The sequence below is a fragment of the Zonotrichia leucophrys genome, chromosome 5 (assembly GCF_028769735.1).
Source record: "Zonotrichia leucophrys gambelii isolate GWCS_2022_RI chromosome 5, RI_Zleu_2.0, whole genome shotgun sequence".
Classification (NCBI taxonomy): domain Eukaryota; kingdom Metazoa; phylum Chordata; class Aves; order Passeriformes; family Passerellidae; genus Zonotrichia; species Zonotrichia leucophrys.
The window spans coordinates 38662662-38734750 of record NC_088175.1 but is presented as its reverse complement, the minus strand read 5'-3'; the positions used below and the strand labels follow the sequence as shown (position 1 = coordinate 38734750).

The 72089-nt window shown below is 38.7% G+C and overlaps 2 protein-coding genes across 3 annotated transcripts; one reads left to right on the top strand and one right to left on the bottom strand.

Moving 5' to 3' along the window:
• Positions 1–22521: 22521 nt before the first annotated feature.
• On the bottom strand, positions 22522–35445 carry APIP (APAF1 interacting protein). The gene is made up of 8 exons (XM_064714543.1): positions 35190–35445; positions 32891–32991; positions 29980–30028; positions 28550–28667; positions 27360–27495; positions 24639–24806; positions 23982–24104; positions 22522–22975 (listed from the first exon to the last, which is right to left on the bottom strand). The coding sequence occupies exons 1-7, from the start codon at positions 35292–35294 to the stop codon at positions 24005–24007; spliced, it is 777 nt and encodes a 258-aa protein (XP_064570613.1). The 5' UTR covers positions 35295–35445; the 3' UTR covers positions 22522–22975; positions 23982–24004.
• PDHX (pyruvate dehydrogenase complex component X) lies at positions 35315–69076 on the top strand. Of its 2 annotated transcripts, none has more exons than XM_064714542.1 (11): positions 35315–35394; positions 42030–42113; positions 46863–46963; positions 51693–51892; positions 53152–53250; positions 57932–58103; positions 59552–59699; positions 61563–61621; positions 64275–64433; positions 66562–66626; positions 67885–69076. In XM_064714542.1, the coding sequence occupies exons 2-11, from the start codon at positions 42053–42055 to the stop codon at positions 68147–68149; spliced, it is 1329 nt and encodes a 442-aa protein (XP_064570612.1). In that variant the 5' UTR covers positions 35315–35394; positions 42030–42052; the 3' UTR covers positions 68150–69076. The 2 variants fall into 2 exon arrangements, with proteins under 2 accessions (XP_064570612.1, XP_064570609.1); XM_064714539.1 differs by lacking the exon at positions 35315–35394 and adding an exon at positions 35610–35753 and having other exon boundaries at positions 67885–68281.
• Positions 69077–72089: the final 3013 nt, after the last annotated feature.

The following is a 72089-nucleotide window of genomic DNA, read 5'->3' as shown; positions in this document are numbered from 1 at the left end:
TACCCAACACAGGGCTATGTTTGGATTTGTGCTGGAAACTCTGTTGATAGCACAGGGACTGGAGCAGCTGTGTGGGGTTTAGTGCCTGGCTGGGCTTGAGCCACAACACAGTGGGTTGAACTCTCTCTGTGAAATGCTCTTACACTGTTAAAGTGCAAGTCACAAGAAGCAAAATGACAGTCTCTCCTTTCCATACAAATGTGAAAACAACTAGATACCCTGTGTTGATAGATGGAGGAAAAAATTACATAATTTTTGGATTTTCTGTTTCCCAGCAGCGCAGTTAGCAGTATGCCCAATAGCTCACTATCCATTATGACCCCAAAAGTGTAAAATCAGTGTCACAGAGAAGTAGTTTTTGGTCTGATTGGTGAGGTCTGGTGAGAGCTCAGGACCCTGGAGATATGGGTATTTTGTATTTCCTTCTCCCCTCATTATGATTCTGAAGGATGTGTGCTGAAATGCCCAGCCCATTGCCCAGGATCTCTCAGCCATCTGGTGACCCCTACTAGCCTTGACCAGACTGGAATGATTGCTCAGCCATTTAACTGTGGGAGATAACATTAGCCCAAGTTCTTGGCCATAACCCCTCAGTTTCCAGGCTAGTGCATGTAGGCAAGATGAACCTATCACAGCTGTGGTTTAATGGGTAGAAACAATTAAGTAATTATAAATCAATGAGCTCTGTAACTCTGGCATTATAATAATTACATTTTAAAAGGCACTACTTAGTTACAATTCAGGAATTATTTACAGGCAATAATTAAGGTCAAACTGACTTCCTCCTGTTACACAGAGCATTTGTATGAGCAGCATGTCAAACTATAAATAATTAAAGGCAAACCTAATTGCCTAGTGTACTGAAGTGTGTCATTATCCTAGAGATTATGCTCTTGTGTCTATCACTGGTTATATTTTAAAGATAAAATATGTCTTTTTTTAATAAAAATGCAAATTGTCTTAATATGTTACTTTTTGGTTAGAATGGTATGATTTCCTTCAGGGTTTTCTTACTCAACCCACAGGAAAGGGAATAAACTTACAGGAAAAAGAGTATGGCATATTCCATGCATGAAGCAATCCTATGAAGAAAGAATAGATGAGAAAAATTAGTGCAATCATTTTACAGGATTATTCCCCACAGTATATTTCCCAGTGCTTTGTCTGGTCTAGTTTGCAAAGATGCAAATGATGTTGGTTTTATTGCTTCCCTTAGGGGAGATTATTCCAGTCTAATAACACTCACAGTTAGGAAATTTTACTGATGTTCAAACTGTTTTTCTTTACCTGACTTTACCCCCATTGCTCCTAGTCATAAATTCCCACAGGCAATTCAGGATAGCTCCTCTCCTTCCTGGGTGTTCTGAGCCAAGCAACACACAAGTATTTCTTTTAATCTTCCACTGGAGTCTCTCTGCACGGTGGACACTGCAGCCTTGGAGAGCCTCCAGGCTTGGAAGCAGCCTCTGGTCCCCGCCCTGTGTCCCCATGTGGGTCAGGGCCTGGACACAGCTGTGTGCAGAGATGGCCATTCCTGCAATGCTCACCCCACAGAGGCCTGTGTCCCCACTGGAGTCAGGGCCTGGACACAGCTGTGTGCAGAGATGGCCATTCCTGCAATGCTCACCCCACACAGGCCTGTGTCCCCACCAGGGTCAGGGCCTGGACACAGCTGCGTGCAGAGGTGGCCATTCCTGAAATACTCACTCCACATAGGGCCCTCATGGTACCCACTGACCCATCAAGCATTCCCTTGCAAAAGGATTTCTTTTCCAGTTGGAAGAAAATCACCTCCATGTTTGGTAACCTCAAGGAAAGGGAATCCATAGGATTAGCATACAGTCATAAAGGTAGGGTGGGATCCCAGGAGGTCTCTGCTCGGACCTCCATCACAGAGAATGGCAAACCATGAAAGCAGACCATGTTGTAGAAGGTTTGCCCAGATGGGTCTCAAAAACCCTCAAAACCACACATTCCCCAGCCTTTCTCAGTGATCTGTTTGGACACTCCATTTTGTCACTAAGATATTTTTTACCTTGCACACAGCCAGAAACTAATCTTTTGCTTGGTAGTCTCCTAGGATTCATTTTATGTTTTAGCAGAAACAGCAGTCAAAAATTGTCTCGTGAGCTTTGAAAGGTGGAACAGATTTCTCCAGGTTTGGGTCAGCAGGATGTTTTCAAGTTACCTTCCCTCCTTCTTTCCATTCTACTGATAATTTTTTTAAATGTTAAACCTGGAGGAAAAAAAAAAAAAAAGTCTTTACATTAATATCTTAACAAAGCATACTTAATGCTTGTGTTAAAACACTTTGAATTTAGTCTTATAATTATGAGTAATTTCATAAAATGTTGCTAAGTTTCTAACAAAGTACTTCACATTACATGACCACGGTTGTCACACTGTGCAGTGTTTCTGCACTATTTGTATGGAGAGTGGAATTTTCCGCAGGGAATATTCTTCTCTCCTGTCATGATATTGACACCAGATGCCCTTGGTGACGTCTCCTAAAGGGATTTGCTTTCAGAGTCTGGTGTACAACAGAGACTCTGTCGCCAAACTGCCATCCCTGTCAATGCTCCTTTGCTTTCTCTGCATTCCTGCTGCTGAACAGGAACTGAGCCTTTTCCTGCTCCATCTCACCTCCTCTTTTTAATCTCCATTGCCACTGGATAATTAAGTCACTTATGGTTCCCTTCCCTGAAATATATTGCTGTATCTCAGAATTCTGGCAGACTTGATTATCACCTGGGAATTGTGCTCCTCCCAGATGGATGTGCCACTGATAAAGGGATAATATCTGTCCTTTTTGCAACTGCAAGTGTAGTGCACATTTATTTAATTTTTTTTTTTTTTTTGTAGCTAACAACCTCTATTTCTTGCAGTCTTTGGGAGACCTCTGCCTCTTCTTGCTCTCCTCTGTCACTTCCAGATGCCATATTTATTGAAGTGGGATTGTCAGTCTCGCATTTTTCGGTTGTAGCTGCATAATCTTTACTCAAGTGCAGCCTGGGCTTTGGTAGATTCCCTGCCTCCATGTACTCAAAATTATTTTTGAACAGTCAGTTTTGAATTGCCCATTCTCTTTTTGTTGAGTTGAACATATCTGTGTAAGTGTAGCATCCTCCACCTGACCCTTTTTCAAGTTCTAATCTGTTTTTCTTCCAGTTTCTTGAATTTTCTTATTGATAACTACAACAGTCACCATTGTTTTCTGAGGCTCTTCTCCATCTTTTATTCTGAGTTAAGGGTTTTGTAAAATATAGTTGCAGTGCCCCATACACCAACAGAATAATTTGACTAAAATATAAAAGCCACAGTATTTGTAACGGGGAAAATAAGCATTAGGTTAGGAACAGGTATATCTGTAAAGGGAGCAAAATAGAATGCCTGCTTTATAAATTATTGCAAGGGAAAATTATATGTCTTTATGATAAAAGGTTTCCAAAACTCAAGGATGATGTATTTCATACAAAGGCTGCCTAGGAAACCATTTCAAAAATAACAAAATGAAAGAGTTATGTTCTAAAGCAAATGTGTTTATTCTTCATCTAACAAAATATCGGGTTGACAATGAGATTCTTTTGTGGAGATGTACAGATACGCATAGAATCCAAAATAATAACTTTGGGATACTGGAATAGCCTTTAGCAAAAGTATTTCAAAGGGGACAGGATTTTCAAAAACTTGGCTTTGTCTTAAGAACCAAATCAACTCAGCCTGTTCTGAAAGACTTGTGGCACACATGGCTTTGAGCACTTCTGAAAATTTGCCTATGGAGGTGGATCCTGAGCACTTGAAAAAATTATCCTTGAGCTCTTTGGAAAATCTGGCTACATTTTAGACAAATGCCTGTTCTATGATCTCTTGCCTTTTGATATACCAAAGCTTCTCGTTGCTATTTGATGAACTGCTTGCTGACAGATATTTATTAGTTTTTAGCTGACTTTAAAAAAATAAGGGAGGAGGGGAATCTTGGATTTTGTAGAGATGTGACTAAACTATAGAGGGAAAATAAAACAGCCAGCCAAGCAATCAATGGAATCTCTCAGTCTCTTGAGATGACCCAGAGGGTGCAGTCCAACTGCAGGCCTGGAGAGACTTTCTTGCACTCCAATCTTTAGTTGCACAGAGCTTTCCAGGTTTTATTGATGCCACTGAGAAATGTTTGCATAGCCTTTTCCACCAGCAAGGGGTAGCAAAATTTTTGTGCTTATGCAGAGAGTGGTTAGACAATTTGGGAAGTATTTCACAGGTAAGTACCATAACTAATCCCACCACAGAATAAGTTTTTTCTCATAAAAGAAATAAGAGCATGTGTAGTGAGATGTATCCAGTATTTCACAAAAAGCTGATTTTAAGTATAATTTACAATGTCTGTATTAATCTAATTTAGTGTAGCAGGCATTTATCAAGTTTTCTGGATAACATTCATTACATTGCATTCATGTTTTTCTGGTACACATTTTGACACAACACATCATGCCTATTTTCCATCCTGACTGCATAAATGTTCACCTGGCCATTCTTTTCCAGCCTCCCACCCACTGAAGAGCATCTCAAGTGAATGTACAGAATACACATTCCTGTGTATTTAACTGACAATAAAAATTTTGGGGCTTCCCTGCATTTCTGAACATATATTGGACAAAATGTAATCTGGTGCAAATTCAGATTGGATCGGCAGGGATATCTTGGCTGGCCTGGAAGTGTCCTAGATGAAACTGTAAGGTACCTGCTGTAATATACTCCCATGACAGAGGCTGATTCCTGCCAGACTGTCTGGAAGAACTCTGCTGAATTCTTTTTCATCCATGTATATTGAAATGGGCCATTTTTTTTTTTTTAATATGCCTCTCTTGCTGTACTCACAGATGTTAAATTTACAAGAGTAGTAATTATTTGCTGGACTAGGTGGTTAACTTGCTCTTGTTTCAACTACCAGTGTTATCCTGACTAATCAGTATTTAATTTTGCATTCCACCTCTCTATTGACCTTTGAAAATACTTTTTGCTATCAATCAGATAATAGTACATAGTAGGAATTATTTCAGATCTTATGTGGATGATTAATTCTCTGCTTTTTAGCCTGGTGAGAAGAGTATGCTTCTTCAATGCATTTCTCAAAATTACATTAAAGTAGTTTCTGACCAATAGAAGTGGCAGAATTGTGCTATGGGTGCAGTGATCCAAGCTACATGATAGAAGACAACATCAATGCTTTGTTTTTAGAAGTTGTTTGCTTATTCCCCATAGCCTCTTTTCAAAGATTATCCAAGAGATGCTTAACTATAGGAGCAAGGTAAAGATGTGATTGCATAATAGATATGGTTTAGGATGAGTTTTAATCTGTACTGAATCTTCTCACTAAATAATGAATGATATGTAGCTGATGGAAGAGATACAGGAGAGAAAGAGCAGCTGGTGTTTTGACTTATTCTATGGTATTGTAATTATGTTTCTAAATCTGTGCCAGGTGCTTTAACAATTCTAGCAAGGATTTATTTTATGTGGATGTAAATAAATACAGATTGTGGTTAATTTTCCTGTTTCCTGAAATAAAACTTTACAGGTGTCAGTGAAAACAATGAGACTGAGGCCTAGAAAAAATAGGAGAATTTATTATTGGAACTGTGCAGGAAAAGTAATGGGGTGCTTGAGAGATTGACTGGGTAGAGAGGGGTGATTTAGAAAAGATTTAGCAGGTTATTTCAGTCCACCAAAAGGTCTGATTTGTCTCAGTAAGCACATGAAAGCTAAAAAGTGACCAAGCTTAGGGCATGAGCCCACAGAGCAAAAAATGACTGGATGGGTACATCTTGTATGGGTAAGTCATTTATCAATTGAAAAATACCTTGCAGATTGATGACAGAAGCTAAGCAGCAGGGAATACAGGGGGGAAAATCAAAACAAACAGATGAGATGTAATAAAAGAGCAAGGCAGAAGAGATTTGCATACAATTTTTTTGACTCACCTGCTTGAAAGCTTGACCAGCATCATGCTTGGTTATTTACTGAATTGCACCAGTACAGGGAACCAAAGCACCAGATCTGGTCTGGGTTTAAGTAGGTGGTGAAGGGCCACTGGCTGAGTGAAAGTTGCTGACTGGCAGCAGAGAGAGGCTCCTGCCAGGGCTGAGGGGCTGATGGAAGCACAGCCAGGCCTGGAGAGGCACCCAGGGAGCCCAGAACAGTGTCAGAGGGGCACAGAGGGCAAGGAAGGGTTTGCAGCTGCCAATAGCACACCCGTCAGTTTGAGGACATCCTAAACTATTATATTCTTAAGGGTTTGACTTGATTCGAATTTAGATACATATTTTAATGCAACATAAATCAGATAACATTGGTTGTCTCCACTGAAAGCATAGAAATAAATGGAAAAGAAACGATCTTGTTCAACCCATTGTGGAAAAAGCTTGAGATTTTTGTGAAATGTGGTCATATTTTCTATTTCACAAAATGGTTTTTTTGGTGGTTGTTTTTCTTTTTTCTTCTTTTTTTAAAATTTTCTCTAAAACCATATGAGATTATAACAAATCTCATAATTTTCCATTTAAGTCTCTATGACAGTGGTTATTGTGCAATTTGCATTTCAACATACAGTTATGCTCTCTGGACTTGAGCCCTACTGGAGCATGATCAACCTCAGGATAAAAAACAAAGAGAGGATATAATTATATATACTCACAGGAGATGAAAATTAAAACTGTTTTCAGTTTATAGATGTCAAATGGGCTTGAGTCAATTAGAAAAATCATCTTTCACCATATGTTGTAGCAGTTAATTAATTTTAAAGTGAGGGGTGATCACCTAGTGCAACTTCTTAAGCAGTTGTGCTTTTTTCAGTGATAAACAAAGTATTAAATCTTTTCCCTGCTGCAGTCCCTAGCAGCAGAAACCAGTCCTCACCAAAATCATAAAACCTTATTCCTTATCCTCCTCTAAATCCCTCCTCAAAACGTTTTTCTGCTATAATGCTCATGAACCACTCCCATCAGTTAGACAAGTAGTGAGCTGCAGTGAAGTCTGTTTGCTTTACAACTGTAAAGCAGACTTTCCAATCCACTCCCACCTTGTTCATCTCTTTCATCTGTTGCTTTTATCCTGTCTGATAAGAACCCTGTTAGAACTGTGATGCAGGAACTCTTTCTTATTATTGTTTGCAAAATACCTAATTAAATGGAATCCTTTCATTTGGGGTTTCTAGGTGCAACTATAATATAAACAGTAAATAGTAACTTTGGGAGATTACCATTAACCCAAAAGTCTCAAAATAAGACCTCATTAGTAGGTGATGTGCAGTGCACTGCGGTGCCACAACAGAACCTCAGCACCAGACAAATCCTGCCCACTGACAAGGAGGAATGTTAATAGATTTGTGGAACTGTGCCTGTGTGAGTCTGTACAGCTTGCTCTCAAAACACCATCCAGACTAGGATGTTGGAACAAAAAGTATTTCCATTGTAAGATATTTTGTAGTACGCAGCAAAGTATTCTGTACACACTTAGGTCTGTTTTATTGGTTTTCTGGTTGACCACCTGTGCCCAAAGAGCCTCCCACAGTAACAGAGCTTAGAAATAAAGTGTAACATGGGATTGCTCACACTGGGACCATAATAGCATATCTTGTCCTGCTGTGAAAAGTGTTTCATCCCAGAAGGTAAACCTTACAGGAGAGGTAGCAGGTGAAAGAGCTGGGTCACTTCTGTGTGACTGGGCTTTTAGCATGCCAACATGGCTGTGATATTGATAATTAAGTCAAAACTGGCAATGAAAATGAATACCCAGGGCATCACTAAGCCAAGAGGAGAACACTTTGTCTTTTGAGAAGTCTGTATAACTGGTCATACCTGTTCTAAAATGAGTACATTCTTTGAAAAGCATTAAAGGAAACTGACCTTACCTTAGTGCCTAATCATAATAAATGACAGACTGAGTTAATTATTACTTGGCAATTCTTTATTTAAACTTTGTACTAAGATTCATTTGCAGTATATTCTTTCATGCAGAACATAAAAGATGTAATTGTGTGCAGAGTGGGGGTGGTGTTTCCCTAGGTCAAGTAAGGAATAATTCCTTTATATATTTGCCCTGTATGAAAAATACATGCAGGCTGTACATGAGTATCCCAGTTTATGGGACTGCTTCTAGTAATTGTTTGCACAAATTGAGGACAGTCACTTTCCTAATGCTTGGGTGTCACTTTTCTTCTTAGACTGGTAGAAGGGAGCAACATATTGATGTGTTTGCACAGTGCAGCAGAAACTGGGTGAACCCTTCAACACCCAGTCTTTATCCTTGCCCAGCACATGTATCAGTATTTCTGAATTAGCTGGTCTGATCACTCCATGCCACAGTCTTGTAGGACCTGGTAAAAAGTCAGGGCCCAGACTTTGCTCCCAGGCCATTGATTAGCCATCCCCTGGGATAAAACAAAGGAATTTTTGCTGAACCTTTATACTTCAGTGGACTGAAGTTGGCTTCTGCCTTAAGAAACCTGCTACAGACACTGTCTCACTGGATCATTTTTTTGGCCCAAAACGTGTGTGTAGCTTTTGTATGTGTCCCACAGGTGTAGTTGTTGCACCAAGAAATTTTTGTGAATTAACAGAAGTATGGGACATGTGAAATGAAATGTAAGCAAACAGAAGCAGAAGTCAGGTTGGAAAACATTAATGTAATTTCTGAAAATAATGCAGCATCATGAGAAAAGGGAAATACTAGCAAATACTCTGGGGTTTTATTCTGCAAAGAAGGATTCTTCTTTTTATTTAGGCATCCTCTTTCCCCCTCCCTAGCTCTCCCACCCTCCAAATAACAAGTTTCACCTCCCTCCCCCCCCCAAATCCACCCAAAATAAAAACTAAAAGCCAAACCCTCTGGAAACTCCTGAACCTGACTTCCCTGGATAACCGTCAGGTTTCTATCAAAATCAATAGGATCCTCTTGAGATTGAGATAATTCAATGCCAAACTTGTAAATAATTCTCAGCCAGGCATGAAAGATTTCTTCCAGCACATTGCTCCTCAAAATCCCTGCCTTTTCTCCCATCTTTGAGGGCTCTTCCTACAGCTCACAGCTGTATTTTGAGCTCAAAGCCCTTGGCCATTCCCTGCCTTGGGAATGGTGGCAGGCTGGTGGCATCTCCCTGGGCTTGTTTTCAGCAGGGCATGAAGCTTGCCGTGCGCGAGAAGGGAGAACAAGCTGAGTCAACATCAACACAAAGGTTAAGAGGGAAAGTCAAACCCAACCACTTCAGTCATGGCTGGCTGATGTTTGTTAGCAGTGTCTGGGCTGGTACAGGTGAGCTAGAGAGCACCAACAAAAGCCTAGACTCCATTCAACTTTAGAAGTTTCCACGGAGAGGGAAAAGGAAGAAAAGTAATTGCCTTTGCTGCAGGGGATCAGGAGTGGTGTCTTAGCTGCACGCCACACACAGAAATAAGCTGTGAAAGTCATCTCTGGACATCCTGTGGGGGACTGGAACCACAAAGCTGCTAACAGACACTTTAATTAGAGCTGAAGTTACTGGCCCTCAGGGCAGCTTCTTGTAGTAGCCTTTCTCTGCAAGTACTTTGGGTTCCCCTACTCAGCTCTCTGGGAGTCTGCCCTGTGGAGCTCTCATCTCAGAAGGGTCCAGGATGTGTGGCTATATCACAGAGGAATGCAACCAATTACAGGGGAAGGAAACTTGTTTTTCCAGCGTAGGGAAAATGAATGGTGTGCCACAGAGTGCTCATTGTTTCATCACTGTTTTTTCTGTTATCGAATACTTTTATAAAGTAAATGTTTTTCTAAGCTCTACTATTTTTCTGCCCTTTAGATACTCTTGTTCTAGGTTCTTCACCCTATATTTTTCCTAGTGCTTTCTTCATGTGTGTGTTTCTTAATGTCCTCTTGGCATCTAAAGTCTTTGTCCTATTTGACTTTTTCAATAGGCTTCCTTTTCCCTTCTTTTTTTTTTTTTTTTCCTTTATTCTCTCTTTTATATTCCTCTCCCTTTCCCCCAGTATTGTATTTATTTATTAACTGTACTTAAACAGCCTCAGTTGACCACAACTGACCTTCTACCATGAGGGCATATTATACTGGTCACAATCTACAGAGCATAGCAGAAAGGAATTTTATCCTCTTTTCACAGATAAGGAAAACATGGCTCCAGCCATTCAGTGTCTTGACCTAACCCATGAAAGGAAACCAGATGCTTTTTGTGGTTGAGAGGAGGACAGGATAGAATAAGATAGCATAGAATAAAATATTATATTTCAGTTGGAAGGGACCTACAGTGATCATCCCTAGTCCAGCTGCTTGGCTACTTTCAGGGCTGACCAGAAGTTAAAACCTGTTATTAGGGAGAGTGCCTATTTTATCAGGGAAAGTCCCAAATGCCTCTGAAATACTGACGGTTTTGGGGCACTGACCAACTCTTTAGAAAGCCCATTCCAGTATTTGACCACCCTCTCAGCAAAGAAATGCTTTGCAATGTCAAGTAAGGGTTTATCTCCCCTGACACAGCTTTGAACCTGCCCCATCTGTCCTGTCACTCAGTACCTAAGAGAACAGATCAGCACCTGCCTCCCTCTTCCCCTTCTTAGGAAGCTGTGAAGACCAAGGAGGGCACAGCTCAGCTTCCTTTTCTCCTCACTGGACAAAGCCAAAGACTTAACTTCCTTGCTATAGGACATTCCTTCCAGCCTCTTCATCAGCTGTTTTGCCCTTCTCTGGATACATTCACATCCCTTCACATCCTTCTTAAATTGTGGGGCCCAGAACTGCCCACGGTGAGCCAAGTGAGGCTGCACCAAAGCTGAATACAGTGGATTATCACCTCTTTTGACCATCTGGAGATGCTTTTTGATGCACCCCAGGATGGAATTTGACCTCTGGGCTGTCAGGGCACATTGCTGACTTCTGCTGAGCTTCTGTAAACCAGCACCCCCAGATCCCTGCTGCCACTCCTCTCCCAGTTTGTACTTGTGCTCAGTGTTCCTCCATCCCAGGTGCAGAATCCAGAATTTGTACTTGATAAATCTCATCCCATTAACAGCAGCTTAATGCTCCAATCTATCCAGATGTCTCTGCAAGGCCTCTTGTCCTTTGAGCCAGTCCACAGCATCTCCCAGTCTGGTGGTGTCAGCAAACCTGCTGATGATGCATTCAGCTCCTGCATCGAGCCATTGATACAAACATGGAGCGAGACTGAGCCCAGAGCTGAGCCCTGAGCAATGCTGCTGCTGAACTGCTGCCAGGCAGGTGAAGCCCCCTTCACTACAACCCTGTGGCTTTCAGACACATCTTGTCCCAGCACACTGTGTACCTACTCACCCCACAGCTGGACAACTTGTCCAGAAGGACACTGTGAGGGACAGTATCAAAAGCCTTAGGAAAATCCAGAAAACCCAGGTTGTTCATGAGTCCCACTGATACAAGGCTATCAGTCTTTTTTTTTTTTAAACCACACCCTCTATGTACACTTTGTTTCCTCTGTTGTAATTTTCCAGAGCGAACAGTACTCACCCCGGCCACTTTGCTGAGTGGATACATTTCCACCCATTCAGTAGCAAGGATCTCAGGTTACAGGATGTTTCACCAAATACAGAACACCTGTATTGCATAACTCAAGCAAGTTGAACAGTACACCCATCTTGAAAAAACACTAGACACACAAGTTAATTGCATAGTTGCTGTGGAAAAAAAAAAACTCCACTAAAATTAATTATTTGGTGGTAACTATTCTGTGACTCTATCAGCAATGGTAATAACTTGCATGTTTAACTTAAGGTAGCACGTTCAGTGTTTGCTATTTTCCAATAATCATGTAACTGACTGATATTTAAACATTTTAAAATTACATTTTGGAAGAATGCTTGCACAAAAAATCCCAAGCTAACACAGCAAGAAAATGTTACTCCCATGACCTCTCTAAACATTACTGACAACTCTTATCATAACTTATTAAAAAATAAATGGAAAAAATAGAGCGAGTACCCTTGTTTAATTTTATCCTTGTACTGCTGTAGGGCAATGGGGAAGGGTGCACAACTGGGGGAAAAGGAGGAAGAGAAGAGGTACTTGATTGACATGTATAAATGAAGATCAAACAGTCTTTTTGGTTTTGTTGTCCTCTTGTGTGGCAAATGATTTGGTTGAAGACAGGTTTTTTGAGTTACATGGTGAAATTAATGCTCTATCTCATTTACAAAGCAAAAGGACTGTCGTCCTTTTACTCTGGGTGACATTAACTCTCCAAACCCCAACTTCTCATTCTGAGAGCTAGATAGAATCAGCTTCATTTAATTTGAGTGGAAATGAAATATCCAATAAATCTAATAATTAGATTTGAAGTTTCTAAAGTGGACATAAATATTTGGCTGATAAGAGAGAAAATTTGATCTTTAGGCTCTCTAAAAACATCCTGGTTCAGGACAAAAACAATTAAGAAAGAACCTCTTTTTTTCAATTCTCTCAAAAGAAGTTTTGAAAGAATAGGTTTTCTCAGTGGATTTTAGCATTTATGGTTGCACGTTAACAGAAAGAGCCATATTCCGCCTACCATTACAAAAAAGTAGGATATGAATAAGAGGTTGTTTATTCAAAGCCTCTATGTATGCTTGTATTCCATGAAAAAGACTTATATTAAACCACTTCTTTTAGAATAGAAGACTTCACTGGTTACAATGATGCTGCTACACAGGTATTAAAAACTCCCTTCCTTTCATGCCACACAAAGAGGCTTCTGCTTTTATTTCAGGTGAACTTAACCCCTTTCTAGTCAGAACACTGCAGGATTTAACACTGTAACATTACTGCATTCACAAAGGCACTATGTATCTGTGTTACTGCATTATCTTGAAAGTGCATTTACTCATTTTTACACGTCAGCAGTTGATTTGGGCCTGGTATCTTTTTTTTCTGGGTGTCTGGAAGATTGGGATTCAGTGTCTTGAGTGCTAATGTAATACAGAGATCTTGCAAGAATAATTTCCAGTAGAAGCACACAGCAGCTGTTTTTCTGTCTGTATTTTGTTAAGATGCTTCATTATTAATGAAAATTCTAAGGGAGTTGTTATCCCGTATTAACACATAACAAGAGATTTCAATCTGTTATTGAGTCATAATAGCTACTGGCACAGTGTTTTTTTTGAGTAGTAACTGGTTGGAGAGCAACTTCTGGACATGTTCCTGCAGCAACACCCACTCTTCTAGGGAAAAGGATTATCAATGCAAATTACAGGGGTGTGTTTATTAAAGGTTACTAATTTGAAAAATGAAAAATTTGCTGAGATGAATGATTGGACCAAAGGAAGATTATAAGAAACATGGAAAGCAAAAGAGGTTTTTGTTAAAAGGGTGACCTGGAATCTGTAATTGCTCATTTCTTTAGATTTATTCCAAAGTGCTTATTCAAACTTCCATTTCAAGATCAAGGACTTTTCTCAAGCTTCTTAAGTATTTGTATTAGAGATATCAAATCCATAGGTTCTTTTCCTTGTCATCTAAATTTCTTCTGGAATTGTGTGCAATAATCAAAAGCCTTGAACAACCAAGCACATACATCAAACTTAAACCCTTTCAGGAGCCAAAATCTTGATGTCTTTAGAGGATGTGAGCACATCTGGGTCAGGGTCTGAATGAAATGTTTTTTGTAACTGACACAGAAAAGAAACTTTTAAAATTCCATTTTATATAAATGACACTCATTCAAAAATCTCCAGTACAGAGTACACTGTTTCCTTCTGCTGCTGGAGGGTCTTAATTTCTGCATCTCCCATGACAAAAGCTTTGCTGAATGACAGTGCTTTAGCTTCCTTCTGCTTACTCATCTTACCCTAGCTCAAGCTAAAAAAAACAAACAAACAACCAACAAGTAGGACAGAGATGCAAGCATCTACCTATAAACTAAACCCTGAATAAAATTCAAGACTCCCCTGTCCCATGTAAATGACCTATTGGTTACTTGAGGTTTCATAGGTACCCACTGCTATCTCTTTCTGAGCCAGTGAATAATTTCACAGCATTGTCAGCCAAAAGGAATGAGAGTATTCCCACCAAATTTAGGATAACCAAAGTTTTAGCTCTTGTCCTGAGATGGGAGAAACTTAGTTGTACCTCCTTATTACAAAAGGGTATCAGGTTTTCATAATTCTGAATAACTGCCTTGGATACAACTTGATGGAACTGGTACTTCCTTCTCCCCAGGAAAAAAAAAATCCCTGGTTGCATTTTATTCAAAGACAGTGCTTAGTCATCCACCTTTAGGAATGGATTCTAGGTTGGGATTTCTCAAATAGGAGGAGGCTGCTATTCCGCTCTGTTCAGTCTAACACCCAGATATGGCTCAAGATTAAAGACCTACTGCTGCTCCCATTGTCTGCTACTGGTTCCTTATTTTACTTCACATATAGCTTGCATTTTAAAAATGGAAATTTTCTTCTATCGTTCAGTACAAAATTTTTACAAGGCAGTTCATTACAGGTATCAGAAACATACCTCCTTTTTTTTGGACAGCAGTTTCAAGCCATAAAATGCTTGAAAGATGCATAAAGAAGAACAAAACAGTTACAGAGCTTAGGTACATCACAGAAGAGTTAAACAACTGATATTACTTCTCTGAACAGGAATTGATTTGTACCCAACTTGGAAATCACACCTTTGTCTTTGTGCTGGTTTTGGCTGGAATAAATATAATTTTCTTCATAGTCTTTGGTGTGGGCCTGTATTTTGGATACTGTGTGGAAACACTGTTGATAAGAGAGGGATGTTTTTTGTTATTGCTCAGCACTGTTACACAGAACTGAGGCCTCCTTGCCCCAGCCCACCAGTGAGGGGGCTGGGGTTGTACAGGGGGGAGGACGCAGCCTGGACAGTGACCCCAGATGACTGAAGACACATCCCAGACCATATGGTGTCATGTTCAGCATATAAATCTGGGGAAAGAAAGAAGGGGGATATGTTCAGAGTGATGGCATTTTTCTTAAATCATCATCCTGGGTGATGGATTCCTGCTTTCCAGGGGATAGCTCTACACTGCCCATGCGAAGTGGTGAATTAATTCCTGGGTTTGCTTTGCTTGTGCATGTGGCTTTTTACCTATTGGACTGCCTTTATCTGAATGCTTGAATTGTCTTTTTTCCCCTCCTGATTCTCTCACCCAGCTCAGCAGGGATCATTAAGCAAGTGGCTGCGTGCGGCTTAGTCTGGGATTAAACCACAGCAGGAACTTGGAGTTCCTCTAAGAACTCAGGCGTTGAAGTTGTAGTTTGGGGAAGGATATTGTGATTTTATACCTCTCTTGTGCTCTTGAAGCTGAATTCACTAAATATTTTAGGTAATCCCAAGAGCCTGTTTGAGTTATGGAAGCTAATTCCCAAGGACATCTGCAAATCCTGAGGAAATGTATCTCCTGCTCCTGAAATCGCTGTCTGTGCTCAGCCCCTCAAGGAGAGCATGCAAGAGTTCTGCAAGGAAGTCTTCAGTTGCTACATTATTCTTTATCCTGGTGAAATTATCTCTAGCCTGATCTTAGACTTTTTAATGTTTTAGTCTTTCTAGCCTATATAAAAAACATAAAAAACAGTGATAATTTTCTCTATAGATAGAATTAGTCTGTCTAATTAATTAGTTATAGCCAAAAGTACATTTTCAGCACAGAGGTGACAAGGTACAAAAATACAATTTATGAAACTATCCTGACTTTAACCTCTCCTGGATAGCAGCATTTTAGTGATCCCTGCTTTTCTATTACTTGGATTTTCTGGGGTTTTAACACTAATTACTTATGGCTTTAAGCATGCCCCTTCCTGTTCATCTGCACCCTATTCCTCTGTTCAGAAATGTTGTGTTCATGGTGGAATTTTTTACCATGTATGAATAGTCTGTATTCCTTCTTTCATACTGAAGCAGTTTTCATGTGTGGGCAGTTCTTCTCTGGAGAAGTCCTTGTAAAACTGACCCCTGTGTTGTTAGAATCAATTCTGGATATGATACGAGGGGAAAAAAAAAATCAGAGACTGGTAAAGATGGGTAAAGCAGATTGGAACCCTGCAGAGCTTTGAAGGATTTCTGGAAGTGAAGCTGTGAATGGTCTATCATTAATAACAAAGGAAATAAGCAGAGTAGTTTTGAGATTTTTTTTTTTCCCCCAGAGATTAAGCCTTCTGATAAATTTCTTCACATCAGTTTCTGCATAGATTTCCAAATGCACAGAAAGGTGATAAGGGAAAGCTCATGTCTTGCATAATGCTGCTGTATGGCATAATGCCACAATTTTGGTCTCTGTTTCAGCTTGGGAACCTTTATCAAGTTATGGAGAGAAATTAAATATAGCTGGGATGGCTGTCTTCAGTCCGTTGTCTCCCTATGGGAACAGCTTGCACTGTATTGTCATTTCATTGTCTTTGAGAATTTATTTTGTGCAATGTGAGTTTTGAGTTACACCGAGGGTTACACTCAGGTTACACTTATTGTCTACTGCATCAGTCTTTGTTCTCTTCTGTTTGAATGGAATTAATTCCTAATTTTCAGTATTGGATTGTTTTGCTTTTACCTTTTCAAAAATTTAGTACTAATCAGTGCTGTATGAACTACTTAAAAGGTCTAGACCTTCTTTTTCATATGTAGAAGTCTTCCTTACTGAGGACTAGAGGTTTCAAACAGGATAATACATCTTAATGTAGGTTAGTATACAACTCTTTTATTAATAATATTGAAGTACTCAGGCTACTAGAGCTGTGCTGTTTTAATCATAGTTATAATAAATCACGGTACAATTTTCTAGTGGAGTGGAACTGTTTAATTGTTGTTTAAACTGAAATGGACAGTGATCATCACACTATTTGTTTAACTGTGCTTATCTGCTAATGTTGCTACCACTGCTACTAGATACTTTTTATTTAGGTGTCTGAGACCTTAATTATAATCTCTCTTTTTGACTTTACTACAATTAAATAATCTGTTATCATAATGCTTGTGCTATGGCTGTGCTATGGTTGCGGGCTATGGCTGGAGGCTTGATAGCCTGAGCTGTCCCTGAAATGCTACTGAATGGGTTCTCCTCAGCTGCTTTTCAGAAACAGCAGGTGCCCTCTTGCTACACCTACACATCTCTTTGTATCCCCATTTGTTTTAACCACGGCAAGCAATCATGACAGCATTGGGATTTTTTAGCCTTTTGTTCCCCCTCTGATAATTGGATTTCTGGGTTCAAATAACTTACTTATCCAAGCAGAGTAAAAAAGAAAAAGAAACCAAATCTTTCAAGTACCACTACAGCACTCTAGCTATAAGCCTCTAAGCATGTTTACCTGGAGGAAGTACCAGGTGGCAAGTATGACAAATTCTTTACTTTGATAATGACATTGTCCAAATAAAATTTCAAGCATGCACCTGAATTTAAAATGGAAATCTGGAACCTCCAGCCCTAAGTATTAATCTGTTCAGAAACAGCACTGGTATGTGCCTTGATTTTTCATTGCTAATGTACTTTGTTTTGAGGCCCTTCTGCTGAACTCCCATGTGGACACGTCTTTGTATACAAGTTAAAAAAAGTACCTGCATTAGGAATCTCATTGGTTTTGCCTCTGTTTTTCATAGTGTAGTCCTGAACCCCTGTTTCTGTGGTGCACGCAATATTTCTGAAGTTATCATAACCTGAAGGGGAGGGCATCAAATAAAATGATGACCCAAGAAGATGCTGCAGCTTGATTTTGAACACGTGACAGAAATTCATAAAAGGAATAGTTTTTTTATTGTATTAATTAAGTTGCAGGGACTGTTAAGTTAAACTTAAAATAACCCTTTTAAAAGTTGTTGAGGATAATGAATTACCCAGGAGGAGTTAGAGCCTGCTGCTGCCAACTAAAGTGCTTGGAGACTTGAGATAGAAGTGAACGATAAGAAGCAGCTTTCATGCATTCAAATAAATTACATGTTGGGCTTGGCTTAATCCTGGCAGCAGAATGATCTCAGGGGTTTTCCCTACATTATCTTGGTCTATGATTATGCAAATATCCTTTTAATGTAGCGACTCCTTAACAGGAAATTAGTCTCATACTTGCTCATATGCTCTTGCAATCAACAGACACTTGCTTGCAAAATCCTAGTGTGTCTGAGATACAAAAGACACATTAACTGTTTTAAGTACCAAAATTTTGCAAACAGACAATAACAGGACATGCCCAGATATGTCAGGGATGTAGCAGATGAATCAGGAAAGAGATGTTTGCAACACAAAAATATTCCTGGGTTTGAAAGTTCAACCAGAATGCAAATGGTACTAAGTTTACATTTGGTTTCAATGATTGTAAGGAAAACACCAGAAGGAAGAAAGTCTTACAGAAAAGCAGGATTAAAACTGAATAAAGCACGGAAATGAGACAAAGCATAAAGACAAAAGAAATGGAATCATTTGTGTTAAGTGCCCAGCAACCTGCAGAGCCCAGGCAATGAGCAGTCGTCATTCACACATATTCCTTATTGCAGTGTTCTCAGGAACTGCCCTGCAATGGGGACTGTCAGGGTAACCTGCTTTGTCTGGAGAACAGGAACTAAAAAATGACATTATAAAACAGAGCTTTCATCTGGAAAGACAGAGAGCTGGTGTCCTTTGGGAAGGGAGAAATTGGAGTCACAAAAATTGTGCTGTGTTACTTTTGGTAGTCTTAATGCACATTTGAGTAAGCAGGATAGCTTAGTTCCTGATTTCTTGGGTTTGTAAATTCCTTCTAGGTGAAATCAAGTTATGTAACCTTTTTCTTAAGTACAAGTTTCTAGCATGGGGAAAAAATACCAATTAGATATTTGATATCAAACTGGGACACAGCAGTGATTAAGTTGGCAGCTTGTACTCAAGGTGACCTTCTCTGGTTTTTTTCTTTCTTACTCCTGATTGAAATAAAGACAGCTACATCCTTGGAGTTAAGAGGGGAGCCTAACAAAATAAATCCCATAACTTTCCAATGGGATTTAGGGTAGTATCTGATTAATTCAAGGTCTTTTGAAACTCCCATCAAAGTGAACTGTTCAAGGCATGACCTTAAGGTAACAGTTCAATCAGCCACAAAATCTAGACATCCAGCTCTTTGTTTTAAATATAAAACCTATTCTTTCTTCTATATCCAGTGTATTCTGTTTGTAATAACCAGAAATTACCATTAGAGAAATTGAAGCTAATCTGAGGCTCATTAAGGAGACAGAATTTATGCTTAACTACTTAAATAAATTCCTGTTGATCTGGTTTCTGGAGATTAACCTGTAATTTTATCTGTCATAGATGGGAGAAATTTGCTAGTCCAACAGCACAGTCTCTTAGAGTTAAAAACCCCAACAGACATATATAAGTACATAGTGTGTTTGTCAATGCTACTCAGAGTATATGAATTTCCTTGATTCCCATCCACACAAACATGCTCAATCCATTTTTTTTTTGTACTGAGCATTAGGCAGTCACTGGTTTTCTTTGACTACTCTAGGAAAAACTAGAAGATTCTAGATTAAGTGTGCAGACTACAGAAAAATTTAAAAAATTAATATTTGGAATTGCTTTTGATTTCAATAGATTAAAATAGAATAAAATCCTAAGAAACAGGCAATGGATGTGGTTCCACTAGAGGTTTCATCTCCAAAATAACTTTTCAATGGTGCACTCAGTATATGCTGAAACTCTGGCATTCCTATTTAGCAGAAATACAAGCCTGTGCTAATCAAGTCAACCAAAAGCCAGATTTTATTTACCATCCATTATATGCAGCAAAACCTTTAGCAGTACCAGGATAAATGCCTGAGATCTCTTTTTCAGACTTAGGGACTTAAAAATTCACTCCTAAAAATCAGATTAGGTAGCATTCTTCTGGAGTAACATTAAGCCTTTAACATTAAGCCAACTTGAAATTTAAGCAAACATCCAGACCCATGAAGGGTCAGATTAGTTGGTAGCAAAGTGCAGGCTCCTCTGTCCCTGTTACAAAAGTCTGTCTCAGCTCAGAGGGCTGTCCTTGCACACAGCCTGGCTCTGTAAGGAACAACTTTTTATTGTATCTAGGAAAACAAAACAAAACCAAAGCTTGCAAGAACAAACCCGAAATACAAATACGAAGTTGCTTGAAAAATGAAGTATTTTCAGGGGTTTTTAATTGTTTTGAAATCAGGAAGGATTAATATCAAACTATATATTTTCTTCTACTCCTCAGTATGGGAGTAATCCATTAAGAATGTTCCAGGGATCTTTTTTCCCATTTGCCATCTTCTGTAAAATAGCAAAAAACTGTTACAAACCTGTTTGCCAAAATGTGTGGCAAAAAAACAATTTAGAGGAAGGCTACTGGTTTATTTGTAATGTTCCACTAGTCAGTGGGCTTTTTTAATATTAATTTTTTAATTAAAATTTCAGAGTTGAAGAGGATGCCAATTGTTCAGGCATTACAGCATTTACAACAGAACATACATTGGCATCATAACTGCTTACGGTAAGTTAAGAGTTCTATCTCTTTAACATTTCGAGATCCTGTATTTTGCAGTTTTATTTCCTTCTTGGAAAGCAAGCAGGATGTTTGCTAGGAAGTTACTTTTATTGAGAAACGTTGGAACTTACTTAGCTTTTTGGATGAGCCATTTAAGTGGGAATTATGTCATTCTGCCATGAGCCTATCTGTGATACTAAACCTAGATAATCAGCTTTGGTGGAGATCAAGTCTTTGCTGCAAACACAGAAAAACACCAAGCTGGCTTAAAAGCCTAATATTCACATCAGGAAAAGAGATAGACTTAAAAATTATGTGAGTGAATAAGCTTTGAATCATATGAGACATTTTCCTATTTTTGTTCTACATAATCAGAGCTGAACTGCCAGAGCTTTGTGAGCACTTCAGGAAACAGTAATCATTTCACAGGGTTTAGGAAGCCATCAGAGTTGTGAAGGCATTAATTTTTTTGATGAGGATTCATATGAGAAGACAGGAGAAGGGTGCATTTAACTAATTTCCAAATCATTAAATGGGACTCTGAGCACCTAGGAATCCTGTATGAAATAACTTAACTACTACTGTAGAAATGTGATTATTTACAGAATTTAGAAAGGCTACAGAGCAAATTGTAGCTGCATGAGAAAGTGGATATTGTAACTCATACAACGCCAGAGGAATATATTTGGCAAAAAATACCTTTCCTCATGAGTGTTCTTTTATGGTTTGTCTTTACGTATGCAAAATAAAAAGCCATCAAATGTAAAATGTTCTTCATCCTTGTAAAACATCAGTATAATGGAATGATACAATTATCACCTGTTCTGAAATCATAATCAGAATACCACACAAAGTTATTTTTTGCAAAAATCAGACAGTTTAAATAAATAATTAAAGGCCACAATCAATAGATGGCAGCTAGATTTCAAGACTAATTGGATTGTCACATGAAATGTTTTTATTAGTACATCCACAGGGAAGAAAAGCTGAGAGAATTACAGTCTGCTTTCCCTTAAAGTCAGCTGCACCTCTCAAGTCTTGAACACATTTCAGAGATCTTTTATGCTTAAGTGAAGCAGCCTGTCCAAAGTCACTGTCTGGTCTAAAAAATAGCATTTTCACACAAGTTCTTACTGCAATCCACATACACTCAGAAGATGTGGAATGTGACAAACTTTGCCCCTGACAAACGTCTAATAATGAAAAAACGTATCAATAAACATATAGCAAATAACCTGTAGTTACTCAGTGATAACCATTATTTACCATAACCAAGGTCCCCCTAAGGGTTAAATGTTGCACACTGCACGTACAGAGGTACAAGAAGGAAGGGCAAACATGCCTAAGGTACACAAACACTGACCTTAATTGTCATCCCCCGGAAAAGGGGGAAGCGGTGTCTGCCATCTCTGGCATCAGCCATCTCCTCTTGCCCGGGCTCTAGGTTCTCTTTGGACCCACCTTTGACTCGATTCAGTGTTTTTATCAGTGACTAAGTAGTAGGAAATAATTGAAACAATTTTTTCCTCACTCCCACAGTAGTTTTATTTTAGGCCGGAGAGTTAATTCACCTCATGGAAGCTCCAAAAAAGTGCCAGAGATGATGGAATGGGAAGTGGTGGAAATGCACAGCCCCTAGCAGAAACCAGGGCCAGCTGGCACTTAGCCTGGCTCAGCTCACCTTTGGGACTGAGGTCTCAATACCCAATTAGAAAATTGGTCAATTGAGCTTACACTGATGCCACCAGGAGGCCAGTCCAGAAGATTTTGAAAGAAGATTCTGTCATAATTATGCGAGACTGTGTTTGAATGAGCAGGTTGATTAAATCTACCTTGGGGTGGGGGCTAAGCAGAGGTCATACAAAGCTGTTATTCAAAGTAAAGGAATTAAAAAAGATAAGACCCAGAGCAGTCCCTCAGTAACAACTGCAAAATACATGCTATAAAATTTCCTTCTCATTGTAATGACAATTAGGAGAGTTTAAAAATACATATGCTACAGGCTTAATTTAAAAAAAGAAAAAAAACCCTGAAAACATAAATACGAACATGGTATGAAGGAATCAACAGTTCAAACAATGCTTTAAACTTTATTAACTTCTAATTAAGGGGCTGTCGTCACTTTTTTCTGGAAGAATAAAGGCTACAATAACTTTCAGAAATGCAGACTTATTTCAAGTTAAATGATGTAGCATTAGGGCAGGATCAACAAGTGCAGGTTGTTGAAATATGAATTTTTAAGGCACAAAAGCAAAATGGGACATTAGTTCTCCAAAGTTTCTCAAAGTATTTTTGCATCTGAATTTTCATTCCTTCTACTGTGGCATTCCACAGGACTTGGAAATTGCAATGATTGTTCAGTAGTTGTTTTGTTTTTTTTTTAACTGTCCTTTAATTCTTGGGTGCATTTAACAGTTAAAAGTTGCTGCTCTCAATTGTCAATCAGCTGAGGATCAGCACCCCCTTCTGGCTTCAATAGTGTGGGGTGAAAGCTGGAATCCCATAATCATGTAAGAAACCTGCACAGGAGAAACAAAGTAAAAGCAAAAATATTCTAAAACTTGTCAACATAAATAGTGCCACTATAGTAGCCCAACTTATCCAACTGCAGGGGCGGAGGAGTAGTTTTAGAATGGCCCTTGTGGGCCATGAGGTAGCTTTGTGCAGGAGGGGCAGCCAGCGTGTCTTCATCACTGCAGGCAGCAGCAGCACGTTGAATGCCTGCTGAGGCAGAGGCTCACTGACAGCACACCTCCTGCCCCACTGCTTTGCTCAAGAAATGCCTTTATAATCTTAGTACTGGTACCTTTAAATTTGTATTTTCCAACTCTGAAGTGTTATGCTACCACTGCATTTTGCCATACCAAGCTGTACATATATGAGAATTGTTTCAGGTATCCTTCAGGTAGAGTACCCTGATCGTATTATCTTTGGGCTTTAACTTCAAAAATTTCTTATGAAAACTTTCAAAACTGATCATTGCTATAGTAGAAAACAGAAAGTTAATGTGATTTCCTACATGAGGTAAACAGCTAACACCAATCAGTGAAACTCAACCAGCCGCACTGAAGGAAAAAACCAACCCCCCTAAAACCCTCAACCAACCCACCACATAAGTAATATCACTGAGATGGTCTGAAATCAAACCTGATCCTGCAAGCAGAACAAATGTGGGTGTTTAGACATCTCTGTCCATATCACCCCACTAGGCTCTGGCCTTTTTAGTCCATTGGCTTTTCTGGAAATGCTTGATATTTTTTTGTTTTAAAAAGAAATCACACTCCATGTTGTACATTGGCACTAAAGATCCACTGGACATACCTAGCTATTAATATATATATATTTTGCTGCATTGTGTGGAAAAGGAGCACTGTTTCAGGCATAGACACAACTGCAGTGGTAATGGAGCAGAATGGGGGAAGATGAGCAATACTGAAGTTTCCTGAGTGGGAAAGCAGACTGAAGTGATGGTGTCATCTATAGTCTCTCCCTCCAAACAGATCATCTTTACAGATAAATTCACACCTGAGTATAAATGTTGTTGACATTTACAAGATCCCATTTTCTCTTGCTGGATGTTTTGAAGGATCTAGCCCGTGCTGCTTCATCTGCACTGCAATATCAAACAAGTAGTCATAACATTCACACCTAAAATAAATAGGGAAAAAATGCAAAGTAAGTAAAGCTCAAGCCTTATCATGTTTTATGAAAATCAGTATTTTCCTTCCTTAAGATTTTATCACCAATGTGATAGTCTGACTGGACAGCTCTATTATTGTTTATTTCCAATGCTGTGGAATGGAAAGTGCCACTTTCCTACATAATATTTATTTGCTGCATTTCCATCAGCAGATGAGGTAAATTCCAAAAATGGGACTAGGGAGGGCTACACAAACAGTATTGGCAGGTGTCATATAAAAGCAGAGACTGCCTGCATGTTTCATATGAGAAGGGATTTGTTGACTTGTCTGAAAGGAAAATGTTGGCAACCCTATCAGCCAGCACTGATATGGAAGGAAAACCAAGCAACGGAATCATGGATTAATCCATTCCCAAAAGCTCCCTATACATGCAGTGAGGCCCTAATACTCTGGATCATTGTCCATGGGCTGGAAATATACATGGCATTAAGTTCATTAAGATCTTGAGGCAAGAGACAGCATATTCCTGAACTGTACTCACATAGTTTTGGCTTTTTCCCACGTCTCTCCCCATACATAAACACCGTGACGTCTGACCAGCACAGCACAAGAGTCTGGGTATTTTTCCATTGCACGTGCCATTCTCTCCTTGAGATCCTTCTCTTCTGGTGTATTCTCAATTATAGGAACCACTAGTGTATCATCATATCTAGAAAAAAAAGGACATCTTCATGTATTTAAAAAAACCCTGTGCTTGGATGTATGAAACTTTTCCCTAAGAAAGAAATTATCCTCTGTCTGTGTAAAAAGTTTAATTCTCAGCATTAGATCTTATTCTCTTCTCTTGTGAGTGATGCTGTAGCACAGGAATTCACAGGAACATCTCTCACTCCCAAACACATATTACGCTGGCAATGCCTGAGCTACACTTGAGGCACAAAAAGAAAACAACACTTTAATCTATTAGGTGTAGCTGTTTATTCCCATATCACTTTGTAGTTGGGTCCCTTTACAACTTTTTCAAACTTCTCATCCTGTACTGGCATCATCTACAAGTTTTACCTCAGATTAAATTATTTAAAAGAATCATATCACATAGAAGGAAATGAAGCTGCTTGTTGGAGAGCAGAAAAAAATAATTTAGGTAGTCCAAAAATCTCTGGAAGATTGTCCTGCTAAGGCATATAAATAGAAAGTAGAGTCAACACATGAAAAATAAATTCTCTGTGATGGAGTCATTGGTGGGCTACATGTGATCTTAAGAGAGCTTGAGAACCCCAGCTCCAAAGACAAGATGATGCATGTTACTCAGTGGAACTTGCCTAAGAGTTTCTTCTGAAGAAGGACTGGGATATTTGGCATTGTTTGAACCTTAATTAACACTAGCAGAAACTTGTTTAAATAGTTTTAATAAGTCCCCAGCTCACGTTCAGATTTATCATTGAGATCACATAGATATTTCATGAGTGGATGCTAGTAGTACTTTCTTTTGTGAAACACAGGAAGAAAGCAATGGTAAAAAATCCAACATCAACAGCTTATATTTGAAATCAAATATTCAGAAGATAAAGTCTCATCTCTTACAGTTCTCAATGCTGACACTTTCTCAAGGAAGTTTATAAAAACAGTGAATGAAGAAAGTGAGGTGGTATTTGAAGCTCTGACTCTTATGAATTTGGAATACTAAAATTACACTTGGAGTGTTTGTTAATGAGGCCAAATGAGTTAATGGATTGGCTTCCTAGGTTCTGCTTTCTGCTTGAGCTTGGAAGCTGCTGTAAATATCACAACTGATTCCTAACCAGGACTATAAGCTTTCTATCAAGAACTAATACCTAAAAAATGTCAAGAAGACTCTGAATGAGCTAAATACTTGGGATCTCTTTTTTTAAAAATTGAAATATAAGCAGCCTACATTTAGTCAAACATGGATGTAAAATACCTTGTGACAGTCTGACCTCTTTACTACTGATCTAATTCTCCTTCTATGGAAACCAAAGGTAAAACTAGTGTGGCATCACTGGAGTCATATGTAGGCCAACATATACTTCTGATTATTCTACCTGTAGCATTTTCCTGGACAGCTTCCAAAAAAGATTTATGTAACTAGAAACAACATGCAATCCCTTTTTTGCAAAGCGCCATTTTGTATTTTGAATCCAAGGACCCATTTTTCCTTTGAATTCAGCGGGGAGGCTGGTGTGAGGCAAGCCAGTGGGATCAGTCTAGTGTGAATGAACACGTCCTTATGAGCCATATATCCTAGAGCTTTGATTTCTTGGATTTTTCGGGTAAATTAATAGAATGACACAGAAAACTGGAAGGCATGGAACCCAATAAATCCAATGTTTCCTGACTAACGTTTAGGAGTGCTTAAGAGCTCAAAATGCATATAAAAAATTGTTGTGGATTTTTAAAAAAACAATGTTGTTAGAAAATTGAGTACAAGGGTTTGCATTTTACCACATTAAAAATGCACACGCTAATGGTGACAATAAAGTAAAGTTGGCAAGTCAACCAAAATGGAATAAAATATGCCTGGGCGTAAAATCACATATGGCTTTCTCCCTTGCCAAAGGGCAATAGTTAGATACAAAAAATTAACATCAAAAAGTGGAAAGAATTTAGCATTTCAATTTCTCATCTCCTTGTCACATGTTATATAAATGTTGTTTGCAGATCCCAATTCAACACTCTGTGGGTGGAGACCTCAAAACAAGCCATCACACATAATTTGGAATAACTCAGCACTTACCTCAGAGCTCATCCTTGAAAAGTAATAACATTATCTTTAATGAGCTGTTTATTCTGAATTTTCTTTCAAACTCTGTCAAGTAGATCTGAAATCCTCTACTCTCTTAACATGCCCCAAACTAGCACAGGCAGAGTGATATGTGAAGTCCACCCAAATGTAGTTTGTACATGCTATCAATCCAACCTGGTGCTGGCTGGCTCCAGTTTCAGCTGAATGTTGTACAGATGTGGCAACATCTCAGGATGTAGCTCTTTATTTGGCTTCTTCCTGTAGCTCAACAGACCACAGCAGCCTTGGCAGTACAAGATCTTATCTCAGATCACATACACAGCTTCAGATCTTACAGAAAGCCAGTGGTGACTCATTCATTCCAGAGGTCTTTTTACTTCTTATTCTTAATACTTTGTATTATACACTTTCAAGTATATAACTCAAATGACTTGTATTGATATTGCTGAAAACAAATGATCAAACACCACACCTCTTTTCCTAAATATAGAGAAGTACCTGTAATAGCCTCCTGAAGTACACTTCTGGATTCCTTTTATCATCTCCTGATGGGTAATAGAGAACTCACTCCCTGGGTAAAGGAGGGTAGCCATAACAGCAGCCTTGGAATGTGTATGGATCACTGCACCTGCCCCTAGGAACAAAAAAAAAGAAAATTCAGAATTAATTTTAAAATGTCTCTATTGTGAAAATTTTATTCACATACTAGATTCATTTCCTTTGATTAGGCATCCTAGCAAATGTTGATCTGCTGTAAGAGAGGGAAAATATACAGCAACTTAAATGAAGGTATGAGGTAAATATTCATAAGGGATAAGTATGGATTGTCTTTGGGCACTTGTGTTAACTTTCAGTTAGTGACACATTCCAGGAGAGACACTGCTTATACAAATTCAAGCAGAAACACTACTTGTACATTTCTTTATATACTACAAGGACTGAGACACTCTTAATTTTATCAGAGTTCTGAGGTTATAAGGAATTCATAACCTGAACTTATTTGTTAAATGAAAGTTTAAAGCCTTTTACTTTCTTTTTATGTTTTCCTCAATTATCTGCTGATTCTCTGAAAAAAATCATCATCTTACTGTGTCATGATGGAAAGATAGGTAGACAATAATTATAATCTACTTATAAAGGTGCAACGTTGTTATTCCTTGAGGACACATGTAAGCTGCTTGTGCAGGAAGACCAGAAGAGACTCCCGAAATCCTTTCTAAAATAACAGATGTAAATTTTACACATCAAAAACTCTCTATTACTATCTACCTGCAAAAGAAAAGTTTCATACCGTTTTCATCTATTCCTATTTTATAACTGTTAATCTCAGCCAACGGATGCAAAAGGATTTAAACTGTAATAGCTGAATTGGCAAAACCACTGATGTAAAACTGCTGTAATCCTGGGCTTCCCCTGCAACCTACCAAGATTCTGCACTAAAATCAGTGCTGAAAACATGATCACAGGCATAGCTACAAGACAAGATTAAACTGCAAATTATACTGACAGGATGTTACTGTGGATTATATCCCACTGTGGATATTCCTTTGCATATCAATTTCTTTTATAGTTTCATGTTTATTTCACTGTAACTTCTATGTATAAAGAATATGGTACTGAATAGCAATTTTGTGGATGTACGTATACAGTGTTTCAGTCACTGCTGAACTGCAAACATTGCTACATACCTCTCATAGTGTAGGCATTCATAAAAAGAGGTGTGCACTGGCTTTTCTTTAGTTTCTTGTGCAGTGGAGGACCACTGATGTCCTGTTCATTCATGTCACAAACAAACATATCTTCTGGCTGTAAGAAAGAAGAAATTATTTTGATCTGTGATAGTTTTATTTGATATTTAACCTCAAATAGTTTTGTTTTCCCCTCTAAGAAAACAAATATGTACAAACCACGTATTTAATAGAGAATGTGATTTGAACTTTGTAAAAATGCTGTAATGCTCCATGTTTATTCCAGCTTCTAATAGTAATTACCAACACTGTGTAATGGAAATTAGTATTAGGAACTCTTTTTCCTCAGACTGATGCCATGCAGATATTTGTAAAACTACAATTTTCTCAGAAAGGAGATAGCGTAGCTCAGTAATAACAACTGATCAAAAGGAAAAGTAGTAACTGATTCAAAATAAGAAATGTAGATGTACTTTTCCTGCTCTACTTAAAAGAACCAACAAATGACACAAGTTAAACTTAAAAAATAATACATTTAACTTGTAGAACTATTTCTTTTTAAACTTTGCTATTAGTAGCTTTACATAATTGTTACCTTTTCATCAATTAGCTATTCATAATAGTACAAAGAATTGCTCAAGATAGTAATAAAATTTTAATGTTATTTTTAAAATCAGCAGAAAATACAATTACAGGAGATTTCCTCACTGACTGTGCTTAATCATCTGTTACTGTGAGCACAGACCAGAGCATTGTGGTTGTCTCTCATACCTTTGCCTGCCTTACTTTTGTACATCCCTAGCAAACACTGTTCTAAGACCCCAAGTTTCTAACAGAGAAGAAATTCCTTTCCCTCCTCACTGTATTTATCCTCAGATTCATGAGCTGACAAATCCTTTCCATGTATTACTCTATTCTGGGGCAGTTCCTGCTGTCATGAAACAGGTATTGTACAGCATTCCCCCCTCCTCTTACATTTTGGGTTTTTTTGGAAAGCAGAGGGAGAGACAAGGTCACCTTTTCATGGGGAGAGCCCAGTTATTTACTGAGAATATCAAGACAAATATTTGCAATCACTCAAACGAAAATAAACAGCAATGAGGTGTTAATGTCTATTTACACGGGTAACTTGAAACTGTAGCCAGACAGTTCTAGCCAACCGAGCCTGACAAAGAATAAAGCTGGACTGGAGTAATGCTCCACTCTCATGCTGCTTTGTGTTAATTTAAAGCAAGGAGAACATCAAGACTAATCTACACTGGCCACTGAAACACATACTGGCTTGCTATGATAGTGGAGTACTGGGAGAAATCAGCAGTTGTTTCAAATGCATAACAAGTTTGTAACTTCACGTAAGGAAAAATGAAACTAAACAAAGCCACTTTCATCCATCTCAAGATGAGCTCTGAGGTAAAAGCAGTTTAACACACCTGTATTCTTTCCTTTTGGACTCCTGAAGGAGCGATGTAGATTTCATCCCTAGGAAAATTTGCAGATGAGAAAAATCAGTAAACACAGCTGAGCAATGACTGTTCCACCAGACAGGCATTCAAGCTCTTGAGCCACTGAAAAGGAAATAGCAAATCTAGACCCTCACAATTAAAAAACTTTCTTATTCTTTCCATACATTGACAGGTAGATAGTTTTCAAAATAAAACCAAATTGTACAAGGGCAAATAAAACCTTTAATTTGCAGGGGTACAAAACCCTGCTTTCAATTTGACAGATATCTGAAACACAAGTAAGAAGTGCAGCCTTATTTTTCCAACAAAGAAAAACAGCCTCTCCCTGCAGTAACTCAAATTCTTAGAATTCAGAATAAAAATTAAATTAGAAATTGCAAACAGATACTGATCTGTGACATGGCAGGTGACAAAACCATTACATAAAACTCCATAAACTATCTTTAAACAGTAATAATTATCTGCAACATTCAACATTGTAAATACATTTTTTTGAAGTGTGCAGGTTAGGTTTCTAGTGCAGTTCCATGTTTAGTTGTGTTGATAAACAGATAGCACTAATTCAGTGTAATTAAATGACTGAAATTAAGAAGTGCATCACTTCTTGCAAGGACTACATGAACAAAAAACTGTAAAAACTGAAACTAAAATGATTTCAAGATGGCACTGCATTCTTTTCATTATTAACACAAAAACCCCCACTATATTCTGTCTCTGAACTGCAATCACTATTTGGCTTCAGCAGTCACGTACTAAATTCAGGAGCACAGAGACATCTAGTGAATAATTAGTCAAGTTACAGACACGTTTCCTATGGACCATGGGATCTTTGTAGTTCTGGACAAGAGTATGGAGCTGGAGAAGAGTCTGAGCACAAGTCTTGTGAGGAGCAGCTGAGGGAGCTGGGGGTGTTTAGCCTGGAGAAAAGGAGGCTCAGGGGTGACCTCACTGTTCTCTACAACTGCCTGAAAGGAGGCTGTAGTCAGGTGAGGTTGGTCTCTTCTGCCAGGTAACCAGCGACAGGACAAGAGGAAGTTACCTCAATTTACATAAGGAGAGGTTGAAATTGGATATCAGGAAAAATTTCTTCACTGAAAGTGTTACCAAGCATTGGAATGGGCTGCCCAGGAAGGCAGTTGGCTCACCATCTCTGGAGGTTTTCAAAAGACCTTTAGGCATGGTGCTTAGGAATGTGGTTTAGTGGTGAACTTGGCAGTGGTAGGTTTATGGTTGGACACTCGATGATATAAGGATTTTTACCAATCTAAACAATTCTATGATTTTAATTCTTCCAAAAATGAAACTCTTAAGATGATGTACTATGTGGTAAAATGTCTGTGAAGCACAGAAAAATGTCGCTTTATCATATTTATAATTTTTGACATACATGAATTAGCACTGCTGGCATTGCATTAATTTAGTCTTGACTCATTTGTATGAGCAAGATAAGAAATTAAGTGGTAAACTCAGTTACTTATGACAGACACACAATTTTTCTTAAACCAGATTTTTTTATTTTTTAGAACTTAACCAGAAAGAGAAAAATCTGATGATAAAATAAAGTCTTCAACGACAAGATACCTCACAAAGAATTCTACATCCATTTTTAACATGCTATGCCAAGTCCAAATTGGCATTTGTTTTCCTTGATAGTTGATATGAACTGCACAGTGAGTAAGGCTGATTAAGATTACCTGGTAAAAACAGTTGTTATATTTGAATCAAATTTCAACTGTTCCTTTACATTTTCCTTTCTAACAATGCCAAGTAAACAAGCTATAGAACTACTAAGGAAAACTATATTAATGCATTCTCTGATAATGCCAGTTGTCTTGCCAAAACCAACAGGAGTTGCACTGGAATGACAAAGAAAACAGGCTACATTTAGGTACTGATGACAAATCAGTGCTAGAAAGGTCTTCCCACAGAATTTACCATTTTCATTCATTATTACTGTTGTGGCTTTCCATGCAAAATCAAGCAGGGAGGTGAAATGACCTGCACAAAGCCCAAACAGCATCAATATGAGCATTTAGGGTCCTTTATTCACATTCATATACATATATATATATATATATATACATACACACACATATAATAGATTTTTGAATAGCAATGCTGTTTGTGTATGCATGCAAGTGTACACCAGAAAAATGAGAGGTCAGATACTCTCAAGGTCGTGTCACAGCCTGGTGACTGGGCACGGAACTGCAGGCACTGTGCAAGGCTCTTTGCACAATGAGGATTTATCTTCTTTTCAGTGGCCACTGAGAGGAGCTCTGTTCCCACGAAAAGGATTGGAGATTATGAAGAGGTGGGAGACAGGCAAATTAAAACACAAAGTGGTGCTTCTTTGTAGGAGACACAGACCAAAAATTGTTGTTACCTGTCGTGCTTTAATTATACGTAAAGTATTTGTCTCCTCAGAAATTGCCTCAGTGCAACAGCAGTTTCCTTCTGAGAGGAAATATCTGGCCTGTGAAATACATCCAGGGTGAGACTGATCTTATTTAACCACAGGCATTTGAAAGCCGTGTGCCTGATGTAACCCACTCAATTCCATAGTCAGTGAAGTGAAAAAGGGGGAACACGTTGTTCTTTAAAGGCAATTCATCTACCTTAAAAAAAGGTAGGAAAAAGGACAGGATAAGGTCACTCTTTGACATTGTCTCTTCCCATTGAAGGGACTGCAATGATTAATTCAGACTATTCACCTTCCTCCATATGGTTAATTTTGGCACACTGCTCATTTCCTCCTCTAACTTCTTGCCCACTCCCAACTTGCAAACACTTCTCATGGAGCTGAAAAGCCCTCACCAAGTACTAAACACAGCCACCTCTCTCACCACCACATTGTCTCTCCTTCATCATCACTTACCCATGTTTCAAGCTGATTCCTCCACCAGTTCCTGTTACCCAGCCTAAACCATAAAACAGCCTACAAAGCTCTGGGATAAGATTCCTTGGATGTAACCCATCCTAAAAAGAAAATAAATAAATAAATGAGAAACCATCAGAAACACCTCACACCTAAGATTTCAAGCTCTCAAACTGAGTTTAGAGGATTAGTACTTTCATACTGCAGCAAAATGGTCTAATTTATGCTAATGAATTTCAATTACAAAATAACTGCATGCTTACACAATGCCCTTAATGCTCTGCCAGGGACATCACACGTTGAAACAAACAAAACCTCAAATAAGGTGCAAGTCTGACTATCCTTCACAGGAAAGGTCTCACCTAAAATTTGTTTGAGTGCAGTGGCCCATAGATATACCAGCAGGAGTATATTATGGACTATTGCACAAAGAAGAAGGGAAAACAAATGCATCTAACATTACCAATTTTTAAAAGCTTGACTAATACTTTTCCTATTAATCAGTTTTTCTGTAGGTTTATTTTGCTTGATTTACAAATTTCAGTAGACTTTATTAGTCAATACACATCTTTAAATAGCACTCAAAAATACCACAGAAAATATATGCAAATTATTTTATGAACTTTACATTCCTACATTTTTACTACATGAGGTTACTTTACATGCAGTTTAGTCAGAAAGAAAATAGCATTATTTTAATATTTCTTTAGGAGGAAAAAAATCCATCTTGCATTTTTCCATATTCCATTGTTTATTGCATTAATATCTATATCTATATATTAACCAAAGGTATCTCTGCTGTCAGAGGTAAGGTTTCTACCTACATTACCACAGTAAAACAGCTGCTTTTATGGTGTGCTTTTATGTAGGATTCGTTTTTTTTTTTTTATTGCATCAACTAGAAGCTTTAAAAGTTTTCTAAAATGACAAATGGTTAGTTTCTCTACTGCTCATCTCGGTCATTAATGCCCACCAAAACCATTTCCAAGAAAAATATTTTGTTTAGCAGCAAGAATCCACCTTGGGGGGGAGTATTTTGTCAACACCAACTAAATAGAGAGACCTAAAGCAGCACGCAGCAAAAACAGCAGGTTATTGATGCCAATACCTCTGCTGAGATGTTTAGAAAGAAATGCTTCCAGGTGGTGCTGGACTTGCACAGCTAAGGGTGGGGATGGAACAGGAGCACGAGGCAGAGGCAGTGGAGAGTGGGAAGGTGAATTCCTGGAGATGGCAGCCTGGGGCACGTTTGACAATGTTTGGAATCTCCTACTCCAACCTCATCTTTACAACCTCTAGTGACAGTGAGATTTGCTCTGTCTTACCAAGGATGGTAGACATGCAGGAGATGGTCTTCCCTCTCATCTGCACTGTGACAATGTTTCATGTATTACAACAACTCAGTCTGCTGCTCTTTTTTGTTGCTTTGCTTTGTTTATGATGAACTGGATTCTTTCCCACTTTCCTGGCAGGCCACATTATCTAGGCTGCTGATACCTCTCATCTCCCTGCTGTCACTTCTGGCTGGTTTTGAAGCTTGGGCTGGTCTCTCCACCAGTGTCACACACAAACCGGAAAGGTGTCTGAGCCTTGTCCAGGCAATGCCTCCAAATGTTCAGTGTTTGATGAAACACAGCACTGCCAGCTCATCTTCTGGTTGTGATGATACATAAAACCCCACTCAAAGACCAACTCAAAAAACCAAAAGAAAACCAAATTACAAAACAAACCTAAACAACTCCAGTTAACATAAAAACAGCCATGAGTCCTGTAGACGCCAGTCTGACAGCTGGCAACATTCTGGAAATTGTACTAAATTTTACAACACGTTTATACAGGTGCACAGAACAGCCAGGGTTGGAATAGACCTCTGGAGACAATTCAGTGCAATCCCAGTGCCGAGGCAGGTGACACAGGAAAGCCTACAGCTGGGCTTTGAATGTTTCCAGGGAGGGAGACTCTCCGCCTCCCTTGGGCAGCCTATTCAGAGCTCTGCCAGCCTCAGCGTAAAGAAGTTCATGCCCGCGTTGAGGTGGAACTCGTGTTTTAGCTTATGATCACTGCTCCTGGAGTGCCGGACACTGGCTCTGCCTGGATCTCGCCTGAATTTCCTCCCGGCCGCCAGGGCACGCTGCCCGCTCACAGTCAGCTTGCCATCCACCTGTACTCCCAGGGCCTCCCTCTTAATCAGCAGCTGCGAGGCTGCTGGCCAGTTGGCGAGGCTCAGGAGCAGCCCAGCCCCGCGCTGCCGGGGCTCTCGGAGTGGTGGCGCGGCCCCGCCGCCCCCCGGCCCCGTTACCTGCGCCGCGTCCCCGCCGGCGGCCGCCATGGCGCGGCCAGCGCGGGGTCCTTGCTCGGGGGCCTCTATGGGGCGCCGCGCGGGCGCCTGCGGAGCGCTGGGCATGGCCCGGCCGCGGGCAGCGAGCCGAGCCGCGGCGGGCGGGATGGAGAGGCCGCTGCTCTCCTCCCGGGCCGAGAGCCGGCAGGGACCAGAGGAGAGACAGGTGTGCCCCTGGAACGACCTGCCAGGCTGGGGGCGGGTGTCCGCGCTATTGGATTTGCCCGTGCCTGGGGCGATCGAGGCGGCCAATGCCACGGCAGGTGCCGCGGGCGGGGCACGGGGGCTCGTTGAGGCTGGCCCCTGGCGCCGGGGGCGTGCCCGGTTATTTCTGCTCAGGCAGGCAGCGGGGCAGCCCCGGCGCGGTCGGGGGGCGGGGGAAGATGGCGGCGTCCCTGTGGCTGAGCGGCGGTGGGGAGCGGCTGCTGCGGCTGCTGCGGGCCGGGCGCTCGGCGCTGGGTGCGGGGCTCTCCCTGCCCGCCCGGCCAGGATGGAGGCACCTGCACGGCACCTGGGAGCTGCTGGGTGAGTGGCGGGCTGGTGCCCTGCTCTAGGTGTGTCTGCGAGGAGAGAAGGTTGAGAGCGGGTGGTGCGGCGCGTTGACCCTGACTGGATGTCAGGCACTCAGCGGAGCTCCTCTACAGCTCCCTCCGCAAATGGGCAGGGAGAGAAAATACAGCAGGAGGTTCAGGTGCTGAGATAAGGACAGCGAGACACCATTGCTCCGTGACTGTCGTGGACAGAGCAGACTCGATTTGGGGATATTGATTTTACTGCCAATCAGAATCAGAGCAGGATAATGCAAAGGGGGGAAGAAAAACCCCAAACAACTTTTCTTCACCCTGCCCTGCCTCCTCTCTTCCGGCTGCGCAGGGAGACGGGAACGAGGGTTACGGTGCGTTCATCCCGTGCTTGTAGTGCCGCTGCTCGGGGAGCGGAGCCGGAGCCCCTGCCCTGTTCCAGTATGGGCTCCCTCGTGTGTGACACAGCCCTCCGTGTGCTGCTCCAGCGTGGGCTCCCTCCCGTGTGACACAGCCCTCCGTGTGCTGCTCCAGCATGGGCTCCCTCGTGTGTGACACAGCCCTCCGTGTGCTGCTCCAGCGTGGGCTCCCTCCCCGGGACACAGCCCTCCGTGTGCTGCTCCAGCGTGGGCTCCCTCCCCGGGACACAGCCCTCCGTGAGCTGGGCAGGGGCACGGGGAGCTGCGGTGCCAGGGGGGTTCCCGGGGTGGGGAGGCGAGCGGGGCCCGCGGTGTGCTGGGCACGGCTGGGCACAGCTGGGCAGGAGCCCCGGGAGCAGGGCGAGCAGCCCAGTATGGGGCTGTGTTTGCCTCGGTCTCTGGAGGGACTGAAAGCACATCGGGATGTGTAGGAGAACTCGGAGAGACATGTGAGAGTTGTTAAAGGTCTAGAAAAGGAAGAAAGTGAAATCTACAGAGAAAAATAAGCCTTCAAATATGAAAATATTTTGTTGTGGATAAGGAAAGAGTTTTCACCATTGAAAACAGGAGTGTGTTTTGTAAGTGGATGTATAGCTAAGCACTGAAAAAGAAAGTTTTTTCTATTTGGTTGTTTTGGTCCATGTTTGGTAATTCCATTACATTTTTGTCATCTTACTCTCCTGGTAATGTTTCAGGTAGCTGGAGAAGGGTGTGTGATGTATTTTTTATGCAATTCTATTTGGCTTTTTAAGGGAAAAGTAGAATTTATTAATTGCATATCTAGCATGCTTTCCTAAGTAGAAGTCAAGGTGTGAGGTTATGACAACACCCTTTCAAGATGTATTTTTCAGGAGTTTGTTGCTGCACGATTATCAGGCAGATCATTTACCCTTCCATGTTTTCCTCTGTCTCTAAGACATGTGGGAAGAGTTACGCATCCTTAAATGAAATTTGATCTTTCCCTACTTGCTCTGTAAGTTACAACTTGTAAACATTTAAACAGTGATCCGGTGCATTGTCATGAGGTCCTGGTGTGATGCTGAGCATGAAGAACCTGAACTCTTTGAGGTTTGAGTGCACTTACAAAACAGTGAGCTTTCATTAAACTTGTGTAATAAAACTCAGTAGTAGTTCAGAGCCACTTTCATCATTGTGGTTTAGACCTCAACATCCCCTTCTTTCCAGCATTGTTGCCTTTGCTACTTTGCAGTATGAAAATCTTTTCCTTTGTAAAACCTGCTGTGTGACACAGGGAAGTCTGTCCCTTTCTTGAAATAAATGTTATTAGAAAAAGCTTGCTTCTTTCTACGTATAATAGTATGCAAATATAATGCATGATAAACTACTTCTGAATTGGTCTTATTATTTAACTCCTTAAAGAACTTTGTCTACAGTTCTCCCAGACAATCTGTTGGGTTTTTTATGTTGAGAGTACTTAATATATAGCTGGAATTAAATTTCTAAATTTGGATAGGCGAGTAACTAATATCTTTTAATTCCTTACAGTAAGCTTTAAAGTGTTAGGGTGGATAGATCACACCTTTAACTCATTCAGGCTTTCCTCATTCAGCCCCTCTTAGTGTACTTACAGCTTTCCAAGGTGATGTGTATTTTAGTGATACCATTTTTCTTAACTTCATTGTTGCTTCTAAAATTAAAGATGAGAAGTCATAAATTCCCTGGTAAAATACAGCTCATTTGGACATAAAATTCACCCTTCGTTCCTAGTTTGACAATGTAAGTTTAAGTAAATTTTATTTTAGCATTGATTTTATTTCTCTGCTCTTCTGTTTCTGAAAAAGTCACTATTTGACCACTATTGGTTCATGTGGATCTAGTTTATCAAGTCACATGAATTTTTTGTTTCTTTCTGTGTTTCTGTCCTTGTTTGTGGTGCTGGTAAAGTTGTTTTGCATAATTAAAACAATTAATTCAGAATGGAATTCCTAGTTGTTGGTCACACAGAAATAGGAAAATGAGAAAATAGAATAGCGTGACCTCTTTATGTTAAAGTCTGTCAATTTTTCTTTGTTTTTAATGTTTCATAATCTTATCATTGGTGTTAAGTTGCTGTACATTTTTCAATTCTCTACTGACTGCAGAGTGTGTGTAGGAAGTTATGAAATATCTTTCTGGTGGGACAGGTTAAATTTGCATTGAATGCCTTCATGGAGAGGGAAGGCAGCAGAAATGTTGCCAGACTCCGCAGTTAAAATGTGTCACCAGAAGACAAATTCTCTTGGATTCACAGAGAGCTGTCTTTAAAATAGCAATCTCCTGTTTCTGTGAAATTTGTTTGGGTTCTTTTTGAGTCTTCCTCCTTTTATGTTCACATTTTTGAAGTGTAATAACACAGCTGCAGTTGATAGAAGTAAAAATCAGTGGATGGTGACTGGAAGTTCAGAAGTTTTACTTGCTTACATTTCTAAATTCTGATCTGCCCATGAGCTTAGCCTTTGAGATTCTGTGCAAATTGCCAGGACTTTTTTCTGACCCACAATTGCAAAGCAGCAATATTTACTTCCCAAGGTGCTTGTAAGGGCTGCCTGTACAGTGCAACTAACTTATGTAAATGCAGTGATTGCTTTCACTATCCCCTTTTTTAATTTAATGAAGGCAAATAATATTTGGTGAAGGTAATTCTACATTGTAAGGTTGCTTTTCTTTGAGGAGGCACAGTGAAGCCTGGTTTGTGCGTGGTCATTAACTCAAAAGTAACTAAAACAGCTCTTAATTGCAACAGCACTGAACTTCTCTGAGCATGGGCCTCTCTGGAATAAGCATTAGACGAGTGCACAAGGTCCTGATTTCTACTTTGTATCCAGTTTTATTTATCTCTCCATTTCATGGCTAGGTGCTGCTGGAGTTCCTCTCCTAACTCGATGAAAGGACCAGAATGGATTGTATATTTTGTGGTACTTGCTCATAACATTGAAGGGAAAATGTTATTGTGGCACAAATTTGTTGCTCAGTTTTTGCATTTGTGCCAAAGTACAAAGCATATTCTGGGAAATGAATCAAGTAGCTCTTCATGGAAGAGAAATGTGAACCACTGTTTTTAAGAATTAATTTTTCCTCATTAAAAATGTGGATTATTTTCACTTTTTAAAATGAGGTCTGTCCACTAGTTCTTAATAAACCTAGATATTTGTGGGATATGAGTTCAAAATAATGTTTTGATTGTCAGAGTCAGACTTGTTAAGTTGAACTAGACTAATGAAACTGAGAACGTTTTGCATCCTATAATGTATCATGTAATGTATAATGTTTCCTACATGCTGTTATTGAGAAATATTATTTTTGGATAAATATGTATAGTACAAAACAATTGTTAACTTGTACTTTAATTTGTCAATCATACTTCAAATGTTTATTTGGGAAATGAACACAGGTATGCATTCACATCCATAACACAGTTCATTTTTCTGTTTGTTAGTCCTAGATGAGAAGTTGCAGGAAACTTTTTAAAGAAAATGCATGGAGGTAATTCAGATGGAAATTGTGAGTGTTAAAGGGAACATTGTCTGGATACATTTCTAAGCATGACAGTCATGAGTAATATTAAACTGAAATTACTGTGGAAAGACTGAGGGGAAAAAAAAAAGTGCATTTACTCATGCAGTCTTCTGGGAACATCAACCATGCAATTGAGCTCATTTCCACAAAACTGAAGTGGTTTTGGTAGCATTATCCTGATTGTGTTGCTGTCTTGGGGACTTTAGGGAATAACTAACTTTCTGCTCTTGGTGCATTTTAAAATGTCAGGATCATTGATGGCTTCTTAGGTCATTAGAGGTTTGGTACAATGTTTCCATGTCACATTTAAAAAAAATTATGGAGTGGTTTGGATTGGAAGAGACCTTTAAAGGTCATCTAGTCCATCTCCCTTGCAATGAGCAGAGGCATTTCAAATAGACGAGGATGTTCAGAGCCCCATCCGACCTCCCAGTGATGGGGCATCCACCACCACTCTGGGCAGCCTGTTTCTACGTTTCATCTCTGTCATTGTAAAAATCTTCCTTACAGCCAGTCTAAAATTCAAGCCACTACCCCTTGCTCCATTGCTGTGGGCTCAATTAAGAAGTCTGTCCCCATCTGTCTTAAAAGTCCCTTTAGTAACTATTGAAAGACTGCAGTAAGGTCTCCCTTTGAAAGACTGCAGTAAGGTCTCCCTGGAACCTTCTCTTCTCCAGACTGAACAACCTTGACTCCCTTGATGTTTCTTCATATAAGAGGGGCTTCCTCCCTCATCATTTTTGTGGCTGTCCTCTGGACCCCCTCCAATACATCCATGCCTTTCCTATGCTGAGGATTCAGGAGCTGGATGCATTTCCCCAGGTGGGATCTCACCAGAGCAGACCAGAGAGGCAGAACCACTGCCCTTGACCTGCTGGCCACGCTGATTTTTGTGTCCCAGGCTATATTTGCCTTCTGGGCAAAGAAGGCAACACAACACACACAACCTGCCACATCACAGCTTTTCATGTGCCAGCACCTTTAACAGATTTGTCACCAGTGTCCATGGGGCCATTGAGGTGATGACCACTACCCTGTAGATCCAACCCATTCCTCACCCATGAAACAGTCCACCCATCAAATCCTTATTTCATCAATTTACAGAGAGCAATGCTGTAGCTCCAGAGAGGCATCCATAGCCCTTCTTTGTGCACTGGTGCAGTCATTCTATCCTATGAAGCCACTAGTTTGGTCAGGCAGGACTTGCCCTTGGTGAAGCTGTTCTGGCTGTCCTGAATCACCTCCCTGTTCTCCATGTGCCTTAGCACAGCCTTTGGAAAAAAAAGAGGGCAAGGAAAAAAAAAAAAACTTAGAAGAATTTTGAGCTGAAAAGCAGATAATAAGGAAAAACCTGAAAAATTATTAATTTCTAAGGTTTTTTTAGCTGTTTCTGACTACTCCAAGCAATACAGCAGCTAGGAGAAATGTGATGTTGTTTCCTAAAGAATGATAACAATTCTTAATGCTGGGTACTAGAGAAAAGGGAATATGAAACAGAAATAAGCCTTGCCATTGTATACAATGTGTACCTTCTATGTGTCTATTTCTGTTCTGTAACTGAACACAAATTCAAACAATAGTTCAAGAAAGAGCCTCAAAAGTCAGGTACTGGAAAGCTGCTTTTACAAGATTCTTTTTTTTGGCCTCATAAGTATATTTAAAAGTTCAGAAAGGTAGTATCTCTCATATTAATGTCCTCTTTGGTGTAGAGGATCAGGTGACAAGCGGTGTAATTTGCTGTGAAGCCAAGCTCTGTGCTGTATCCTGAGCTCTGCCCTCAGAAGAATCCTACTAACATGGCACACAGTTGCTGTTACACAGTGCTGCTTCTGCATATGGGTTTACTGAGCCAAGACAAAATCACTGAAACTTGAAATCAAGCAATTTCTGCAAAGTAGATATAATTTTATAGTAAAAAGGATAAATAAACATTAACAAACTTTATCAGTGAAAGACATGTGTCATCAGCATCCGCAATACAAGGATCACAAAGGCTTTATTAATTTAAAAGATATGCTTTAATCTGGAAAAAATTCCACAGCCTGAGTCAAGGAGGAGAAGGATGACAGAAGAAGGAGGATGTATTTTGATGTGATCAATAAAACTTCAGGTCTAGGAATTCAGGGTTTGTGAATTTTCATTCCTTTTGTAATGTGTCTTTTTTTCTTTGAGCTCTTTGGTGGGCTTGCTTGTATGTAAGCTTAAAAAGAGCATCATAGTGAATCCCTTGTTCTATTATCTTTCAGATTCATGCACTTTTAATTTCTTTTGTGTTAAGCAGTTAACTGAGGAAAGAATTATACTGAAAAAGTACCTGTTGAAATAACCACATGCTTGTTTTGCAGGTACACCTGGTATCAAAGTTCTTATGCCTGCACTTTCTCCAACAATGGAAGAAGGAAACATCGTGAAATGGTTAAAAAAGGAAGGTAAGATAGCATTTTCTGTGGTCACATTTCTTTGTAATTTTTCAGCTATGTAAATCTATTTTGTAAAAATAAGATAATTTTTAATAAAAAAGACAAAAATAAGAGAAAAAATAAAATAATTCTTCCTGGTTATAGATCAGTATAGTGATCTATAGTATAGATCAGTATTTTGAAGCAAAGTATTTGGTGTGGGGATGCTGTCATCATGAACTATACCTGCTTTGAAATGGTTCATTCTTGAAATGTTTTTTTGCTTCATTGTCTTCCAAAAGGTTGCATTGATCATATTTTTGAAAAATTTCCATTAGGCTCCTCCAGGGTTTGAGTGTGTGTTTTTTAATTCCCAGTTTTGTCATGCTGCTCAGTAGCTTTGGAAGTCTGAGAGCCATTGACTTTGGAGAGGGTCTCTTTCATTATTCTGCTGTGTTATGGAATACCATGAAAGATATGCTATTTTTGGAATATCTTTTCTAATACCTTAATTATAGTCTACAGTTAAAACTGAGAGAAATTGAGATTCCTTTCATAACCCTAATACCAAATGGGGAAATTTTTCCTAAAAGAACCCAAACTGAAAACCAACTTCCTCATCCAAAAAAAAGCCTGAACTTTGTGCTCTGACAACTGTGTGCTTCTGCTAAAATATTTTGGAGCAACTGGATAAAAAGTCTGGATAAAAGTCAAGTTTTGCCTTCACGTAGGTTGTATGTAAATAAAAAGTGATCTGTAGAAGAATCAGCGGTTCCTGTTCTGTCAGGAGACCTTTGTCCTGTTTACTCCTGCCCTGTCCCTTCTTCAATTTAGTATTAAACCTGAATTTTGACTTTAGTTTTGGATTCCAGATAGATATTGTTCATTGTGCATTGTAGGCTTTTGGATAGCAGTAGGAATATATCTTGTTCACAGGCATTTTTAGATTTCCTGAAAAGATGAATACATCTGGAGAAAAGAAAATATCTTAAAGCTTATTATCTTTGACAGACACAATTTGGATAGCTAAAATGTTTTGACTATTGTGCCTAGATAAACCTTTTCCTTTGGCTTATCCTTGTAAGTGTTGATACAGCTTCCATTGTTGTGTTACTGGAGAGCTTTGCTTTCCTACATTTTGAATACGTTTTGAGAGGTGGCTAGAAGACGACTTCTTGCTCCAGTAGTGGACTTAGTCTTTTGCTCATGAAACTTTTAGTAAGAATTTTGCAGAATTTACTGGGAACAATTCAGTAGTTTATGTCAATAAAAAAAATTGCACCAGTGTTCTTGAAACTTGAAGCTTTAGTTAATAAAGTCCAAGATGATGCAGAGAGGAAAGAATGATCCAAAGTCCTTTTTATATTTGTTAGTTGTCAATAGTTGTAAAATTTAAATATCAACTTGTTTTACAGTAATTATAGCATTCAAAATTGCACAAGAAAACAAAGAGCATGGTAGGAGTTGAAATAGATTCCAGTTTGCTCCCAACATGAATGAGTCCACTGTTCTCATTAAAAAAGTGTTACAATGTAAAAACTATACAATTTTTTTCTCAATCTTTCCACTAGCCTTCCACCCTAACACAAAAGAAAAAAAAGCTTCACACCTGTTTTAATTAAATTACAACAAAGTCTTAATTGATAATTAGACTTTGAAAGAAAACTATGCTAGTATTTTTATTGCTCGATTTTTCTGTTTAGAAAGAAGACCATACCCCAATATAATATTTTGTCTTATTGGCCACATCTATGACCATAATTAATTGCTATCAATACTTCTGTTTCCTCTAACAGTCTAGAGAATAAATATAAAGACATAATTAAGATGAATTGAAGAAAATAGTGAAGCGATTTAATGTTTACACTCCTCTCTGTAAGGAATGCTCTTAACTACTTAATCCTCTAGAGCGTTTGCCATGTAAAAGCAGTGTTAATGCTGACTATGAATGTTTGACAATCTGATGTCCAAGAAAATAAATATTTTTAAGCAGTTGACAGAAGCAAGCTGCTTGCATACAAAATGTTTTTCCCACTGTATAACCAGAAGGGGTCAGTATAATACTATGTTGACAGTCTTTCTGTCTTTTTTTGTGTAAGTCTCAAATGTTTTCATTTCATGGTTTCACAGGATGGACAGATAATTTCACTACTACAGAAGAGAGGGCCCTGAATTTAATTGATAGCTTTACTTTTCCTTCTCATTGTTAATGCAGTTTCATGTTGATTCCTGTGGGTAATAAAGTCATTCTCACAATGATAAAACTATGTTTCTAAAAACTTGTATTTATTATGTATGAATTTAATGTTGATGAAAGCTGGTAGACTGACAGCCCAGGAGACCAAAATCCTCTTGTTAATGTGGGCAGAAAACAGAATATACAACAGTGCTGGCAGCATCCACATGCAGTGTAACTCTGCTACCTCTTGAGACATCAGCTCCTGGGACTTCAGTATCTGTGTTCAGTCAACTCTGATTTTATTTGCAACATTAAGAAATGCTGTTTGTATCTTGTGATTTGGATACTTGTCTGTCAGTAGTTGAACAGAGCACCAAGGCTATTGGATGCCAATTGGATTTCCTGGAAGGAAACTCTGCTTCAGTAGAGTTCCTAACCATTCAGCTTAGCTATGGGAATTCAATCATTAAAACCAAATCAAAAACAAATGAAGAAACACAAAAACCCCCCAAAAAAACCAAATAAACAGAAAACCTGAACCCCACACAAAATTTTTCAAGGGCATTGTATATATAATTTCAGAGAGCTTTGGTTCAGGCAACTTCTGTTGCAAATACTGCTTGGTTTAAAGTGTAAAAGCAAAGATATGGTTTGCAAAAGTGTTCTTTCAAATCCTAATTATTGGGAAAGCTGATTTGTAATTGGCATGAACCTGGGCATTGATTAGGAGCTATCACAAATACTGTAATCTCTAATGAAAGTAACTTTGATCCTATCTATTGCACTTGTGTACTAAAACAGGCACAGGACTTGAATGCTGCACTGAAGTGGATTCTTACCCTGCATTTATTCAATTGCCTTTCAATTTTCTGGTAACTTTGTCTGCAGCAATGAAAGGAAAATTTAGACAAAGGTAGTGGAAAAGTGGTTTATCCAGTCCTCTGAAGACTTCCTTGCCCTCCCTGTGCAAGATGAAGTTAGTTTTCTGGGAACAGCTTCAGGTACCCAAGTTGAGGTGTGACATGTGACAAACACATGGACGAAGGTATTTGCTTGGCTGGCCCACCCTGCTGGAGAGACTGCTGTTGGTCTCTGAGAACTGAGATTTCTTTTTAATGGTGCAGAACACTTAGAGTCTGATGGCAGATTAAGATACAGAGTTAACCTCCTTTCTGTTTGCCAATCTTAGCTCTGTAAATTAGAGAATTTGCCCAACAATTTGATTTCTTAACAACTGAGAAGTACTTGCCTAATGATCTGATATATGGCCTACTTGAATTAATGATCCAGTGAAATTAAAACACTCGTATAGAGCCTAGAGTTTTGACTTCCTCTTATAAACTGTTCATGCTCTAGTTATTGCAAAGTGGAATGTGGCCGTTAGATTATTACATTAAAAAGATGAAGGATGAAGTGTATTTCTCTACCAATTTCTGTAATAGGAACGTTTATGACTTATAAAACTATGTAGGTAACTGAGCTTTTGATGTTTTTTATTCAACACAAATGAGATACAGCACCTCATTTTCCCTTTCTAATTCATGCAGTCCTGAAACAGGAGATGGTTTTTTTTATAGTGTTGTTTCTTACCTAAATGTAGATGGTAACCTGCACTAGGTTTTAATTCTACTCCTTAAGCACAATGGAGTGATATCTGTAGTTCAGCTAAATGCTTAGACAGGTAATGCTGTTGTAGTGTTTCTGGTAATGGGGAAATATTAGAATTTTAGTTTATGTGAAATTGTAGGCATGTTTTAGGCTTGTATGTCTCTATAAGGAAAAAAAACTGTTTTTTGTTGGAACCCAAAACATTCAACTATCTAACAGTTTTTAATGTAATATCAGTTTTAGTGTTGGACATCTAGTCAGTATTGATTTGTTGAAATAATCCAGACACATAATATCTTTATCATCTGCTAGCAGATACAGATATTCTTCAAAAGCAGAGGAAAATTATGCCTCAGAATTAATCTTGGATTTGTGTAATGTAGCAAAAGCAATTTCTAGCACTTGTGCATATTTTTATTTCACTTAGTAAGTATGAATGAATGCTTGAAAAGACCTTTCTGAACTGTATAGGAGATTAAGCAAGCTTCCAGCTGTGCTTTCCCAAAGACATTAAAATTCCTGAGGTTTATCTGAATTTCTCTAATAGTGTAGACACCAGTTACTGAACTATGATACCATTGTCCTAAGCAGTTTTAGATAGCTTGCTCTGACTGGTGGCTAGCAGTGAATATGGAAGGCTCAGTATTTTATTCATGGCAGTGCTACTGAGTATGGGGTTCTGAAAATAAATTTTGGGGTGATGATTACTTATTGAAAAGATTGTACTTCCCCTTGGAAAGTCTGCTGAAAACATCAGTACTGGGAACATGTCAGTGTTCTGTCACAGCAGCTTGTGATTCTTGAATCTTGATGATTTTATTTGGAAAGGAAAGATACAATATGATAAGTAATGATAGGGGATCAACTAGGTATAAAATTTATTAAGGAGTACAAAATAACTGTATTCTCTGGTGAATATCTATCTTCCATGGTTAAACAAATCTGAAAGGAAGTTTAGGGTAAGTATTCTTAAGTTCTGTTGTATTTTGCAGGTGACACAGTGAATGTTGGAGATGCATTGTGTGAAATTGAAACGGACAAAGCAGTGGTTACCATGGAATCAAGTGATGATGGCATATTGGCTAAAATACTGGTAGGAATCCTGCATTTCTCAGTAGGGTGTTATAACTTCAGACTGTTGTTTAGCATATTGCCTCAAAAACTAGTTTAGATAGCTGAATTTCTGCTCAGCCTTCAGAAATATGCACTTGCTTGTATTTCTGGGGAGAAATAATTGCCCCATTTGTGCCATGTGTGTACCAGACTATTGGTACATGGTACATGATTCTGTATACATTTAATGGATTTTCACTTAAGCTGTTGTTTTGTATGTTTTACACCTGGTGAATTATGTCCACAAAATGTTGTAGTTTATGACACCTCTTACTCTGAGTTATAGGAAAACAGTTAACAATCAGTAGGAATCTGGAATTTTGGGTGGTGCTTTACCCAGGATGTGTCATCTCTCTGCTAGGTTGTCTGGTGCTAGTCATTCAAGGTGGCATGTTATACAACATGGGCTGACCCAGAGAAGAGTTCTTGGAGTTAATGATTTCCTCTATCAAAATTAGTTTGATTAAGCTTAATAGAAAGAACAAGAACTGGGATGAGTAGGAAATTTTCTGAAGCGGTCTCAGCTGGTGGTGTCTTGCAGCTGTTTCTTCTCTCCCTCCACGATAATTAAACAACATGGTGAATTGCAAGAATTTGGGAAAAAATGAATAAAAATGAGAGATGAGTATTTCAGTAAATATTGTCATCTGGTTAGGGAGATCTCATCTAGGGCACATCTACCCATGAGGTGTGGATCACATAATCATACAAATTAGGCATGCTGGTATTAATTGCAGTCCAGCTACTTAGGAAACAGCAGAATGGGAACAGGTACAAACTGGTTCCTGGAACCATGAGAAAATTCTACCCTATGCTCAGTCAGACATGTGTTTGGGCTGCTATTACAAAAGCTTTTTGGATTGGTATATTAGACTTCCAATCTCTGCTATACCTGCATTTTCTTACATCAGCATGTTATCCTTTGCAAAAACAGAAAAGGGAGAGTAGTTTCCTCTGTGGCAGCATTTGAAAAGCGATGTTCTGTTTGGTGTCTTCCTATTTTTGTATAAGCAAAGGCAACATCCTTTGCAAAAGTGAAAGTCTTGAGATTGATAGGGGGCTGAGATAGAGGGAGGAGAGGGGATGTAAGATAGAACTCAGCTGGAAATGAAGTCTATCAGGGCTTACAAAAACTCATTAGTCTTCAATTCTGCAGAATAACTTGTATTTAAGCACTACTGTATTTAAAACAAAAGTTTTTAAAATACTTTTCCTTCTTTTAATTGTGTTGCTAAATTTGTCTTCAACTATGGAAGAACACATTTAATAGGTTTCAGAGGATCTGTTCTGCCATGCCAGGATGAAGTCTCACATCAGACGTATTTTTTAATCTGTGTTTAGTCTCCATGTAGTTATTTAAATAATTGCTGGGCAATGCTTTCACTATTTTTAAATATCTCTCCTTCAGTTTTGAATGTTTCTGAAAGTCAGTTTGCCTGTGCATTTGCAGTCACTGCTTTGTTAGATAGTGTGAGGGGGAGATATGGGGATTCTCTCTGTCAAAAGTATTAAAGACTTAATCCTAGAGAGATTTAATTGAAATTTGCTTAGTTTCTTTGATAGTAATTCATGATGGCTACAAGCAACATTAGTATTTCAGAAGCTGTGGGGGTTTTTTGTTTCCTGTCTTGTATTTCAAATGCATTGCAAATTTCAAAATTTCTCTGTGCATTGCTCTTGTGGCACATTTTTGATAGATCAAAGCCAGACTCTGCACCAGCTAGATGATATCAGTGTCATGGAGCAGTGACATTCAGCCTTAGTTATATCTATATGATCCAGTGACAATCCAATGCCAAGAGCTGAACCTGAGAAGGAGATGCCAGGAGGTAGAAATAACTATAACATCTTTCAGAATAAGGGAAGAGAGGCAGCTTTGTTGGAGTAACATGAACAGATCATTATGCAAACCCAATTTTTAATGGATTCTTTTAATCCCTGAATCTAGAAATGGTGGGCCTAAGAGTTAGAGTACAGGATAGACAAGCTCTTATTCCAGTCTCCTAAAAAGTACAGAGAAAACCTGATGTTTCAGAAACTAAAATATCTAGAGAGCAATAAGGTCAGAAATTTTCAGATTTTTTTTTTTCTCTAGTGTGTGATCTTTGGTTGTCTTTCTGCACTATCTGGTGGATATTTCTGCTCTGTATTAGGTGTTCAGTAGATGTTTGTGTAAGGCTTATAAAATGAGCTGTGCCAGGTTTGTGGATGAGGTGATGATTACTTATTGAAAAGATTGTGCTTCCAAGGGCCACTCAGAACTTTCACATGTGATGTAGTTAATGGGAATTTAAAAATGTTTTATGCCTCTGAGCTATCATCTGGCTGGATATTTCACTCACTTCCTAAAGAAATGAGACAAAAGTTTGTGCCTTTGATGCCAGCTACAATTCTGAACCATCTTGACAGAGTTCAGTATGGAAAACTTGGGTCAGATGAGCACACTACTTAATGCTTTGGGTTTTGCATTTAAAGATAGGAGGTTCATTAGGAGGTTCAAATTAATTCAACTTCTGTAACCCTTCTTGGTTTTTCTTGACTGTATAATCTATGTATGGTTTAGGAAAAACTGGCTAACAGTAAAATAGAAACTCATGCATATATATTTCTTCTCTGTCTGAATAGGTCTTTTAATGATCACATCTGATTCAGCGTAAAATGCAGTAAAAGATTAAATAACTGAATGAAATATTAGAAGGGTAATTTCAGAATGATGACTATTCTTTCAGTTGAGTTGCTTCTTAAATTAACACTGATTTTTTTCTTCCTAAAATATGGTTCAATTTGGAACATAACAGATGATGAATGATTGTTTAGGAACTGTCATTAATTGTTGAGGAATAGACTTAGAGTAGGTATTGGGTGTGCAGCTGCAGGTTTTTCCCTGGGTGGGGGATGTGGTGGGAACACCAGAAAAGGGGCTTTTACTGGGTGCTGATCCTTTGCACAGCAAAGGGCACAGGGACCTGTGGCACCAGCCAGGGGACTGGACACTGGGACACAGCAGGAGCCAAGGACTCAGTAGGAAGACCCCAGACTGAAGGTATGAAAGCACGGGAATTCCTTTTTTTGTGGTCCCTCCCCAGAGGCACCAGCTTGAGCTGGTTTTGTGTTACTGGGCCACAATTGAAATTGCTTTAGGGATCCAGGTGTCTGAGATTCTGCTGTGGAAAACCCAGGTCAATCTGGTGAGGAAGCCCTGTCTGAATGTGGGGGCAGGGTTTGCAGGGAGCCAGGTCAGGCACCCATGGGGTTACTGGAGCCACCCACTTTGAAGGGGCTTTGGTCCCTCCTCATGTGGTGAGACTGACTGCCAGAATGGCTCCTGGATGGTCAGACAGGAAAGTTTCCCTAACATTAGTATCTGTTACCATTTTCTCATTCATGGTCTAAATAAGAATTGGTATGGAAAATACTTTGTATAAGAATTCCACTGCAGAATAAGCCAGTGCAAGTTCAGTCTCTTTTTCTTCCCAGTGGAGGAAATAAACATTTACTTCAGTGTATATTTGTTAGTGACTAAAGCATTATGCTGCAGTGGCAAAAGCTGCAAGGGAATTTTATTCTCTGTTCACTTTATCTCCAATTTTTTTTCCCTGTCACGGTTGCCTGTGCTTTGTTGGTTTGGTAGCAAAGCTAGGATTTTTTTGACTCTTCTTGGCTACATAGAATCATTGAATGTTTTAGCTTGTAAGAGTCCTTAAAAATCATCTTGTGCCAGGGATGCCATTCACTAGATCAGGTTGTGCAGGGCCCCATCCAACCTAGCGCTGAACGCTTCCAGGAATAGGGCATCCACCACCCTAAGAGGCAACCTGTTCCAGTGCTTTTCCACCTTTGAGTGAAGCATTTCTTTCTAATCTACACCTCTCTGATTGTAAAACCATTGCCCCTTGTCCTGCCTGTGTAAAAAGGCCCTCTCCCTCCCTTTTATAAGACCCTCTAAAGCACTGGAAGGTTGCTAGAATGTCTCTCCAAAGCCTTCTCTTCTCCAGGCTCAGCAAACCCATCTCCCTCAGCCTGTCTTTGTAGGAGAAGTGCTTCAGCCTTCTGGTCATCTTTGTGGCCCTCCTCTGGACCCACTCTGAACAGGTCCATGTCTTGTTGAGGACCCCAGACCTGGACACAGGACTGCAGGTGGGCCCTCACATAAATGGAGTAGAGGGGCAGAATCATCTCCCTTGCCCTGCTGGCCACAGTCCTGCATTTGCCTTTCTGGGCTGCTAATCCACACTGTTAGCTTGTGTCCCCCCTCTCATCCCAGCACCCTAGAGTCCTATTTATTTCAGCTCTTTCTAAATCTGAGATTCTAGGGTTCATTGAGGTTTATGCAGGGGTTTTCTTATTGTGAGTAACAAAAATGTAGCAGTGACTCAAAAATCCAGGAGATGAAAAGTTAAGCAAAATTGTAATAATTTTTCTTTTTCTGTTCTAGTTCTGAGCTGCAAAGGCTGTGTGTATAAAAAGTTACTTTAATTTCTGAGTGCTGACTTTAGGTGTATGGGGTTTGGGGCATACTTTAATGTTCCTCTCCTTATAATAGCAATTATAATTAATTTCAGTCTTGAAATATCTTATTAATAGTAGCAATAAAATAGGATATATCTTACTGATGAATTGTCGTTAATATGCCTGAAACTTTGATGTCTACTGGTTTTAGTCATATCAGAGCAGACAGTGTAATATGTAACTTAATGTTCTTAATTTAGGTGGAAGAAGGAAGCAAAAATGTTCGCTTGGGCTCACTAATTGGTCTGCTGGTAGAGGAAGGCCAGGACTGGAAGCAAGTTGAAATACCAGCTGATGCTGGAAGTCCACCTTCTGTGGCTCCACCAGCACCTGCCTCAGCTCCTGCAGCTCCTTCAGTTTCAGCCCCTCCTAAACTGCAACATCAACCTGGGAAATTGCAGTAAGTTTCTATGTTTGTTATGAAACGGAACTCTTCATTAGATCAGAAGAACTGAACCAAGAAATACTTTTTGTCCCTTTTTACCTAGTAGCTGTTATTTTGAGAGTGTTTCAGTATGACTGAGAAGATAAACCTTGCAGGCCTAGACTATTTCTTTGCTCATAAGCCCAGTAAGTCAATTCAAACAGCATAATGTTAATAGAATTAAATGTACTTATATTCTGTCCTGCAGTTAAATTATGAAGGATACTAAACTTAGTTTGGAAAGAAGTTGTGCTAATACAGGATGGACAATAGTGCTTATGCATCAGATGCCAGGTGTACCTGTGACTTGTTTTCTATTTATTTGAGGAGAAAAAATAAAGAAATGGCACACTCTGAAGTCCTTACAAGCTCTTGCATTTTCGACATTAAAAAAATATTATTCTAATATTTTCATAACAGTGGAGTGCAAAAAACTTAAACCAGTCAATTTATGTGCTCTTTGTTAGTTTGGTTTGGATTTGTTGGTATTCTAAGCATTGCAAACACCTTGGAGGAGGGGTCGGCTCCAGGGTGTTAGTCAGGTAGCAATAATCTATAATCACTTTGTGTCCCAGGATATATCCTGTTTGGAGGTATCACTCCTTACTTGTGCTTATTTTTTTTTTCCTCCCAAACCTCATTATCTTTTCTGTCTGCTGGTTTGCTGTGTTCTAAATGCTGCCAACATCTAGGCTTTTCTCATGCAGGTGGATGGCAGCTGAGGTCATTGCCCAGGTATTACCTGCAGCAGGAGGATGATCCACAAAAGGATCCTTGGAAGGATTATGTCTTTCATTTTAGTACCAAAGAACAGAAGTGCTGTTTCACTGCAACTCTTAGAGATGTATCAGCATGTTTGGAACCAAATGATCACTTATGACATGGGGTTATTTTGGCAAGGGCTTAATGGACTATTCTTAAAATTCAATGAGGTGCAAATATTTCCTTTGGGAAATAATGAATAGGGGATTTTTGTGGAAAGATTTGAAACCAAGTATTTATTCTTTTATGAATGTGTTGTTTTGTATTTAAGAATTCTAAAACATTTTCTCTAGATGTTGGCTTTTCTCCTCATTTCAGAAAGCAAATCATATGAAGATGCACTGGTTACTCTGTACCAGTGTGCTGTGCTTTGTAGTTGACCAGAGAGAAATGTAGTTTCTCGTGATGTACATCAAGGAAATAAGCTAATCTTGCTATTTAAATAATTTAAATTTTCCCCCTCATTTCTTCAGGGTTCGCTTGAGTCCCGCAGCTCGCAACATTCTGGAGACACACGGACTAGATCCAAGCAATGTTACACCTACTGGGCCTCGAGGAATCTTCACTAAAGAGTAGGTAGAGAATTTGGTAAACCTACAACTTTTGATATTAGAGTAACCTCCATAAGATGAAAGTTTGCTTATTAAAAAAGCCATGTCTTTGTTCCATTTTTTGCTGTGGACGGGTATAGTTAAACTTGAAAAATCTGTTAAAAAGATAGGGAGAATGGATTCGGCAGTATTTGAAGAGGGCCTTAATTAGAAAAAAAAACAAAACACGTATTTGTATTTTTTAAGTTCCTTCTTAGCTGTGTGGTACTGCTGTCACATTTCCTGCAGCTCAGCCTAATGGTGCCTATTGCCTCCTAAGCAGCACTATTAGCTACCACTGTGGATCTCAAGAATTTTACTTCCCAAGATGCACACAGAGCCCAAATAAAAAACAGTTTTCTGGTATTTTCTTCAACTCCTTTTCTTCAGAGAGTTTAGATCTTTTGGTTTTTTTTCTGTAGTTCTGTTCTGAAATCTGTAAGAATTTTAATTTTTTTCCTATTTTTATTAGGCTGGGGAGAGCAATGAAGTGTAATGATAAGAAATTCCAGAATTCTGTTTTTCTCCCAATTTTCTTTCCTCACTATGATTTAAAACATGTTTGTTTACCAAGGTGTAGTTTTTTATGAACTAGTAGGTTTTTATATCTTTTTGAGCATTGCAATATAATGATTGGCACTCAAGCCTTTGAGTGAGAAAGTTGAGTACGAAAAGATGTGGTAGATTTGGTGCGTTTAGCCTTGAAGTGATGCATTCTCTTCACATGAGTATGTATGTTATTGGAAGTGAGGATTTTGGCAGAAATAAATATTTTTTTTCTCAGGAAAAATATTTCTTTTGACAAATACCATCATTCACTTACACAGACTTTGCTGGCTACTGTTATTTTTTACAGACAACCAGGACCAGGTCAGTGTAACTTGGAACTGGAGCCAGAAAAGTGGCTGACAGTTTTTCAAAACTTTTTTTTTTCCTCATGACCTGTGGCTGAATTGAGATATAATAAGGAATTGAATAGATAGAATATGCTATGTAACAACAAATCATCAGACAGAGTTCTTTCTTAGTTATGTAAGTGTAATGGTAATTTATGGTGTGTAATGAGGCTATGGCAGGTGGAAACCCTCTAGGACTTTGAGCTAACAAATTAACACTTCCTAGTTGTCATGGAGATCTAGCAAAGATTTTTCTGTAGTTATGAGAATTGTCTAGCAAAATAATTTCTTTTTCAAACTGTTTTTTTCATACAAAAGATTTGACTATGAAATGTCAGTTTAAGATAAACAATGTCTGGGGTTTTTTAACCATTCTTTTGAAATGGGGTTAATCTTTCAGATGCCTACAGACTGCTGTTATATTCAGTTTGCAATGAAATGTGCAGATTTTTATAGAGAACTGCTGTAGATATTTAGAGAAATATTTCCTTTGCTGCACTCACCAGACTACAAGCAAGAAAGATAGCAAGTTACATAAACAAGCAAGATACTTTCCCCCAACTTTCTATCTTTAAATTCAGTTCACTGTAAAACTTGCAACAGCAGTTGGAACTTTCACTCTACTGGTGTTCTCTGTCATGACCCTCTCACTTAGTAGGCCAATACTTTATTTTATTGATCTGGATACTTTTATTTATATTTCTCTTATGTGTCTGTTCAAGGCTGAATTACTGTTGTTTTTTTTCTTGCCTGTTTTGTTGTTGGCTTTGTGTGTGATTTCTTTTTTTTAAGGAATGCCAGAGGTTTTTTTTGTTATTTCTAAGTAATATCCTCATATATCACTTAATATAATTTTCTTCAAAAATGTCCTAGAAATATCCTAGAAGATTGGTGTGCCAGTACAAAGTAACTCAGATATTCTGTCAAAGATTATACCATGTTTCTACTCATCACCTCAGACACTGTTTGAGAGGGCTGTATTAAAATGGATTGTTTCAGCTACCACTGCCCTTTCCCATTCTATTTCATAGTTGTCTAGGGATTTATAAATGCAGCCATGAAGAGGCTGGTTATTGAGAACTGTGCTTTTCTGAGGCCCTGTTGCTCCCAGCTGTTGTTAAGTCAGAGTGTCTTGGGATCTCTGAGTTGGTCAGGCATTTTCAGCTTGCAGAGAACGCACAGCACACCCATGGAGTGCTGTTTTTTCTGGAGATGAAATCCATGTGTATGTATGGAATATGAACTGACCCTGGGATCTCTGCTGTGTGCAATTTGTTACCTGCTATGTAGGAGGAATGAGTTCCTTCTACAATGATAGTGCAGTAAATGTGATACCTGGAGGTATTTGATATGCTCTGAATCTCTGCTACCCATTTGCCTTCTTGCAGGGAATCTATGAATGAGTAAACAGGCGTAAACACGTGGAAAGGGAATATGAAACAGAGAAAAGGGGTTGGGTGCAATTTAGTAACAGTAACTGCCACCACAGGAAGCTTGTGTCAATCCAGGCATCTCTTGTTGCACTGTTGGATCCTCAGTGATTCTTAGGTGTCTGTAACCTAACTTGTATCAAGTATTTGAACACAAAATAATCAGTTTGCTTTCACCATTCTTTGGGTTTTGGGTAACATGAAGTAAAAAGACTACATGCTTCTGTAGTAGTGGTAAACTGAAGTCTAACAAAGTTGTCAGAATCTGCATATTTCTAATAACAGTTTGGTAAGCATATTTTGGTTTAATAAATGTTTACTAAACTTTCATCTTTTCTGCAAAGTAGGCTGCTCTTTGATGTTTGTTGCCTTTCTTCTCTTCCTCTGTTACTGACCCATGTTGATAGAAGTTTATAGAGTTGTTGGAAAGATGTGACCAACCCTTCCTTTTCCAGTTGTAATAAAATATCTACTTACCTGACTTTAACTTAAAGCTGTTTAATTTTATATGCTTAGATGCCTCTTCTAACTCTGCATATATTCTGCTTATATGCAGTGTTGCAACCATGACAGTCATAACACTGCTGTACCTGTTTTTCTTAACCACTTAAATAATTTGGAATTGATGAAGGGATCTCTATTCATATGTATGTATAACAAATACATGTGAACTTTGATTTTTATATATGTGCCTTTTGTACAAGTTAGTTTCAGAAAGTATTGAGCAAATCTTTTAATTTAAAAATAAGCCTAATTTTGGCAATATGTTTTCCAATTAACACACTAAAAACCACCAAAACCAGATGGTCTCTCCTATGACTGCCAAGTGCAAGCCCTTAACAAATTTTTGGTATCTTCTAAATGTTAACCAAAAAGCTTGCATTATGTCATGCAGTTACTTTTTATGGCTCAAATTGTCATGCTATGGAATGATTTTCATTCTATCCAATCTGATATATTTCCCTGATAGTAGGGACACAACAGTAGTTGTGTCAAATAATAAATACTTAATTTTAAAACAAATCTTGGTGAGCATATTAATTTGGGAAAACAAGTAACTACTTTTAATTAGGAAAAAATTTATCTTGAGCTCATTTGCTTTTTTTGTTTTCAATATTGTTTGTTGAAGTATGTATTGAAGGTAAAAATAAATTGAAGTGAGTCAGCGATGGTAAGAGGCATTCTGCAGAGGTTTTCGATTTTTAATTCTTGTTTCTGGAGTACTTCTTCTTAGGAGGAATGGAGAATGCATAATGTTCTGAGATTTTGTTCTTTCTATAAAGATTTAATTAACAAACTCTTGGCTGTCACTCAAGAATAGTCTCTCAAGCAATACTGAAATTAGGTAGCTTTGTTTAGTATTTCTGGCTTGTGTTTCATAACCTCAGAAGTGTTGTAAGGAGTCTGATTTTTAATTTATTTTAATTTCCTCTGCCAATTTGTGGAAATGAACTTTTATGTACATGCTGTGTCTTGGTGAAATCATAGAGATTTGTCTAGGGTATATTATACAGGCATTTGTTAGCGGATCTGGAGAATAAAGAGAGATCTACAATTGACTTGCCTTGCCGTTGGCAGGGGTGGTGGAAATGCAGTTATTGCTGTTGAGCCTCATAGGTGCTGGTCTTTAGCCTGTTGCTTTATGAGTGCAGAGCACCTGGAGCAGACACAGTGTCATGGCTTGGAGATGGGAGTCTCTCCTCTCTGTCATACTGTGCCCACAACAGGAAAATTTTGTCTTGGTAGCTGTATCAGTAAAGAATCCTTGCAGAATGCTTTGGCTTTGTATCTCCAGTGTGGTGTTAGAAAGTATGGGCCTGTATAACATCTGTGCCTCACTCTGCAAATTTGTCAGAAAGGTGCAGAGAAATGAGTGATTAATGTATTACTCAATTTCCTCTTAGCACTAAGTAATTACATTAAATTCAGATTATTACAAATACAACAGATGAAACAGCTTTTACTTTAGACTTTGTAGCCTGAATAAATGTATTCTTTCATTTAGAAGAATTGTCAGTGCATTTCAAAAATCACTTTGCATGCTTACGGTTAGTGGTGATGATTGTTATGCTTCTCTAACACAAATGTTTTCTGTTATTGCATATTCAGGCCTTTTTATTCATAGAAGTTAATGAGAATTTACTAAAAAGATACCACAAAGGCAGCACAAAATTAATATCTTCTAATAATAATCACCTTCTTAATGTTTGGTTTGGCAGCAGAAATTTAAGTGTACGGAAGTGGCTAATTAAATAGAATAAGTGATGGAATAGTAATACTCAGGTAATTGTTAAATAGTTTCTTTGTTGTCAGTATTTCACTGTGTTTAATCCCCAGGGATGCTCTCAAACTTCTGCAAGAGAAGCAGAAAGGTAAACCCAGTGAACTGAAACCTGTGGTTTCTCCAGCTCCTGCTGCAGTGCCTTCTCCTTCACAAGCACCAGCCGTGACTTCTTATCCAAGGCCAGCAATTCCACCAGTTTCCAAACCAGGACAACCTGCTGCACTGGTAACACTTCTGCTAAGATTTCAGCATTGCTACAGCTGAACAGTGCAAAAGCTGCTTCAGTAGCTCTGAGACTTCTAGATCTAGAGAGAGGAAGGAAACTAAGGCCACCCATATGCCAAGCTCAGGGATGTGCAGTTTTTAGTATGTCTCAGTGATTCTAAGGCAATGTAATTAAAACTGTGAAATCCTTGAAATGGTGGTCTGCATACTATTTTGTTCAGCTTGCAAATTAAAGTGATGGAAAAATTTATATTGCAGGCCTTGGAGAAACTAGAATGATGATTTATTTTTACTGTACTTAATTAGTTTGCTTTCCTGCAAGATGTAAGTGTCCATTAATGAGTTGTCAAGAAGTGAGGAAGGAAAAGGCTTCTTGGTGGTTGCCTTGGAGAGTAATTCTGCAAACTCTATAACCTAAGTAAGTTTCTATGTTAAATTGAAATGTTGGAAATACCAAAAAATATTTTTTTAAAGAATAAATGCCTTTGCTGCAATAGACATCAGTAGAAATTGAAAAGCTTTTGTGAAAAACATTTTGTGCCTCTGGAACTAAATTAGATTTATCTTTTTAGTCTGAAGTTTACAATGTAGCTACAATTCATAATATTCAGAAAATGCTGCCCTTTTTTGCACTGTACAAAGAGCCAAGCAGCTCAAAAGTTCAGACTTGGATCCATTACAGAATAAAATGTTTCTATGATTGCATCAGAACATACATATTGCAATTTATTGTGTGTTGAGTACTATTGAATATGTACTAAGGATTCTATGAATCCTTGTCTGTTCAAGGGATATATGCTAAAGATTAAGTATACAGAATAATTATATAAGTATACAGAATCATTTATCTTCTTGCCTTCTGTAGTCACTAATATTTTAAGAGATTTCTTGCAAGTTGACCTGCTTCTAGGAAAAAGTTGGCAATTGAAACAATATTGAAGGAGAGAGAAGAATAACAGAAAAGATGCGATAAAGCCTGTCTTAAGGAATTACACAGGGAATTGAAAAAGCAGTAGCTTACTGAGGAGGTGTTCTTTTTATAATTTAAATGGAGAAAAACATAATCTGAGCAATATGCCAAGTCTGGAAGATGGAACAGTGCCTATGTACTCTGGCTGAAAATAAATGCCTCAATATTTGGATTTTTTTTTTTTAAGCAAGGTTAATTCTATACAATAAAATGGAATTGTTATGTAAAACCTGTTGTGTTGATCCCAGTTAATAGGAATAGACTAGAACACTCAATGGTCTTTGTCATATTGATTTCAGTAATTGGAATGTGTCACTTTTGGATACATTACCTGGGGGATGCACATTGGATACATACCTAAGGGATAGCAGACATGGGCAGGAGTCACTGATGCCAATGTGTAAATGCTGGAGTACTTTCAGCAAAGGGGAACTGATTGCTGTCCTGGTATTTAATATGCACCATGTGATTTCTTTAGGGCACGTTCACAGAAATCCCAGCTAGCAACATCCGAAGAGTTATTGCTAAGAGATTAACAGAATCTAAAACCACCATACCTCATGCATATGCTGCTGCTGACTGTGCCATTGATGCTGTTTTGAAATTAAGAAAAGAATTGGCCAAAGGTTAGTAGTCTGATTTACTTTACCATGTGGTAATACTAATGTGGTTATACTATAGTTTAATTTTTCCTGTTTACATAAGCTTCCCCAGGAGGTGGAGATTTTGTCTTAGTAGATCACTATGCATTCAAATAGGCTTTTTTTCAGTATATTGGACTCAAGCTGTAGTTCCTGGAAGTTGTTGAATTGGACAACTTGTCAGGATATAGGGAGACAGAGGTGTTACTTTGGCAACTCACATCACTCTGAAGTCCTATTTTCCACAATTACCAGGCTGCATAAGCACTAGTGATGCTCTGTTCGGTGATGGAGACATGCACCTCCTAGACTGGTACTAAGTCTGTGACTTGGGTAAAATAATTTTAGGTCTAAGACACTTCAAATGTTGATCTAAAACTTCATGGTTACTGCCATTGTTTGAAAGCTTATATAGGTTCAAATAGTAGCTTTCCTAAGCCGTGTGAGCTCTGCATTCAGAATAATGCAGCAGAATATTTTATTTTGCATTTTTATTGCTCTACTGATTAAAACTGAGGCCAGATGTTCTGTACTAGTGACTAGCCCATGCTTGTTTATCGGTTTGTGTGGTCTAAAATTAAATTTGACAGATGTATTCAGGTTTTCTAGCTGATGATACAGGAGCTTGCCCTTCTGCTGGAGTTTTGAGTGACTAATTTTTAATGCAACAGTACCCAGGTGATTATTCTACTTGTTATTTTCCTGATGGTATCTTATTCACAAATGAATGTCAAAGACATTTTCTGATGTTGATATTTTCTTTAAACAGCAGCAGTTCATAAGGAATGAACCAAAAAAGGATCTTAGGAATACTCACTTGAAATTTTTCACACCTCTCCTGCTGTTGTTGATTCTTAATGAGTATTTCCTTTAAATGCAGAGGTGGAAAAGCCATATGTCTTTGCATGAAACTGAATTACAGAGCTTGTCCTGGTAGATTTTTATGTTTCCTCTGAAGGAAATTGTGGGTTTTTCTACTATTATAAACTTCGCTGATGCAGGGTAAAATATTACCAGATGTGGATCATTTAACTGTATTCCTGCTCTAGTACTAGACAGTGACATTTTTGCCAAGGGTTAGGAATGTAGCATGTAAACAGAAACCAGTGTATATTTGATGATGAAGGTACAGGTTTGTCTGATGTGAAATTGTCGGTGCAGCATAGAATTGAAAGTTCCATTATGTTCTGTTGGAATGCTGTCTCTCTTCTTACACATAGATTACTAATCATGGCAAATGTTGCAGGCCAGTTATGTGGTAAGTGAATACTTGGTTCACTCCTCTAAATTTGTGATGACTTAAGAATGTTTCACTTGATATAATTATTTATAAATTATTTTCCCTTGCAAAAATATTTCTAAAGATGTGTATGTTACATGCCATAAACCAGATTTGAAAATTAGGCAGTTTTGCTACTTGATCAGTTTTTCTGACAGTGGTGATGGTGGTGGAAGGGTAATGTAGTTTTTTTGTATTGTGAGAATGATGAGTTTAATATTGTGTAAATATTGTGTAAATATGTGCATTTCAGGGTAATTTTATGGCCTAATCTGCTTTGTATCTCTTATCCCTGCTTCTGATGCCACTCCTGATTTTAGTTACCAGTTTTAGTCTCCTGAAACTGAGTGCCTTTGCATGAGATTTTTCTTGATGGATATGCCTTTTGTTTCAAGGGGGGAAAAGTTTTCCCTCTTTATTATTGGATTTTAAAGATAAGTGACTTTCTGTTAATGCTTCAAAGAAATAAATCTGCTGAATCACTAGAATTTTGTCATCACACAAATGCTGATAAAGCAAATCTTACAAACAATGATTATTCTTTAAAATTTTTCTGTTTCCCTTTGCAGATGACATTAAGGTATCTGTAAATGATTTTATTATCAAGGCAACAGCAGTTACTCTGAAGGTAAGCAAATAATTGACTTTAAAAAAATATTTTAGTAGTAAACTGCCAAGGAGACAAGAAAAGTATTTTGTGAGTATGTGGAGATATGAGTGGGATCACAGAAAGCTGGTAATTCTGTATTACTTATTGTCAGGTTTTTTAAGGTTTCCAGATTTCAATGTCTACGCTGTGAACTATAAAAATGAGAACTTCTTAGTGGAGATTCACTTACTGCAGTTAACATCTGCAAATCATAGTAGTTGTTTAGTCAGCAGGCTACAGCCATTGCCAAGATCATTAATTTAATCTTAGGTACATCTTATTTCTTTTAGTTATAAGCAAGTCTTTATCTAAGTCTCACACAAACCTTGTTATTACCTCAGGTGTATTCTGATGGCGCATTGAGTGATACCTGCTTGGAAATAAAAATTCTTCTGGCAACCACTCTGCTCATTGCTAGGAATTCTCATGGCCTGGATTACCTCACAATAATATAAAAACATTGGAAAGGATGTGAGAGCTGGTTTTCTCATTTGTGAGGATAATTCAAACTGTTAAAAGGTTGAGAGGAATTTATGTGTAAGTTGGAGGAGTGTTCCTGTTCCTATGGATGTATGGAATTGAGAGAACACTGGACTGGAAAAGACTTAACAGATTTCTAGCTGAACATGTACTAAATATTAATGTATAATTTGAAGAGGTGTAGCTCAATGTAAATTTGGACAGGAAATAGACAGGATTCTAAACAGTTTCATAAGCAAGTGCCTGAGAGAAATTGGAGGCCTTATTTAGACTGGAAAAAAACCTGCGAGTTAATACCAAAACCAAAAGGAGGAGCTAAATATGTGCTGTGCTTTTGTTAGATGTGTACATAACAAGAAGCTTTTTTAGTGGTCTAATGAAACCTTTTGTGAGGAAATAGTGATACCCAAAGTTTACCATAAACTGCTGGGAGTGTTGGATAACTTATCTCTGCACCAGAGAGCAGGTAAAAGGAACAGGAGACAGAGAGCAAGAGGTTTTGTGTTTTGTCTTCTGAGGGGGCTGTCAGCTTTTGAGCTGATAATAATATTGTGTTGATATGGAAGTAATCAATAAAATTCTTCTATCCTCTTGCTTTGTTAGAAATCTATGCTAGCATTTGTTTGACTATTAAAATAATACATTAAACAAGACCCAACAGATTTAACTCAGTATATCAGGAAACAAGTTCTTGATCAAGCTCACATCTCATCTACTTTGTCAGTATTTTAGGGAAAGATGTGGGCAACTGCTTTAAAAAAAGAAAACCCACTTCCACCTGTACCTCTCCTCCCTGAAGCTGGGTGGTGTGAATACATCTTCAAGTTTAAATTCAAGGCAGTTTCATTGACTCTTTTCTGAGTGCTCTTCAGGGAATATTTTGTTACTACTTTATTTCTGAACAATGGAAAATGTGTTGTTCTAGCTCTAATGAGCTGACTGCAGCTGGTTTGACAGGTTATGACACACCTCAAGATACTGTTTGTATTGGTTCTTGAACATGCTAAATTTCTCCTTCACTTAGGATATCACAACTTCAGTTATGGCTTCTGTGTTTCAGCTTGGTCTAGATATTTGACAGGCAAGATTTTATGAATGTGCCAGTGGGCTCACCAGGTGACTGCCCCAGTAGAACCATTCTTCTTTCTGGTACAAGGAGGGAGAAGGGTGCAGAAAGGAAGTAAAACTTCCAGGCTGATATCCTCAAGTGGCTGGGCTTTGTAGCAAAACCTCCTATAGCAGCTGTCCTTTCATTTATGAAGTGACAAATTCTGTCCCTACAGTCTCTTTTGAATACCTTTTTATATAAAGAGTTTGAGTTGCACAGCACCTGCTTGAGAGCATCTTAAAACTGTGTAAACCTTAGGACTTCTAGAAGTTTATTTAGCTTGCAAAGAAGAATACTACATACTTTTTTCTTCTTTTCTCTCTTTCCTTTTTTTTTTTTTTTCCCACTGTACATGCTGGTGTTGAAGAATAGAAACACAGAGTACTGTCATACCACTTCTTCCTTGGAGTGCAGTTACTTTAGATAGACAGTCACTTTTGATATTGTGTCCCTCCTGTAATTTTTCTGGAATACCTTTTTCATTTCATTCAACTCAAAAAACTAAATGAAATTATCAGTGAACATCTCAATTTTAACTTAGTCCACCCACAAAAATAATCTGATGCATTTTAGGAGAACATCTGAATAACAGTGAGTGTACCTGCAACATAAATTATTTGTTGGGAATCATGCTTGAGAAATCAGTGAAAAACATGTGGGTATAGTAGGATGTCCATTTCCATGCTTTAAGATCCACCATCCTGTGATTTATTTTGTGGGAGAAGTTGCATTGCTTTGAGGGTTTACGTGCTGGCCATCATTAGGTGGTATCAGTGAAGAAATTTACATTGCATTTGAAGTAATGTGGGGTTTTTTTCCTAGCAACACCAAACAAACTTCTGTCTGTCCTGCCATTTTTAGTTTCTGGTGCACACATTTCCTTCTTTTTGATGAAGTAAAAATTAATAAAATCAGCAAGCTAATTCGCTTGGTGTGTGCCTTTAGGTAGCTATGTGTCTTAAAGGAATTTCCTTTTTCTTAATAACTGATTGCACTGTTATTCTTCTAACAGCTGTCTTTTTTTATTGTCTGTCTGTGTTTTAGCAAATGCCAGATGTGAATGTAACGTGGGATGGGGAAGCCTGCAGGCGGCTGCAGTCCATTGACATCTCCATTGCCGTGGCAACGGACCGAGGGCTCATTACGCCAATCATAAAAGATGTTGCTGCCAAGGGAATAAAGGAAATTGCTGCCTCTGCAAAGGTGGGTCTGAAATGTGCAGCAGGCTGAGGAATGGAGCAGCTGTATGGTTTTCTGTAGCAGAAAACGTAGCATGACCCAGATACACATCAGTAATAACAAAGGCAGTGGAACTAAAGCGGTTTCAGCATTACTTACACTTCAAAATTATTGTTAATTTTGCAACTGCATTTTTCATCAACAATAATATTGTGTTATTTAGTTGAATGGTGGCTAGACTGCTTGAAAAATAAACCTGTACAGACTTTTGCAATTTAATATAATTGAAATTCTTTAATCCTCAAAAGAATGCTACTTAATGCTAGTTTCATTAGTATTCCCAATCTTGGGGTTTGAGATTTTGGTTTTTTTGTGTTTTTTCCCTTTCCCAGAAAATTTCTTGTGTCTGCATTTTCTACTCTTTCCAGTTATATTATGGAACATATTCTGTCTGCATTTTTTTTCCAATATGCAGTTCAGTTAAGGATGTAACATTAAACTCCTCAGACTAATGAGCAGTATTTTGCACAGACCAGGTGCCAGTCAGAGTGATATGTGGCAGTTGTTACCAGATAAAGGAGTGGTTCTTGGCAGGCAAAAGTAGAATGAATGATGAAGTGTCCCAAGACAGGCCATTTTTTGTCATTTAACGAGTGCTAATCAAAGACCTACAGCATCTGAGGAATGCAGTCCTAGGACATAAAAGTGTCCCCAAACTAGACAGTACTGCACTTCATAAATTTTTGCCTTTTGTGTGAAACTATAGAAGCCATAATAGTCTCTGTTGATGGAGGGGAACAGCCAAAAAGTTGTGGCAGAAAAAGATGGGTTATACCACAAAACATTCATCAATGGGTGTCTTTTAAGATTTTTTTTCCAGTCCATATTGCTTACTTTATGCTGAATGTGTTGTGAAAGCAATTCCTTACACTAGTAGCCAGTTGAGGAGGAAGGTCAGTTGAGGTTGTTGTGGGGTTAGTGATAGAATGACAAGAAGAGAAGCATTGTTCAGTGTTGTGCTTTCATTATAATCCCCCATACCTGTAATAGTGTGCAGTATTGCAAACCTCTCTTACCACAGATCAATGGAAATGCAGCTTATGCTACGTTCAATGGGGCCATGATAGTGAGCATTCCCCTTGCCTTTCAAGTGGAATGTGTGTGACATAGGTGTCCACACTAACATAATTTTGCTTTTCAACTTCCTCACTGAATTACTGAAATAAACACGTACCTGATGTGCACACACCGGAACTACAGATGCTTCTCTGTCAGTCTCCCTTGTAGTTTGGCAGGCACTGTCTTTGTGTAATTGCTTATCTGTCCCCTTCTGCTGCATTTTAATGTTGACTTCTTTCCAGGTCATGTGCATCCTGGCACTGGATTGTCATCATTCAAATAATGCAATTGCACAAACGCATCACGATTCTATTGATCCTGTTGTGTGAATACTGTTCCCATGGCTATTGTCTTCACCAATTTTTCAGAGATGAGAAAAAACCTAAACTAAAGCTTAGTTTATCTTTGTAACTTTTACATGCTTATTATGAATTTTAGAATTTTGTACAGCTCTGTGATCCTGTCTTGGAACATAGTACGAACTTGGGCTGTATTTGAAGCTTTCTTCTGTTGAATTTTAAAGTAAAGTCTCACAAATGAAATGGAGATCACAGAAGAAGTGACCTTAAAGGCACCCTTCTAAAGGTGGTTGAATGTTTAGCTGGGAGAAATATATTCATTCAGTCTGGTGGAAAGGTCTGAAATGGTACATGTTAGTTTCTTTAAACAAATATGTTAGGAATACTATTAATTTATCTCATCAGTATTTTGCTAGATAATCTAAAACCACCAGAGAGAATGGTGGTTTCATTGTAAAAACGGGAACAATATTTGGAAGGTGAGAGAACAGCTTTTATTGAACAGCCAATATTGGTGGGAAAATAAAGTTTTGCGTCCTAATCTCTTTGCCAAATCATTGCAGATAGAACAACAGTGTTGCTGAGGTGCTTCTCTAAATCCAAAAGCAAGTGACTTTTGCTTACCTAATGTCTCTGTGGTACTTAAAAATGTCTTACTGAAATAAAAAGAATTAGTCTATTACAACGCACTAATTTTTTTCTTTTCTCTGCCTGTTTTCTTTCATTTTCTGTAGGCTCTAGCAAAGAAGGCCAGAGATGGAAAATTGTTACCAGAAGAGTACCAGGGAGGATCTTTTAGGTAAAACTCTAGCATAATTTAATACATGCACCATGGGTTCAGAACTGTTTTATCCTCAACTATTTCACTGTCTTCTAATGCATTGCTTTTAAAATCTTGCTCTGTTTAGATTGAAACCCTTTGTGATGGTTCTGAGGGTCAAACCTAGATTGAGTGTCTTGTATCAGGGGGAAACAATTACCCTGCTACAGGTTCACTTCATCTGTACTTGGCCCCGGTGAGGCCACACCTTGAGACCTGTGTTCAGTTTTGGTTCCATCCCCACAAGAAAGACATTGAGGTCCTGGAGTGTGTCCAGAGTAGGGCAGTGGAGCTAGTGAAGGGTCTGGAGCGCAAGTCTTGTGAGGAACAGCTGAAGGAACTAGAATTGTTAAGTCAGGAGGGACCATACCACTCTTCACTCTTTCTGCCTAAAAGGAGTGTAGTTGTAGTGAGGTGTGGGTTGGCCTCTTCTCCCCGGTAGTAACAGGAGGAGAGGAAACGGCCTCAAGTTGCACCAAGGGAAGTTTAGATAGGATGTTAGGAAAAAATTCTTCATGAAATGGATTGTCAAGCATTGTAACAGATTGTCCAGGGAAGAGGTTGAATCATCATCCCTGGAAGTGTTCAAAAAGCAGGTGGATGTGACACTTCAGGACTTGGTGTGTGGTGAACATGGCAGTGGTGCCATTTGATGGTGGGACTGTACCATTTAATCCTCTTTCCACTCTTTGCTGTAACCATAATCAGAAAGGAGGAGATGGTGGGCCAGCTTTCTCCATAGACAACTTGTCACAGAAGAATTCAAGCCTTTCCTAATGTACCACTTGACAGATGGTGACACAGGCAGAAATGTTTTCATGTGATATTTGTCAGACCTAGATGCCCAAATTTTATTGCTTAGTGGATACCAGCAGCCATTGTAACCTGCAGTTGTGATGTTCAGTCTAAAAGACATTTGGCTTGGAACAGAGACAGGCAAAATATATTTAAAGACATTGCTTTGCTGGCTTACTTTCTGGCTTCATTGTGTGCAGTGCAAGAATACATTGCAGTAAAGAAATGAGACTTTTTAAAAGGTGCATAATTTTTAATTGCAAAAATCCCAAACCCTTGAGAGTCTGAGTGTGCTCAACTGAAAACAGTTCAGATCTATTTTTAACTTAATGGGTTTTGCCTTGGAGGAAATTTAAATTATAGCAGTTCTTGTATATAGATTATTTCCTGGAGGTGATATGTAATTTCTGATGTTACTGAAACTCTTTTCTGTTTTATTCAGTATTTCCAATCTGGGCATGTTTGGCATCAGTGATTTCACAGCAGTCATAAACCCTCCTCAGGCCTGCATCCTCGCTGTGGGCCGAGCAAGACCAGCGCTCAAGATTGTGGAAGATGAAGAAGGGAATGAGAAACTTGAGCAGCATCAGCTCATGACAGTGACTCTCTCGAGTGATGGTCGGGTGGTGGATGATGAACTGGCTTCAAAGTTTCTGGAGACCTTGAAAGCCAATATAGAGAATCCAATGCGACTGGCCTTAAATTAAACTCAGTGAAGATTGCTTCCTGTTTTGGCAACATAGATAACTATTATATACTTAGGGTTGTTTTTCTGTATAGAGGAGTAAATAGCTGAAGACGGACAGTTAAAAATATTTAATTTATTAATTAATGTGAAACACTCATGATTTTAGTCTTCTATAATAACCAGGTTTCGTACTGTAAAGCTAAAAGTTAACATACCACGTTTCTTTAAACACATAGTACCAATGGCACATGTTTGCATAGGAGAGTCAATCTCATCTGTAAAAAAAACCTCAATAAAACTTCATGAAATATAAAAGGGAATTATAGAATAATTTGGGTTGCAAGAAACTTAAAGGTTGTCTAGTCCAGCTTCTCCTGCAATGACCAGGGATGCCTTCTGAGCCCCACTCACCCTGACCTTGAATGTTTCCAGAGATAAGGGATCTTCTGCCTCTCTGGGCAACCTGTACTGTCTTTTACCACCCTTGCTGTAAAAATCTTCCTTATATCTAGTTTGAATCTACCTGCTTTCAGTTTAAAACTATCACCCCTTCTCCTATTGCACCAGGCCCTGCTAAAAATTTGTTCCAGTCCTTCTTAAAAGCCTCCTTTAAGAATTGAAAAAAAACAGAACTTAATTGTGCAGTATTCTCAGAGAGGTCCCAGTATGAAAGGTCAAATTTTGCACACTGAATAGTTGCTGATTAATGCTGTTCTTTGCATGGATGGAATGTAGATGTAAGTAGAAAGTGTTTCATCATCAGTGTATATTGAAATGTAACTTGGAGGCTCAAGTGCAGTGGCCTGATCTTTAACAGAATTAGATTGGTACCTTTCTTACATATAAATATGGAACCATATATTGCATGTAAATGTTATGAAATAACTGTGTTTACAGGACCTCATGAGAATATAAATTGTCAATAGAATTATGGGAGTTTGTCTTATTCTGGTTTGTGCAATTGCTTTTTCCTAATGATTTGTAGGAATTAATTATGGCAGCAACTCAACAAGTAAACAGCTACTTGCAAGACAGCCTTTACTTTAAACTGACGTGAGAGTTTTTGATAAATGAGTTTGCTTCTTTAGCTTCTTCTTCTATTCTTCATAAATTTCACAAACTATTAGTTTGACGGGAGAGATTTTTGATTACTAGATATGGTTTACTGTACAGGAATGGACATAGCCATTCTGTATTTCCAAGAGTTTTTTACTGATAAACCATATTAAAATTGGTTCCTGAGGATTATTTTGCAATTTGAAACTATTGACTTCCAATTTTTCCAAAGCTGTTTGTTAACCTCGTATTACTGTGGGGGAAAAAAAAAAAAGGATCAATTTCTATATTGTCTTTAATGTACAAGAAGCTCTCATTATTTGCTGAATCTGCACTGCCCAGGAGATTTTTCAGGCCGATTATAAACCTGGTTTCCTGCTTTTGACGCGTGCTCGTGTTGCTGCAGGGCTGCTGTGTGTTCCGGCAGCCCAGGTGGCGCTCCCGCAGGTGAGGGCTGCACGGCTGCCCTGTGTCGCTGCAGTTCTGCGTGTGCTGCCATCCCTTCTTGCGAGCCAGGGCTTTTCCTGCGCCCTCGGAGCCGCTGGAAGGCGCTGTTGCATGCAAGGATGGGATGGGATGGGATTTGTGTCCGGTCTCACCCGCATGGGTGCTCTCATCCGCTGTGCTGTCCCAGCAGGCAGGGCAGCTTCTGCAGGTTAAATAAACCTTTGGAGCTTCGGAACCGGGCAAGGCTGACACAGGGTTGAATTGCAGTTTCTTTGCACCTGCCTGCTTTGCCAGCATTGTTATTTGAAGCAGATATAATGTGTCAGTCATCAGCCTGTGAAGGAAATGTGTGGAGTTCAGATGGGTGGTAGCAGTCAGATCTCCTTAATTCTGAGGAAATGTACCCTTTGGCAACATCTAGCACTTCAGCAGAAGTAAGACAACAAATATGTGCCCATACAGATTAAATATTCAGTACCTTCTTGATTATTTGGGATAGGAACAATGGGTAAATTGACAGAAAGTGAATAATTGGTAATGGGTGTGCTTGCTTTTGAAGCAAATTTTCCTCAAAGTAAATTTTTTCAGATTAAAAATTTAGCTTTCTCTATTTTATTCTTTCAAATGTCTTCTGACAGCCTGTTGTTTACATACCAAAGCAAGAAATACAATGAAGACATCTATTTTCGTGAATAATTTTTTATAAAACATAAAAATGGAGTATACTAACATGAGCTGGAAATGTGTGCCTTTAAGATACATACTATCTTTGTATCATTTTCCATTGCAGGAGGCATGATTGGGGGAAAAAAAAGCTATTTTGTACTTTGTCATTGTTGCCAAATATTGAATCGTGTGTCACACTTTAATCCCTAATTACAATGTCACAATATTTGACTTTTGGGCATTTTTTTTTCCTGCAATCTACTAAAAATGAAATTTCTGTAATTCCTGCTTGATGCTGTATCCTACACCTCAGGATACAGTTGGCTCTACTGGCTGCCAGGGCCCACTGCTGACTCATATGCAGTGATGTTCCATTCTGTTTGTCCCAAAAATGTTGAAGGCATAGAAAGCAGATTGCTCTAAGCCAGTATAGCAGTTACATCCATAATAGATTAAACAGGGAAAAAACTGATAAGCTGAAAGTATCTTTCAGCATGTTCTTTAGTTAAGCATAAGTTTTGAACTTTAAACTTGGGATTTCTTTCTGTGTAGTCATGCTTGAGTGAATCAGGAGGATGTTCATCGTAGCAGATGTGTAGAAACATGTCCAAGAAACACAGAAACTTAGGATCTGGGTGAAATCACGTGTTGATTGAACTGGGGTGAAAATCACTCACTGGAAGCTACAGGCTGCTCTGCATGTTTACTTTACAAAATCTGCATCTTTCATCTTTATCAGTGAAAAACCATCACTGTTTGCCTGAACTCTGTTTGTGCTCCTTCACTTTTACGTCAATTTTGTTTCAACTTGTAGGTGTTGTGGTACATAATTATTCAGCTACAGTAACCATACGGTTCTTCCCTTTCTCCATAATAATGGCCCTACCTGGCAAGTTAAACATGTGTGTCATTATGAGACAATAAGTAGCTGGAAAATGACGGACATTTCTGTTTGTTCTGTACCTGTATTAAGGAAAGTGATTCATGTGACGTTAATGAATGCCACTATTTATCTCCTTAAAAGATAAGAGAACAAGACAAGATTCCCTTTTATACTTTGGAAGCTTTTCTTGTGTCCTAGACCTAAACAGGAAGAAAGGGCAGCTGTGAGCATTTTTATTTCTGCTCACTGTTGTATGAAGAGTGAAGTGAATTGTTAAAGCAACAGATCTCTTCTGCAGTTCAATGATTTTTTCATTGTCTGTGTGACGTGTATTACAGCACACTCTTCAATCTGCAGGAATCTGATAAATTGAAGGATACTCTCCATTGGCCTAGCCATCAATTAATCCCTGTTTCAGTTTTCTATTTTAAGAAATTATTATGTTTCATTTTGCAGCTTTGGTACACTTTTAATTTCTTCTCTGCCAAATAAATGATAAGCTTACATATATCTGAGGAGGCTATTTGTTTGTGCAGATGCTTACACTTGCTGTGTCACGTCCCAGTCTGCGTTAGCAGCATGCGCTGACTTTCTGGAGGTTTCTACAGACAGCAACATGCTGTTTCCTTCTCCTTTCCTGGAGAACAGGAACTGATTCCTGGGTTGATCAGAAAAAGAACTCTTCTTACACTCTTCTGAAGTTTGAAACTTTTGGACTTACAGTGTGAATTTCAATCCAATATTGTGCAATATGTTACTTGCTCATTCTAGGATAGTAGGAAAGAATTCTACAGCACCTTTACTATTCTTTTAAAATACAAACAATGCACTGATTCAAATGAAAGTAACATTCCAATTCCACCCCCACCCCCAAGAGTATTTAGAGAGTGAACTAATTTGCAGTTAT

Excerpts from the sequence above, each read along its gene's own strand:
- PDHX (XM_064714539.1), top strand. The coding sequence starts at position 35,612 with ATGGCGGCGTCCCTGTGGCTGAGCGGCGGTGGGGAGCGGCTGCTGCGG. Across the intron at positions 42,114-46,862 it reads GAAATGGTTAAAAAAGGAAG|GTGACACAGTGAATGTTGGA; the intron begins GTAAGATAGCAT and ends TGTATTTTGCAG. Across the intron at positions 61,622-64,274 it reads CAACAGCAGTTACTCTGAAG|CAAATGCCAGATGTGAATGT; the intron begins GTAAGCAAATAA and ends TCTGTGTTTTAG.
- APIP (XM_064714543.1), bottom strand. The coding sequence starts at position 35,294 with ATGCCCAGCGCTCCGCAGGCGCCCGCGCGGCGCCCCATAGAGGCCCCC. Across the intron at positions 24,807-27,359 it reads ACTTCAGGAGGCTATTACAG|ATATGATGATACACTAGTGG; the intron begins GTACTTCTCTAT and ends TTTTTTTTCTAG. Across the intron at positions 24,105-24,638 it reads TGGGAAAAAGCCAAAACTAT|GTGTGAATGTTATGACTACT; the intron begins GTGAGTACAGTT and ends TATTTATTTTAG.